Source organism: Rutidosis leptorrhynchoides, chromosome 3 (assembly GCF_046630445.1).
Source record: "Rutidosis leptorrhynchoides isolate AG116_Rl617_1_P2 chromosome 3, CSIRO_AGI_Rlap_v1, whole genome shotgun sequence".
NCBI classification, from domain to species: domain Eukaryota; kingdom Viridiplantae; phylum Streptophyta; class Magnoliopsida; order Asterales; family Asteraceae; genus Rutidosis; species Rutidosis leptorrhynchoides.
The window spans coordinates 664,829,580-664,901,668 of NC_092335.1; the positions used below are offsets into that span (position 1 = coordinate 664,829,580).

The following is a 72,089-nucleotide window of genomic DNA, read 5'->3' on the forward strand; positions in this document are numbered from 1 at the left end:
TGCCAACGACCTTGTAGCACTCCTAATGCCCGTTCAATATCTTTTCGTGCAAATTCTTGATTCTTATTGAATTTTGTTGTTTTTGGTTCAAGTGGACTTTTGAACGATTTTACTAATTTAATAATGTCCCCTAATCTGGATGAATCCCATGATAGTAACCTTTATTAAAGTTACACCCACTAATCGTAAAATTACACGGTGGAGCTATATCTTGAAGCAAGTCAATTAAGCACGCTCATGTCATTGTTTGAACCAGCGGGTCTAAAGTAAGCATGCCAAATTCATAAATCATACAAGGCCACTGCTTCTAACACGATTTTTGGGTATCCATGATCGCCTCGTGTATAGTTGCCTTTGTATTTATATTGACAATTTTCCATGCCCATACAATCGACTACTAGCTTTCCCGGAAAATCATGTATTTTTGAAAGTTTGGCAATTAAACGTTGTACGTCATGTGGAGTTGGTTTCTCAAATACTCATTTGAGTACAAGTGAAACACATTTTTATAAAAATTATACAAACAATCGTATGCTGTTTGTTGGCCCATATGTAAATACTCATCACACATCGACGATACTGTATGCTAATTGTCGTATCGCCGATGTGCAATTTTGAAAAACTTTAAAACCTAGCAACCCGTTACATCCCGCTTTAATCTGGTTTTTGTTTTTGAGAGTAACCTCGGCAAATGCGGATAAACAATGACTTGCTCATCCTATAGCGTCTTCGAAACTGATCTCTGGGGGAAGTCGACTCTTCATAAAAATAATCATAAAACGGATAGCGGTTCCCTCTCGATAAGAATCTTTTAGGTACCTTTGGAATTGGTTTCGACAATTTCTTCATCTTCATCATCACTTAATATATCAAGTATATCAAGTAGATCGAGTGCTGGATTCGGAAAATTAGCACTCACAACTGCTGATGTATCTCTCGTAATATTGTCAATATCGTTTCGAGGCATTTTGAATAATGTGAAAATGAATTTGATATGGTTTGTGTTGAATAAAAATGAGATAGAATTTGATGTAACTTGTGTTGGTATAGAGAGTAAAAAAAAGTAAAATATCCTACAAGTGGTATATAATACATTTTTATAGAAAAGTTCTCATTTATTTCGTACTGCATTAAACTTGAGTGACCATCTGTTGATAGGTACTTGATTATGCATAATATCCTACAAGTGAGATCCTTATCAGTAAGCGCTGAGCCTAGATGTTTTTTGGTGACCTGGGGAATTAATCACAACACAACAGAGGTGTCTTGATTCGATGCACCTTTCTTAAAATTTGTTGATGGAAGACGAGTCATGTGAAGCAGCCATTTTTCACAATGTCCGTACGTGTAGTGTCTAAGTTTGTACTCTTAGTTGTAAAAAATGATACATATTGCGTGCATTTATTACATTTTGATCAACTCTATAGCCAATGCATAATTACATAGAATATGTTTTATGCGTATTCACTTATAATCAAGAAACTGCCCAACAATGCTTTTGTGTAGCACTCCGACTAAAGTCTAGTTGCTGATGTAATCTTTGCAATTGACACAACACTTTGGCATAAAGAGCTTGCCTTTTCTGAACGTTTTATTCAACATAAATAAGAGTACAAAATACCAACTAGACGATAAATAAGAAACTAAAAAGAGATGTGCAAGAAGTGGCATACAAACCGGATAAAACTAATTCAAAAACAAAGACTTTATCAGCTACTCCTAAAAAAAGCCAAAACTATGACTTGGTTTATTCCAATCAATCCCTCCTTGTAACTGCAAAACAATTAGTTCAGACTTAAGGTTGAGCAAACCCCCATAGCATCTTGCAGCTTCAGAAAGCTCTCCAGCTTGATTTGCTTTGTCAGCACATCTGCTATTTGATCATGAGAGCCAACGAGCTTCAACTGAACTGTTCCTTTTGTTAAGTCACACATAAAATGGTATCTCACTGTAATGTGCTTGGTACGTCCATGGAATACTTGATTCTTTGATAGCTTAATGGTCGACGTGTTATTAATCATGATAGTTACTCCATTTTATTGATCATGACCAATTTCCTTCAAAATCTTTTGCATCCATATACCTTGACAAGCACTTGAAACAACAATCACGAATTCAGCTTCAGTGGTTGACAAGGTGACAATCGGCTGTTTCTTGGGACACCATGGAACTGTAGCACCATACATCATGAAAACATACCCAAAGTGCTTTTACTGGCCTCGACGTCGCTAGCATAGTCACCGTCAGTATACCAAACCAATCCACTAGAACTTGTCCGTTTATAAAATAAACTATAATCTTCAGTAGAACGAATATACCTTGGTATTCTCTTAGCAATTGTGAGATGGAATAGATTGAGACACAAAAGGCGTAAGCATTTGTGGCTAGTGGTGTAATATGAGTTCCAAAAACATTCTCAATATACCTAAATACAATGTTACATAGAAACAAGAACTAAATTGATATTTATATAAGCATAGAAATTCATATTCAAAGATAATAATTATTGTAAAATCTAAAAGTTATAAATTCACCTTTAAACATAGTGAAACACATTTTCTTAATTGGTCCAATCTTCAACCGAAAATGGGTCCAATCTTCAACCGAAAATGAGTCCAATCTTCAACCGAAGGTTTTTAGCACATTCGCCACTTAATTCAACACGAATATGTGGGAGTGTAATGTGTTTTGTGGTCATTAATTATTATCGGAACGAAACTACAGTCAAATATAAATGCATTCAATATATTAGAACAAAAACAATAATAGAGTTATAAATTGAGGGATATCACAAAGTGTCACAAATAATTTAACCATTAAACCATGATGTCACAAAACGTGTAAGGATATGTGGCTAGTGGGGTGATCTAACCCCAAAAAGATTCTCAATTGTCTTTAAATATGTATCATAATTCAAATGCAAAGATAATAATTATCTTAAAATCAAAAAAGTTTAAAATTCACCTTTAAATATAGCAAAATGACTTTTTCGGCATTGAATTACTTTGAATGGAAGCGAGCCTTCAAAAAGTCTTGCTCGTAGCGTCGTTCTCTAGTCATCGTGCGAAAATGGGTCCTCTCTTCATCCAAATTTTTATAGCACGTTTGCTACATAATTCAACACGATTATGTGGTAAACGTAATGCGTTCAAAAATGTGTTTTTCGACCATGAATTATTATCGAAATAAAACTTTAGTCAAATTTTCATTCAAAATGAAATTTCAAAACAAAAATAGAGTTATGAATTGAGAGATATTAAAAAAGCGCTACAAAATAACTGAACTATTAAACCAAGATGTCACAAAATGTGTAAAGATTAGTGGCCAGTGGAGTGATATTAACCTCAAAAGGATTTTCAATGTACTTGAATACAATGTTATATATATCAAAATGATATTTAAATATGTATAAAAATTTAAATGCAAAGGTAATAATTATCGTAAAAATCTGAAAGTTCAAAATTCACACGTTGAATGAGTTGCAATTTATATTATTTGACCGATAGAATTTATCCTCAATGAGCAACTCTAGTTAAATCTTTTAAAAATACCATATATTCAAAGGCAAAGAAATTTAAAAGATTTCAAGAATCCGCAAGAAAAGATATTGAACAAACTTTCAGTATATTTCAAGGTTAATAAACTTCGGCCGTTTAAGGAAAAAAAAAATAAAAAAATAAAGTCGTGTGTCGTGGACAATACTATGGTCTAGTATTTTTTTTTTTTTTTTTTTTTTTTGGCAACACTTGTGGTTTTTTTTTTTTTCTTTTTTTTTTTTTTTTTTGGTAAAACTTGTGCTGTCCACAGTCCACGCTTGCATTCAGGGTCTCTTTTTTTCCCCAAATTATAATTTCTCCCCCATTTCGTCACCGTTTACTTACTTACAGCAAACACCAAATATGTTAGCTCGTCTCGCATCTAAACGTCTACTCGAGATCCGTCAAGTTTTCCGTCAATCTCCACAGGTTAATTCAATTCAACTCAATTTAATTTATCTATATTTAGGTTTTTTTTTTTTTTTTTGCATCCATTTTGATTCAGTTTTTATATAATTTATTCACTTTGTGTATGTGTGTGTTATTATGCAGTCAACTCGATCATTATCCACTGCCCTAAACTATGTAAGTAGATGTAATCGGTTTCGAAATTATTGATCTTGATTTGGCAGTTCGTGTGATTTTGATTTTTTTTTTTAACTATGTGTTTTGTATGGTGTATTACTGTGTGTGTATAGCATATTGATACGCCGGATAACAAAGCCGATGGTCCATGGGAATTCAATGAGGCCAATAAACCTAAGGTTACCTCTAGTTATATTTCTTACATTATACAATTTATATTTATATTTATATTTATTATATTTATATACATTTATTTACTTTGTGAATTATGTAATACGGAGTAGTAATTTAACTTTAACATTTTTTATTTATGTAATTTTTGAAAACATTTCTTGTTTACTCTCATTAGTCATTTGACACGATTCATCTCACTCAACTGTAATGAGCTCAATTGTACTGTAAAGTACTTATTTTCCTATGTTCTAAGGTATGTAGATGATGTGTTGTATACTAGGCCCCGTTTGGCTCACGGAATCCAATGGGATTCCGGCGGAATTGGAATGGAATCTAGACATGTGTCGTGTCTAAATTTAATTCCAATTCCGCCGGAATCCCATTGGATTCCGTGAGCCAAACGGGGGCTAAGGATTTAGAAAAACTTATAAGTCTGACTTTTACATCTCATGAACATGTGCTTAGGTAATTGTGAAGTCTTATAAAGTTTAGATGGATATACATTTCAATTTTGATGAAAACAGATTATAGGCGATTAATGTAGGGGCGTAACTTTGGGAATAGTGTTTGTTTTTATTTTTGTTTTTTTAAGCAATGGAAGGTTAGGAAGAACATGCAAGGGGAAGACTGGTTGATGAGTGATATTTCATATATACTCTTAGAAAATTTGGAAATAAATTCATGGTTTTCTTGATACTATCTTTTAGCTATTATGTTTCTGGAAGCATTCTTTACATGAAATTCACAGTGAGTGTGGTATAACATTGCTTCTACGTTTGACCTGGACCTCTATGTTTACTAGTTCTAAGAAGTATTACTTGAATTCTGGCTTTTCCTATTCTGATTAAATGGTTTACCTATAATGCTATCATACAGGTAAGGGAGATTTTGTCTCATTATCCAACAAATTACAAGCAATCTGCAGTTATCCCATTACTGGATCTTGCACAACAACAACATGGGGGATGGCTTCCAGTTTCAGCCATGGATGCGGTAACTTTCATGCTTATTTGTATATTGCAACTTATTACTTCAATTTACTTTTCAAATCTTGTGGCTGCTTACACCCAGAAATCTTACATCTTGTTTTCAGTACCAACTCGTTTATTGTTATAGGTTATCTGGTGTGTATGCTGTTGGTTTACGAATGAATTTTGTTTTGTAGATTGTACTTTGTTATATTTGTTTACACTAATGTTGTGTTATGTTTCATGTGAAGGTAGCAAAAGTTATAGAAGTTGCTCCAATTCGTGTGTATGAGGTTGCAACATTTTATTCCATGTTTAACAGAGCAAAGGTAAAAGGCTGTAAACATTCATTTATTATTTTTTTTTTTTTGCATAATATTTATATCTGAAATTATTTATATCTGAATGTATTTATATTGAGATTATGAGTTGGGGCAATGACTTTTAGGTTGGAAAATACCATCTTTTGGTATGTGGAACAACTCCTTGTATGATTCGTGGTTCACGAGACATTGAAGATGCTTTATTGAAGCACTTAGGAGTGAAACGAAATGGTTGGTATTTATCACACAAGTCAAAATTATCCTTTTGTGATCTTATATACATTTAGAACTCTAGAAGTAACGTTTAAGATTATCTATGGCTACTTGTTACGATATGCAGAGGTTACAAAGGATGGCTTATTTTCTGTTGGAGAAATGGAATGCATGGTGAGTCACTTGGACTTAAACTCTGTACCTTAATAATATAGATGCCCAACAAATGGCCTTTGACCTAGAAGTTAGGGATAACCCATCAACCAAGAGGTTGTGGGTTAAGTCTTTAACAAATTTCTATATAATATACGGCTGTTTATAATCGGTGGTTTAGAGTGTGTGTGCAGTTCCCGGAACACAGAATTAATTGCTTGATGGGTCCCTGTGGTTTACACACATTCACACGTTAGTCTATGTACTTTGTTGTTGTTGTTGTTTATAATCAGTGGCTTAGAGTGTGCGTGTTTGCAGTTTCCAAAAACAGAGTTAATTGCATGATTGGTTCATGGGTGACCATTTTTGTATATGGTTTTTGCTATCATATACTTCGTATTACACGCCGGTAATGATGAAGTTGTTGAACATAGAGTATACTGGGTCAACCCTTAACTGAATGACTCGTTTTGATATGTCAATGGTCCCACCCATTTTGCTACATATAAATGCAGCACATGCACCCAGAATGTAAATGTTTGTTATACGTTTGAATCTGTAGTTGTATACCCTATCTTGTATACTATCAACCAAAAAGACACTGGAAACTTTCGAATGAACTTGTATGTTTGTCATGTCCTGAAACAGCAATGAGATACGGTTATGATTTCTGCTTAACTCATTGCATGCATGCACACTTGACGCTATGCTTTAATTTATTAATTAGGACTTATGTAGTAGGTTTCAAAAGTTTGAAAATACTATTTACACTCAAATTTGACAACTCAACCAAATTGGATGAAGTATATGATAGATCGACTGTTTGTGCAGGGTTGCTGTGTAAATGCTCCTATGATAACAGTGGCCGATTATTCTAATGGATCAGAAGGATATACCTATAACTACTACGTGAGCACGATACCCTTTTTAGTTATTATGGCACCAAACATTTGTTAACCTCAAAACTTTGAACTTCCTTTTTTTTACTATCGCAGGAAGATGTCACCCCAAAGAGAGTTGTTGAGATAGTTGAGGCATTAAAACGAGGGGAAAAACCACCGGTAAGAAACGCATTTACATAATTACATACAGCTGGCAAAATGGACTTTTCGGGTGAATTGGGTAATGGGTCAGGTCAAAACAAGTATTCTTTTGTACAGGTCAAAATGGTTGACATAGAACACTTTTTGTTTATAAATCATAAGACCCACTTAACCTTTTTCAGTTAAATTTCATATTTTAAATTATTTTGCCCATTTATCCTGTTAAAGAGATAACAGTAATATACTGGAATTGAAGTTGTGATCTTGAGTATTCATATTCATCATCTATAAATGATCATTATGTGAAACATTAGTTAACTTGCTTATGCTGACCCTTGACAGCGTGGGACCCAAAACCCGGATCGTATCAATTGTGGGCCTGCTGGAGGGAATACTACGTTGTTGGGTGAGCCCAAACCTCCCCCATGTCGTGACCTAGACGCATGCTGAAGCAGATTGTTTGTATTTTATGAAATGGGAATTTGAATTCATTTTGGCAAATGTTTTACATAATAATGCTATGCTATGGGCTTCAGATGTTTGCCGAAGTCCTTGAGTTCAAGCTGTTGTTGACATTTGTAATTTTGTAACGTATAAGACAGGAGCATAATTTTGCTCACATGAAAAATACAGAGTCCTTTTTTAATTTGTAGCTTCATCTTCATATGAAGTATGGTTCTGACTTCCCAGTGTTATAGCAGAAATCTACTTTGTTGAAGATTAAATGTATTTTCTGATCTGATTGTTGTCATTGAAATGATTTATATCATGATATACGCTAGAAAAAACATTAACTTCAAAATAACATAACTTTTTAAGCCGTGAATAGTCCGTCTACAAGAAGCTTTGTTTGGTTTTCATTTTGATTCACAAGGTAAGTGCTGAAAATTTTGTACTTTATTTTGATTTTCATATGTTTTTAGTTTAGTTTGGTTTGGTTTTTATGTAAGCTATAATCAACCTTATTGTTTTTGAATTTCTGGCTTGCTTACTATGGTTACAACTCTAATCTGTCGAACAAGAATGTAGATCGTAAATAACTATCAAAGTGTGTGGTTTATTACTTTTGTTGTGTCACAAACAAATGTACATAGATCCTGTTAAGATTGTGAAACTTAACATGAAGAATACGAGAAAATGTTGAGTAAAATTTATTTGCCTGGCGAAATCCGGGATCTTTTGGCAAAAATTTAATCAGAGCATCCTTCGTATGGCCAAACATAACATATGTATGGTAAACGCTTTGTTCGAAAATAATAAAGGATTGCTCTCTTGTTTATCCTATCGACTAAACAGATCACAATGTTACAGATTAGATGCAAGTATGTAACTACATTATATCTGTGTCGTATTGTTCGTTTCATTAATTTATATCCGTTCATTGTTTGTGGGTACATGTGGGTTTTTGTTTCTGCTACCAATAAGTTATTGTTAGCCGTTGTTTCCGTTATAATTCCTAACACAGTCCAAGTCAACTTTGTAGGATGGCTTTCTTGTGCCGGAAAGCTTTTCGTGGGGAAAGTTCAAGTACAAATGTTGAGCAAACCTCTTTTTAAGCATTACATTTGGTTGACTTAGATCAATTGAATTACTGAAAGGAGGATATTTATGTGCACATCTGTAGTACTAAAAGGAAAAATATGCAAGTCCAAACTTGAACATGGAAGAATACACACAAAAAAACTTGTGGTGCACCCGATTAAGGTGACGACACAGTTTCTAAAACTTCCGGGTACGAAATTGAAAGAATTTCAAGAAGATAACCAAAGTAAAAGCATATCAGGTCTTTTTGGCGAATCGATAGAATATAGAATAGTTGGTTAAAACATAAGGCTTGTAGTACAAGACTCTCTAAGAACATATAACTTATCTTCTTATTTAATTCCTAAAGCCAAATATTCAAGTGTTATATGGATGCTAAAGGTAAGCAGCCCCCATCAAATCTGTCATCCCAAATATGCTAATTTTTTTCTTTTGATTGCTGATATAAGTTGTTTTTATCAGTAGCAGTTTAAAAATAAAGTATAGCTATAAGAATACAAGTCAAATACATATTGTTTCAAGTAAAACCATGTTAACACATATTGCTAAATATAGTCTTTGTCTTGTATCTTGCACAATAATCTGCTACTAACGAAAAAATATATTTTGACCAGCCCGACCCGCCCATTTTACCAGCTGTACTTGATGGTAATCATACCAAGAAGGAAAACTAAGCAATGCCGCAACTTCATCGATCAATAATGCACATTAAAAAAGTCAAAATTACTTTCTATATTACCAACCCACTCACTCTTTTGCACCAATACTACTCCATATCACCACTATTCAACATCTTACAACTTTTTTGAACAAACAACTATTATCCACATACAAAGATACAAACTAAAACAATATTATATTCAAGATAAACATAATAAGTATAGATATATTAAGGTCCCCACAATCCACTACCCCAAAATATATAAAATTTAAAGCCTCCCCCCACTATAAAAAGTTTATAATCCCCTTTTTCCTTAGTCATCCACCACTAATAGTATCACCAATTGACACAACAAAAGGCAACATATCAAGCAAAGGTTTGACAACTTTTTGTTCTTATAAAACATGATGAGTGGTGGAAAAAGAAAAAGATAAAGGGACCTATGATGCTGATTGCAACTAAACCAGATTAGTGAATGGTGATTTCATTAGCATCTAGGACTAGGACTAAAACTACAATAAAGTTGTACATTATTTTGGATGATTTATGGAACCATTTTTAGAAGGTTTATAAAGGAGGTTCAGATTCGGGTTTGATAATTGAGGTTGAATCTGGAGGTTGTGTATGATATATAGCAGATGCAAGTGATATAGGCATGATGCAAAGTGCCTTAGATTGAAGAAATTGCATTGCAGCCCCGACGTTTTCTTCCATTAGTTTCGCAACTTGTCGTTCTGTACCGTCATTTGACCATTTCTCCCATGCTGGCTGGTTTCTTCCTCCTTCACCACCTTCTTCCTGTTAAAATCTTGAAAGTCAACTTACAGCTTGGGCACGCTAATTTTTTATGAAAAGTTTTAAACTTGTAGGACGAAAATGTTTTGGGTCAACCCAATTTGACCCGTGAAAAAAATACCCAGATACAAAATCCGACCCGCCCATTTTCCCACCTCTAATAAATTAAAGAGCAGTGTTACCTCAACGGATGATATAGGGATGTCAGTGACAAGTGGTGCAACGGCGCTGGCTCCGCCCAATCGACTCATGCTCAATACCTTCAAGGTACAAAAAGGTAGATAAATGAATAAACTAATGAACACATGTGTGCATTCACACGAAAAGTATGATACAAGTAATTGTTGGAATAATGAGATGCCTAATCTTTTGCAAGTCATCAGAAAACACATTCTACAGTATCATAAGAGGGACCATCACTATGATGAGTAGCATTTAACTTGCTTTGTATGTTTCAAAGTCTAGTTTTAGCATAATTGAGATTTCCACACGTAGATGCTAATCATAATGTCCCCCCAAGTAATGGCTGAAACTCATATTATCCATAAATGTATGTATCTTTGTGCATGTGCACAAGCATGTACTATAACTATATTTGTAGGTATGTATAAGAAAGATAACCGGTATACTATATGTGTAACAAATAACACATGCATTTTGACTATTTTTTCGTACTATGATACCCAAACAAGCAAACGGATAGTGATATAAAAGATGTCATTAGAAATATGTTAAGATAGAGTGCTTTAGATAGAGATAAATTTACCTTAACTTGAAGTCTTAGGAACTTGACGTAATCCACAATTTCATCAAGCATGGCAGCTCTATCCGTCTGCACACAAAAAATACGTAACATATATTTTAAAAAAGAGGAAAATTCCACGTTGCAACAGAAGAAAAAGAAAGAGTGCAAAGTATATATCTTTCAATATTATTAAAAACAAAGAAAAAAAAAAAGATTCATCAGTATGGAACACACCTTATTGACACTAGGAACCAGTTCCTGTAATGCCCTGATTCTTTCTGCTATTCTTTCACGGCGCAGCTGTTACAATAATAATTTAATCAATTAAGTTCTCGATCAAGAATCACACAAAAAATAATTATAAAGAGTTCATGTTATATTACAATTTGCAATTTGTAATTTGTAATTCGTAATTACCAACTACATCTGATCCACCACAAGGATATTTACGAAATAACAATTAATACAAATAGTTTACACAGACCACAAAAACAAATTAATTAATTTAATACATACATCATTTTCAATTAAAGAATAGAAAATCAGAATTACCCTCTCAGCAATACTGTGTGGATCTGTAGCCTGCCCTCGCCTCGCTCTGACCCTCGTGGGACGAACAGTTGGTGGATTTGGAGCTGTTTGCACCACATTAGGCATTTGCTGACCCTGAAACCCCTAAATCATCAAACAATTTTAGTCAATACACAAAAATTTTCACCTTCATATATAAAAAAATCATCTACATGTCTCATTCCCAATAACAAAATGTACACTATATTTAGGCATGCTAGATGTGTGCTTTCAAAGTGATATTTAAAGTTCAAATCATAATAATCAACTAACATATTTATCAAGTTATCAAGAGTCAATTATCTTAGAAAATGAATATATTAATATGAATTTTTCTATAAGCTAAAATGTCATATCATAATTTGTAAGCTTTTTCAATGACTCAGAGCTGAGTATACGTTTATTCTTACGTATAAAATACTACAAGTAAAATAGTAAATTGAGCATTGATTCACGGAAGAATAAGTCCATGTAATCAATTGAAGGAATATAACTATATAAAGTCAAACATCTTGGCTATAAAATTCTACTAGTACATGTTAAATAAAGTACTAAAAAAAACATTCCCTATTTTTTATTTGTGTCGTAATAATTTTAAAAACGATAGAAAAAAGATGACAAAAAGTATGGAAAACCTGACGGATCCACATGTACATATTCTACTGGAATGGTAGGGATAGCAACTCGCCAACTCATCCACCATTATTTTCATTTTCATATGAAATAAAAATAATGCCAATTTAAAATACCTCATTTCAGCCCAAAAAAGCTTTTGAAAAATTGAAATCTATATGTACATGTACATATAACAAAAATATAAATATGTAAAAAGAAAAACAGTTATTTCGAGAGAAATTAAAATAAAATTCGTTCATATGCAAAAACATACCGAATTAGAGAGACGGCTATCAGCAACAACGTCATCACGAAACCGTTTAGCGCTACTACCAGAAGCGTCATCCATTTTTAGAAATCCGCCACCTCCTCCGCCTTTACTTCCGTGATCTAAACTTAACCCTAACGGAAAATGAAACCCTACACCGCCACCACCACCACCACCACCACCACCACCACTTCCTACTAAATGATGATGATTATGATTATGATGATCACCACCGCCAGCTGCGGCTGAACTCAATTGCAACATCATAGAATTAGCCGCTTCGTTTACCGCTAAATTTGAATGATGATGATGATGATCGGTGGTATTAGTAGCAGTTGCTGCGAAATTACCTGTAGGAAACCCTAGGATTTGTTCGAAGAAATCGTCAGCTGAACCGTCTGATGGATTACTATTCGCCATATGTGTGTGTATATATATGTTGTATAATTAATTAGCTAGTTTGAATGGGTTGATTATATACAACGTAGCTATGTGATTTTATATAATAGTTAGGTGGCTAGCTAGGGTTTTGGTGAATAAGAGGGGTGGATTGATAAAATGAAAAGAAAAAGGCGGGAGTTATATAAACACGGATGATATATTTATAGTCAGTGAGTGTGCAGCTTTTCTTCTTCAATGTATTTGGAGAGTAGAAAATAATAATAAAACATACTCCGTGAAATAATATGTTAAAGTTTTTTTTATATATAAGATAAAGATAAAAAGCTAAGTAAAAAATTAAGTGTAAAACCTTAAAATAGATAAAAGTTACAGTGTAATAACGACATTTCATAAACTGATTTTTTTTATTCGAAGATTATTAAATTAGGACAAATTTTGTTTATATTTACGGGTGTGTTTGGCTGAATTAGCTGAAGTTATTTTTAGCGAGAAGTTGTAACATTTTTTTTAAGTGGTTGATAAATTAGTTAAAACTAAACTTTATAGTTCTAAACTGATTTAAAAGGTCTAAAATATAGAATATACAAATATTTAAAAAGGGTATATCAGTAATTTTATCAATCATAATTCATAACCTCTACTTTTTTTTTAGAAAAGCTAGTTAGAAAAAAATTAATTTTTAAACTCTATATTTTATTATAAATTCTACTTTTTTTTTTTTTTTTTTTTGCGTTATCTACCAAAGCCTAAAATCATAATTTATAAGTTATTTTAGACCATTTGCAGCGGTGACGGGATGATGGGGCGTGATAGAGTATTTTTGTGGGGTATAGTGCTGATTTGACAAAGGTATGGCGTGATGGAGTTTGTAGTGGTATGGGGTGATGGTTGTGTGATGGAGTTATTTTATTATTTTTATTGATTTAATTAAACTATAAAAGGATTTATCTAAATTGTGATTGGTTGATATCTCCATCACCCCCAATTTTACTTCCGTGATGCTCCCATCACGCCCACATAATTTCCCTCCCATCACGCCCCATAGTGGCGTGATGGAGGCGTGATGGAGGTAAAAAATGGCCATCACGCTGCACTAGGAGTGGTCTTATAAAAGCTCTTAAAATGTATTATCTGAAGTCTGAACACTTATTTTAATTATAATATATATTTTATATATTATATATATGTATATAAATAGTCGTCGCGCTGGGGCTTTCGGGTTGCATATTCATATTCATTGTAGCGTTATGTATTTACAGAAGCAAAAACGGCCGATGCATTGCTTCGCGAAATGATTTCCTCCGATAACTAAAATTTTGTTTTAGTAGTAAAGATGACCATCGCGTTGCAACATGTTGGTTTTAACGTCTTATAAAGTAATGTCGAGCGAGAACTGATATTGACATGAAATAGTTAATTTGGGTAGTTTATTGTATGTGTATATATATATGTATGAAAGGTAGTCCAAATGGTTAGCGTTTTTCAAAAAAAAAAAAAAAAAAATTCCGTTTCGTGTGTAGTTAATTGCGTTGTGCTGGAAAAGTTATTTCGAGTTAAATGGCGGCGGCGGTGAAAAATATCTCATGACGAATAGAATGATAAGCCCCCGCATTAGATGTCGGTGCGTTTAGCGTTTTTTGTTTTGTTTTAAAAGTGCTCGTTTCGAACGTAGTTTGTTTCGTTTTGTTCGAAAAATTATTTCGGGTTTAATGGTGATGGCGGTGAAAAATAAGTAGCGTCGAGCAAAAAACTAAGCCCCATCTAAGATGTCGGTGTGGATATCGTTTTTTAAAAAAAGTCCGTTTTGAACGTAGTTAGTTTCGCTTTGTTCGTAAAATTATTTCGAGTTTAATGGTGATGACGGCGGAAAATAACGCGAGACGAATAGGTAAGATAAGGCCCGTGTAAATTTAAGGTGGTATTTGAGTTTTATTTTTTTCTTTAAAAATGAGTTTACGTTTTAAATCCTTGAAAAAATTACAAATGAGACCCTAAAAGAGGGGTGTAAAGTGTCAAATTGTGAGGATGTTTGATATTGTAGTTTGATAAACTAAAAGGGTCTAAGCTACATTTTTTGGCACCTCTTTTAGTATGTAAGAGTTAATAATTAATACTATAATTATTATTTATATTGAATAATTAATTAGTTTTCGTTAGCATTTGGCATGGAGTACGGTTTAAAACGGTAGGACTTATTTTGTGAATTTATCATTTTAAATTCACATTTTATAGAGAAAAGTTCAATGAAATGACATATTATGAGAAATGAAATGTTGCAAATGAAATTGACTTAAAAGTTTATTAAATTTTAATGATTAAAACATCAGAGAAATGAACACAGAGAAATGAACACACAACAATAAATTTCACTGGAGCGGAGATAAAAGAAATAAACTTAAGAAGTGAAAAAAGATTATTTCATCATCCGACTTTGATCGAAAATATCACGGTCCATATCTAATCTTGATGACAATTGCAGTCACTGCAATATTAATATCAGGAAAAAAAATAGTTTTTCGAATTGCAATTTGGTTGAGGCAAGATTCTACTTTTATGGCGAACTTTCTTTTTTTTTTCCCGGCAAAAATAACGAAAACTTTCATAAAAACGGAAACCGTTTTTGAATAGAAAACGTCTTCAACAAAGTATACAAAGAAACTCCGGAGAGAGATTAGAAAGTTTCAGAGAGCGATTATTTATTCACATAAAATTTACAAAAATTACCTCACAAAAAGGAATGTTATATAGAATCAAATCAATCGAAACTAATTATTATTACTCTTATTTTGTGGATATATTTTTGTGAATAATTTGGGAGCCTATCCCTTTCCTTTTTGATAGTACTGTTTCATAATTATTTAGTGAAATTGATGTTAGTTATGTAATTTTGTAAGCACACACAAGATGCATGAGGTAATAGCAAAAGCTACACTGGATCATCACCTCTTGTCATGACAGTTGACTAAACAAAAATCTACAAAGTACAAAAACAAAAACTCTGTATACACATTGTTTACAGGTTGATATTTGTAAATGCATTTCTTGCAACTTAAACATGGTGATACTCTAAATACAAATCTTTCAAATTGATTAAAATTGTTCATTTTAACATAAAAAGTAACAACAAAACTACAAAGTCCTGACTACTTACCTACATGTCGCGTTTACACACCGGTCTAAACTATTGGATTTATCAGTCCATACCCAGCTTTTTGTTGCACTTCTAAACCTAAGCCGGCCCAACCACACACGGACCAGTCTCATTGTGATATAGTCATTTCTAATATCAAATACACTACAAGTTAATAAGTTATGTATGCTGACCATAACAAATGTATAACATTGTATCAGTACCGACAGACCATTTTATTCCTATTTCTTATTGCTGAATCTTCAGAAATGATTGCAGACCCGACTGTACTCTACTCGAAAAGAATGCTTCTAGCCTGCATAAGCTCAACTCTTAGAGACATTTCAATTAAATAAATTTGCTGGAAAAAAAAAAAAATGCATAAACATTTATTACATCCGCCAACAGACACACACAGACATAGAGGTGGCAAAATAGATGGGTCAGTTGGGTCAGGTAACTATGAAACTGACCTAAATATTTATAGCACAAAGCTAAAAATAATGACTTGGGAGGTTCTATGCATCAAATACACACTGCGGGTCAGATTTCAACCTGTTTACCCTTTACAACCCATTTGATCTGTCATATTTTAGCTACTTTTTATGTTAACAATTACCATCTCTATGTGAGTGCAACAAAGGCGATAAATAAACAAATTTGAAATGTAACCTGGTGGAACATTTGAAATAAATAGTTTCTGGAGAATTATAGGTTCGAGCATTGGCAAACATCCTCCTGGCATCAGCAAGGAACATCTCCAGTGCTACATAATACTGTTCTGACTCCACCCGTCTTGACATGGTCTTAAGATCTAACATCAGTAAAACATTCGTTAGTATTAATGTGTGTCTGTGTGTGTTTGTGCGTGTAAAAAAAGATATGCAATAAAACGTGTTGTCGAAATGTAGATACTTGAAAAATAGTAGTTACCCATGGGATCTCTAATGATGTCATAATAGTCTGGAACATCACGAACATCAACAGGTTCCTTAAAAGGCCAAGCATCAATATGGTCGTGCATTGCCTGCTCAGAACAAACTCTTTCCATAAATAATTGATGTAACAATTAGGATTATTTAAGACATTCATGATGCTATAAACACTTGCATACATTATGGGCAATTATTATACCATTTGACTTGTATTTTCCACTTCAACTCATTCTTTCAGTTTTACATGCAATTAAAGTTGAGCCATTTTCATATAACTGGGTTGAAAATGTGACTTCTAACAGAAACACATTAAGAATGCAATATTCGAGGAAACTAGGACTTTGAAACTTGCCTTTAGAACTGCTCGCATGAAATTAGTCAACTTTGGATTCAAAGTACCATCAGATGAAGCATTAACAAACTTAAAACGAGAATGTCCCCATTGATCAGGACTCCACCCAGCTTCCCCTGCAGTATACAATCAATTACTACTTGAAAAAAAATTGAAAATAGTAACATTTAGAACTTAAGTTACTAAGTACGATTACTACTGCATGAGGGGCTACAAGAAGTACAATCTACAAACTATAACCTGTTCCTAACCCTTTAATAAAAAGGAAATAAAGACAAGTTGACATATAGAAGTAATATAAACAAATGAAGAAGAGGAGAAAACATTCTGAGGTTTTACTTATGACTAACAAAACGTTATGACACATATTTAGCAAATTATTAGGGAAGGGGTAAAAGGACTTACTCAAACCAGGAATATCTTCAAGTTTACATATCCTTTTTGGAATTCCAGATTCTTTCTGTAAGAAAGATATGAGCGCTTTATATAAATAAATGTGGCTTCCAAATAGTGAAGTGACAAGTAAACATGAGCGTACCTTTTGGAAATCAATACCAGGGTAGACAATGTGACAGTTTGAGAGCTCTCTTATTTTCTCATCAATTGCCTGAAAGACAAAATAAGAACAAAAGTTCATCAAGGTACTAGTACAATTATGATCGTTACTGTTTAAGCAAAGGTATTTCAGGTCAAACAAGCTGGAACTAAATTTTACTTATTTAACTCATTACCCGTCCTGCATATTTTGCCACCCTTGGTAAAATCATGCCCTTCTGTACGATGTATGATGTAAAAGGTAATCATAGCCAAATTCACATGCAGTAACTTTTACCTGCCTCTGACGGTGAATCATGGTTGATAGATCCGTGTATGGGAGTTTTGGATCAATTTTACATTCCATGAGAATCCCTCCATCATAATCTTTAATGTACCTGTTATACAAGATTGTTACCAACATCATGAAGTAAATAAAACTTAGGTATATTAACACACACAGAGAGACAATGTAATACAAACAATGACATGAGTAAACTGTTACTAAAAAATCCCCATTTTTTGTGTATCTGAAAATAAATGAAAAGGGACAACATGTGAATAAACTACAGCTGCATATAGTAGTTAAGGCTTTTATGATTCACTTACATTCATGATATATGTGAATATATCAAGAAAAAATCGTGATATAGTAGTTTACATACCCATGCCACCGTTCTTTCTCCAAGAAAATATCTTTTGTAAAGCCCTACAAAAGAATAAACAAACGTCTAATTAGTTCACTAAAATGATATTATAAGACTAGGATGCAAGTGACACACAACACAAAAAATCAAATCTAACAGTATTACAGGGTTCATAGTATAGTTTAATTAGTTCCCTGATATAGTGGCTTCTACAGGAAAAAAAAAAAAAAACGTTTTTTAACACTTGATCATGTCTTCAACAAACATGCAATACATTTCTGTTGGAAGAAAGTAAATGGAAAGAAAGGAAACATGTTTACTATACAAACATGTCTGTAATTTAGTCATAATAGTTAAGAATTGTCTAACCTGTTTATTAAAATAACCAACAGCGTTGTTGTCTGCATACGTCAAAAAATGAGTAAGCCCATCCACATCTCGTGCATGTTGCTTTAAATGATTCATTAGTCTAGTGCCATAACCCTTTACTTGCTCATCCGATGTGATCGCACAAAAAGCTATCTCCCCAAATTTTTGGCTAACATATCATATAGACAACAAAGAACAAAATTATAGAGTTAAAAACAATATATCCATCACAAGACGAACCATGCAGAAGTCTAAGCAAACAATATATCTTCTCAAAACTAGATTACTCCAAAAAAAAAATTGTAACTGCTGACAGATAATTAGTGTTTTTACCTGACATAAGGCCGGTATGTAATACCACCCATAACGGAATTGCCTTTGATGACCATTACAGATTTGTGACCTCTGCATCAGATAAAAATTTGATCATCCAATAAATATAGTCCCCAACACTAGTATATCAAGAAGACGACATACATTGATGTAAGAATCACATCAAGCAACCGAAACAAATCTAACAGCTTGGTATAAACTATAGCTTCTGAGTAAACATAACAAACAAACTTTGGATAACAAATCTTTTTTTTTTTTTTTTTTTTGGGCAAGGAGAGAAATATATTAATTTTCAACAAACATACATGGGCCGGACATAACCCTAAGCCCAACACCAAAACAAACACAACAACAAAACAACAATTAATCCATCACTAATTTGGCATCAGCCCACTTCATATGCCAAATTCTTCCAGCAAATAAAACTGCAGGCGACTTTTTAACTTTCAAAGTCATCAATTTGCATCGAATATAATCTTGAATAACTGCACTAATCTCCTCCACATTCCTTCTCCTATTCTTAAAAACTTTCTTTCTTGCCAAATATAATACACACAAGCTGCTACCATTAAACGGTTGATTATACTCCAGATGTTGCCAGAATAAGGATATCTAGCCATACTTTTAATAATATCCTCCAACACATCAGGAATACCCTTAAACAGCAACTTTTGCTTCATCTTTCTCCATATATTCAAGCTAAAATCACATGAAAAGAATAAATGTCTTATAGAATCTTTAACCTGACCACATAAAGAACACTTTAAAATCTGAGTAGGCATCCATTTTTCCATCCTATCATGAGTGTTTAATCTCTTTAGAGTAGCAAGCCATAAGATGAAGGCCTGCTTAGGATCAAAGTGCTTAAACCAAATGACATGATGCCAATAAACTTTATTACTATTACTTCTGAAATCAATCCATACTTGATGAGTTGAAAACTTGACCACAGTTCCACCATTAGTGATCCACAAGTATTCATCATCAGAATAAAGATTATGTAAAGATTATGTTTAACAAGAATATGAGGCTTGATCTTGTCTCTCAATTGCAGCAACTTCTTCCAGCCCCAACTGTCATTACAATCTGCTTCCACTTCCCAAATATTTTTATCTTTTAATTTTATAATATTGACCCATTTGCTCCATAAAGAATCAGACTGAGCAAAAAATCTCCATAAGTTTTTAACCACAAGAGTTTCATTCCACTCTTTTAAAGGCTTAAGCCCCAATCCACCTTGATCTTTAGGCAAACACACATCCTTCCAGGCTACTTTAGCTCTACCTTTTAAAGAACCATCTTGACACCATAAGAAGGTTTTCAGAATTCTATCAATATCATCAATAACACCACATGGAAGAATATAGACAGAGGCCCAATAATTCTGCATAGATGAGAGAACAGAAGCAACCAATTGCAATCTTCCAGCATATGAGAGCTTCCTATTTTTCCAATTTAACACTTTCTTTTTAATCTTATCAATTAAGCTTTTACAGTCTTGAATACCAAGCTTTTTGGCCAAAAGGGGAACACCTAAATACTTCATAGGCAGTTTACCAACAGAGAACTGCAGAAGATTAGTAATCTTGAGTTGCACATTGATAGGAACACTACCAAAAAAGATGGTGCTTTTTCCAACATTTGGAACTAAACCAGAAACAAGACCAAAATCATCAAGCCCTTTTTTAATAACACTCACAGAGAACTCATTTCCATGGCAAAAGACAAGTAAATCATCTGCAAAACAAATGTGAGATAGATGCATTTGCTTACACTTGCTGTGATATTTGGTTATCCTGAATATTTTTCTTCAAAATCAGAGAAAGCACCTCCATAACAAGGGTAAAAAGGTAAGGAGAAATGGGATCTCCTTGCCTAAGACCTCTACCCCCTTTGAAGAACCCTTTAACTTCACCATTTACACAAATAGAGAAAGAGGAACTGGTAACACAGGACATGATCCAACTGACCATTCTCTCATGCAGACCAAAGCCATGTAAAACATCATTTAAAAAGTCCCAATTCACAGTATCATAGGCTTTTTGAATATCAATCTTAACAGCACATCTACTAACACCTTTAGCTCTGTTGTATCCTTTAAGAAGCTCTTGAGCAACAAGCACATCATCATGAATAGACCTCCCTGGAATGAAGGCACTCTGACTACAGTTGACCAGTTTGTTTAGACCCATCTTTAGCCTATTAGTAAGCACTTTACTAATGCACTTGTATAGGACATTGCAACAAGCAATGGGTCTAAAGTCAGAGACCTTATTAGGAGTGTCAATTTTGAGAATAAGGGCAATTAGAGTAGCATTCACCTCCTTAAGAAGCTTACCAGAATCAAAGAAGTCCTTTATTGCATTACAAATATCCTTACCAACAATATTCCAAGCTTTTTTGAAAAAGAGTGATGAATAGCCATCAGGTCCTGAAGCCTTGTTGTCATCAATATCAAAAAGAGCACTTTTAACTTCCTCATCTGTGACAGGACCCACCATAGCAATGGACTCTTCATTAGAAAGTTTATTTTCAAAAATATTTCCCAATCTCTGTAGAGGAATACATTTACCATTGTCCCCTAAGAACTTTTGAAAATGGTCAACAAACTGGTCAGCAACAAGATCACCACTAAATCTATTACCATTGTCATCACATATGGTATCAATCTTACTTTTCTGCTTTCTACTTTTTAAAATGCTATGAAAAAACTTAGTATTTTTGTCACCCTCAGCTAACCAATGGACTTTAGCCTTCTTCTGCAACAAAATAAGCTCTTTTTGTTTTGCTTTTTCATAGTCATTCAAAGCATTGACTGCAGCAACTCTACTCTGATGATCATGAGGATTTTTATCAATGGCATCTTGACACTTCCTTAATCTATCCTTCATTACAGTAACTTTAGAAAAGACATTTCCATTATTCCAATTCAAAGAATTAAGATTCTTTTTAAGCTTTTTCAACTTTGTGACCACTTGAAACATTTTATGGCCAACAACCTGCTCCTTCCATGCTTGCTCAACAACTGAAAGGAACTCATCTTTACATGTAACATGGTTCATAAATCTAAAGGATCTCTTCCTTTTCACTAAGCAATTAGGGATATTAAGAAGAGAAGGACTGTGATCAGATACCATATAAGGAAGAAATATGCCATGAGCCTGAGGATAAATAGAGAAAAATAGCTTTTTAAGAGTACTGCATTGGGGGTTTTTCAAAGATTTTGTCCAGGTAAAGAAAAACCATGTGCTCCCCAGATCATCCACTTCAATCTCATTAATGCAATTATTAAAATCATCCATATCATCATTTATATTAGAACATCCATCACTGTGTTCATTCACCCTTCTAGTAGCATTAAAATCTCCCATCAGGATCCAAGGTAAACCATTTGCAATATTTGAATGATCTTTCAAAGTAGCCAATAACCTCTTCCTTTCCTTACCACTATTACTACCATAAACATAACTGCAGTAAAACTTAATCCTCTTATCAATAGATTCAACCAAACAAAGGATGACTAGTCTATCAACTTGAAGAATCATACTATTAACTACATTATTGTTCCAGCCAACAACAATTCTGCAGCTATTAGGGCTAAGGAAAACATTAGATGCCCAATTCCAATGCTCAAATACATTCTGACATGCCTTGTTAATATTAGCAGGTTTTAGATGAGTTTCAATAACAGCACACATACACAGATGTTCATCTTTAATAAACTTAGCCACTTCTTTTTGTTTATCAACCTGACACATACCTCTAATATTCCAGCTAGCCATTTTAAAATCCATAGATAACAAATTTAGAGATCATTTCCCAGAATACCTAGGTCAATCCCCTCGATCTCATTTGCACCCAATACACTATAACTCCTTTCATTAGTAGCCAAAACATCCTCTTCTGGAATATCTTCATTTAAGTCCCCCTCATCAGACTTAAAGTCTTCTTCACTTTCAGATAACACAGCAAACTTATTCATACTTTGCTTCAATTCTTTATTTTGCTTTTCATTGAGTTTCCATTTGTTGTTTTCTTTGTTCACTTGCACATCCACTTTCTTTGGCACATAAATCTGTTTTATATGCACCTGTTTAGCACCTACATTCTTCCCATTAGCCTTCTTATTCTGCACCATGACAAACCCCTCTTTATCAGCAACCTTGTTACTTTCTTTGATCTGGATTTCATTTGCTGTTCTAGGCCTTATTTTACAGTTATCATGGTTGTGGCCAAATACAGCACAGTGAGAACACAATGCAGGCTTCCAATCATATTCTACTTTAACATGCTTCACACCTTTTGTGATCTGATTACTATCTCTATAGTGAATATCCACTTGATCCATATAACCTTTTGCAGCCTCCATTTCCACCATAACACGAGCAAACCCTACCCTGCCAACCCCTTTATGGCACATTGAAGCATGTTGTCCATTATAATTGGTTTTCCCAACTTGCTAGCTATTGCACTTATTCCTTTTGAACTCCATGCTTCAAGAGGAATGTTTGAAAGCTTGGTCCACACTGGTAGTTTGGTTGGCTCTACCTTTTCAATATCAATCTCTGGGCTCCACTTAGTAACAAAAAGAGGCTTACCTTGAACAATCCAGGGACCTTGATTGATGACTGAGTTCATACCATCAATACTCTTAAACTTGAAGAAGCAGACTTGCTTATTATCCATTATAATGTCATCAATACCAAATTTATGCCACATTTTTCTCAAATTATACCTAAGCATTCCAAATGGCATAGTGCCACCAATGATATAACCATAAGCAGTTTTATTCCATTTACTACAACCTTCAACAACATATTCTTCATCAAAAACAACAAACTCATTGCCATCATCATCCACAGTTAATGGAATATAACTCAGTTTCTTATCTAACTCATCATTTGCAACCTTAGCATATGAAATACTTTGATTAGGTATCTTAATTGAGTGATCAATAGAAGTACCTTCGCTATTATGCATCATAGCCTCAGTAGCAGCATCAATTTCAACTGATTTGTCAGTATTCACGCCTAGGGTTGGAAATTGATCTTCACGAAACTCATACGTGCCACATCCTTTCTCAGATCTCTCATTTGCAGCCAATCGCGAGCCATCACTTTCAGAAAAATCATTCACAGGCTCTGTTTCAATACCGTCATTGCTTCTGTCACTATCAATATCTTTTGATTTTAGGTTATGAACAGAATCCGCAAATTTAATTGGGATTTTTGTTTTTCGTTTTGAATTTTTGCGATTAGGAGACATGATTAATGGATTGAATAACAATCGAAGCTATACAATTGAAAAAGAAACAGAAAAACGAAACAATTAGCTGAAAATCGAACAAAAACGATGAATTTTGCTTAGGAAAAATTCAAAAAAGGGGATGAACAGTTTCCCGCCAAAATCGCCTCGTGGCCATGAGAGAGAAAAAGTATATTCTTCTTCTTAACTAATTGAACTGAATTTTTGGATAACAAATCTTGTTTTCCTAAAATCATAACTATATGTATTCCCTTAAAGTCGTAATGATATTTTAACAGAACACAACAGGTGTTTTGAAGGGAAAATGCAAAATAAAGCCACATCATACAAATCCACATGACTCTCTGGTTTATTAAGATCGTCATCACGTGTCTATCTATTTAGAATTGATTAGCTTATGCGATTTCCTTCTATTAGGCATTAGCATTATCTCCTTATCAACAAAGATTGTTACCTCACTATAAAAAACACAATTTCTATCTAAATTGTACGGTACCTGACATCTACAAATCACTAATTACACCCCAAATTCTATTATTTTCCTGTTCAGAACAATCTGCCTCCATAAATGCAGATCAAGGTATCAAACTCATATGTATGGGTAACAGTATACATAATTACCTATCCATCACAAGACGAACAATGTATTCCTTAGGCATGTTAGGTAATTGCCTTGCAAATATATTCTTCAATCCAATTAACCTGCCAAAAACACAGATATTAGTACAATTGGCACGATATCCATACCTCAATCTTTGACTAGTATACATAACACAAACTATTATACAATTTCTTTTATTAAAATAACTATAACTATATAGAATGCGTGTCTTTCTATATACACTACTCTACACACATAAACATCGGCCAGTAGTTCATAAATCCTAATTCACTGCTCAACCTCAATAGCCAATATGTACCTCTAGAGGTCCCACAAATATCTCTAATTTATAAATTTAATGTATAGGTTTCAATAATAATTGAATAAATAAGTAAACAAACAAAGAGAGAAAAGAAGATACCACATCATATGCTCATCAATTCTATCATTTGAAACGCAGACAAATTTAAGTTTTCCCGCTTCCTCCTGCGTATATCGTAAATCATAGTGAACATATAGTATATAATATAATATAATATAATATAATATAATATTACAAATAACACGTTATCAATACGATATGATTACGAGCATCATTCAGCTAATGAGGATCTTGAATAACCTCATGAATCAAACTACCTCTCTTTTTAAACTCTCTTCTCTACCACAATAAGCTCCACTGGTCTGCAGATTCTCAGTAAATATACTTTTCACTGTTTCCTCCTTCACAGCACTCCCCGAAACTGCCGCTGGAGTCGACACAGCCGCTGATCCAACCGGACCGCCAAGGCCATCTTTCCCTACTTCCGACGGCTCAACTTTCACCGAATTTTCCGTTTTCGGCTTCGTGTTTCGTGCAGCAGGCCCTACATTATTCTCCAAACGAGATGTTGTAAAGTTCCGCATAGACGAATCATCGTATTCTTCCTCATCATCATCAACAGCATCTTCGAACTCTTCGGAATCGTCGGAATCAGCACCTCCACGTGCGCTGATGCTCTCGAGATCGTCATTGGAGGTAAGCGCACCGTCGCGAGTGTCGGAGAATGACGAAGGGAAGGGCGGAGGATGGTCTTCAGGCGCGATGAGCTTTCGTTTGTGGATGGATGAGGTAGCGGAAGCCGAGGCTGAATGTGACGGTGACGGTGTTTGCGAACTACGTGATCGGAGGGGTGCCGTTAAGTGTGATGAATGTGTATCCATTTCAATTGTAAATTGAAATTCGCGTGATAACCGTTACGATTGTGAGCTCAATTTCATGTGATTAGGTACAATCGAATTCAATTTTGGTGAGATTTATCGGTTAGGGTTTCAAAATCAAATTAGGGCTAAATTCAATAGTTACGACTTACGATCATCCATCATAAGGATATACGTAGCAGTAGATACTTCCCCTGTATTTTGGTGAAATATTCGAAATTGGTGTTCACTTTGACTAGTGAGTTAAGTGAGTTAAGTAACAGTTGGTATTTATTTATTTTGAACCAATTTTTTTTTGTTTTTTTAGAAAAGGCTAACGACAGACTCAAGGATTGTGATTAAGACGTTTTATTTTGTTGTACATATTGATATTGATAACCGCTATTAGAAAATTGACCAGTTTCCGCCTTGTACAACATTATATAGTATCTTAATGACAGTCTTTAAGGCTGTCGTTAGCATTTTCCTTTTTTATTAAGGTAGAAATTTTATAAATGATACCGAGATGCTAAAGTAGTAAAAAATTAAAAAAAAAATAAAAAAAAAACATTGGAAAAGATGAAAAGGAAAAAATATGACACAACAATAAAGGAGTGAAAAGAACAAAACGAATATAAAAATTACAACGAATTACAAAGCCATTCAGCAATCACGTGGTGGCAAGTTTAGATCTTGCCTGAAGCCAAGCGAATGACGATAATCTTATGTTGCCCGAATACGTCTCTTTCCTTTATAGAGTTGTTCTCATACATGTCATTTCATAATCTCTATAGCCGCCAAAGTGTAGCAGTGACAATGCAATAAAGACGAGTCTTCCTTATCATAAAACCATTTATAGAATCCGTCCATGCGAAATATTCTTCAACAGTAATGAATGTATCTGGCAAAACCATGTCAGTCCATAATCTGATGCGTCTCCAACCGAATTAGCAACGATACACGTGATAAAGTTATGGTCTTTGGAATCTCCACCAACACTACATATGGGGCAAATAATAGTGTATATATCAAAATCTTTGAAAGCAATATTGACTCTAGACGGGAGACGATCCATAACAACAAACCAAAAAAAACTATTTATTTACAATGGGAAACACTTATGCCACCTCGTATGTTATAGCTCGAATACAGGAAAAAATAATCATCCAACACGAGTATCAGACACATGATATAAATCATCATTTTCAAGTTTCCAAAACCAAGTATCACCGGAATTATTTAGAAATACCGAGCTCAGATCAACAATCGCAATCAAAATTACTTTAAACCAAATTTTAAATTCCAAACTTAGTAATACTGCTTTTTAAGATAAATGTACATGTATTTTTTTATTCGCTAAGGCTATGAGTATATTGTGTCTACAATCTACATATTAATATTGTCATGTAAACTTACACAATAATACGGAGTACCATTTTTCGAAAATCGTATAATTCGTTACTAATATAAATAAGTGATATTTCTTTAATTCACCAACAGACAAAAAAAATCAATCAAGGAACTCCAATATTTGAGGACCCTTTAACTTTTCAAGTTTGGCCCTAACGAAGAATTGACCCCTTGCCAAAATCCGAACTTGTTTAATGTAACATTCATAACTCATAACACATCTTCCAACATATTGTTCCAACGCATATATCATGTCATCCAAAGCTTTATCCTCGGCTACCAACTCCATAACCAATTTTGATTCATCATCTACACATTCGAATGCATCTTCAACTTTTCCTCCCATAGCTAAACTTAAGTTTACCTTATTAATTGTTAACCAATTTATCAACGTATCGGCATCATTAATCATTTCCTCAACTCTTTTCTTTAACTCGATTTGTTCACGGTCTAGCTCAATGATATGGTTGTTTGTAATGTCAACACGCATCCTCATCGTATCTTGAAGATTAGTAAGTTTTTCTACTTCGTCGTTTGTGGTTTCCCTAAATGCAATCATGTCATAGTGAAGCATGCACCAAAGTTGATCCATACATTCAATTTTCGACATGTATGACACGTGACACTTGCTAGGGACACTAAGAAAATAAAAAGGATGGTCTAGTGAAAATAGGTTTACTAAATTATAAACAAGACCTAATAAGTCATACCTATAAGGTACCCACGTGTGGAGATACGACGAGGTTGTGACTCCAGATGGATCGACGAATGGGTGGTTTGAACGAATTGGCTTGGTTTGATCTGTAGTTACTTGAACCATTGGAGCCATACTAGGGTAAAGCTCATGGATCCAAATGTTTAGATGGATCATGGGTAACGAGTGATCGATATGTAGGTAACCCTCGATTTTTAGTAAGTTAACTATTGTTCCGTCGTTGTGGGTGAATGTGTCAATAGCAGGAAACAACGATGGGAATTCACTATGAAGCGAAAGCAAGTGTTTCCGTATTAGCCATTTTTGGTCGGGATCGGTATATGCTAAAGCAAATGCAGTGTTGCTAAACATTGCATTATCGATGATATCAATTGGAGATGGTGATGTCATGGTGAAACTAGTTTAAAGCTTGATCCCGAAGTTTTTGGAGTACAAGAGTAAGAGGATGTAAGTTATATATTTATAAATGAAATTTGTTAATGTAACAATAATTAATGCATCAACAGACTTTTCAAGGTCAATGCTTCATATTTAAAAGTTAAAATATGGATTTACTTGCTTGGAAATTTCCAATGACATACACAACTATTTCTACTTCTCTATCTACTATCTACTATTCTACTAGTATTATTCTAATTATAAAACATAAAATTATAATTATAATTAAAATTATAATTATAGTTGTGAGTTGGGATGGTAAAATGTTCTCTGCATTTTGAGTTGATTAAACAAATCTTTTAGGTCATCTAGCACATATCCCTGATTGTTGTGATTTTACTTGATTGTAGAGGAATTAATTGATAAATATTTATCCTCGAAGACTATAAATATAGAGTTCTTACTTCTTAGGGGTGATACTTAATGTCTTTTGCCTAGTACAAAACTTGATTTCATGATTTGAAATTGTCTTATCCCCACTTTTGAGTTTTCGTAAGTAGTGATCAATATATACAATCAACTAGAATAAATCTTCTTTTTGTACATCAATTCCCCATTAATATTTGTTTGAACGACAAACCGGATAGATATATTGTACCGCTCCATCTATTTATATTGTACTTAAAGTTCTTCTACATGTCCATTTTGGCCATTTTCCTCGCATATCTTTTTCTTACTTCATAATGTCTAAAATCTTGCAAAACAGTGTGTTGATGGCTCTTTTTAGTCATCCCAACATATATGTTGTGTATTTACCAAAAAAAAAATGTGAAAATATCATCACCTATGAATTATATCACTCATATGGACAGTCACCTTATATGATCAAAATTTATTTACGGAGTATTATTGTGGAATTTTCTTAGACCACTCCTTATAAAACACGTCCTCCGTCCGCACTTCCTTTGTAAGATGGTGTCATAAGCATCTTCACGTCTTCTATCCATCTTCAGTTGTTTATTCTCTGCCGGACGCTCATTGAATTCTTAGCACCCTGTCATCTTTGTTGTTGATACTTGAGCTAGACCACCACAACTCTCGCTACGTTTTGACACTTTTATTTATTTCTCGTGATTTTTATAGGCGAATAATTTACAAAATTGAACTCTATAATGATTTGAGAAAAAAGATGAAAGTGATATATATATATATATATATATATATATATATATATATATATATATATATATATATATATATATAGGGGCACATATGAGATTGGGTTTTGTTGTTGCTGTATATATAGGGGCACGATCCGTGGCTAAGCTTAAAATGAGTACAAACCGGATAAACAAATATGGACCACAAAATATCATAAAACTTCAATTTAGCTTAAAATGCATAGAAGGGTAAAAAGGTCATTTTAATAATTATAATTAATAAAAATTAATTATACAAAAGTTAACATATTATGAACCACCTTCATCACTGTAGTGACCCGAACTTTTCCATGTTTATATATATATATATATATATATATATATATATATATATATATATATATATATATATATATATATATATATATATATATTAAATGAAATTATTATTTACATGATTAAGTGTTTCCAACATGTTAAGCAATCAAACTTGTTAAGACTTGATTAATTGAAATAGGTTTCATATAGACAATTGACCACCCAAGTTGACCGGTGATTCACGAACGTTAAAACTTGTAAAAACTATATGATGACATATATATGGTTATATATATAGTTAACATGATATTATGATAAGTAAACATATCATTAAGCATATTAACAATGAACTACATATGTAAAAACAAGACTACTAACTTAATGATTTTGAAACGAGACATATATGTAACGATTATCGTTGTAACGACATTTAATGTATATATATATATATCATATTAAGAGATATTTGTACATCATAATATCATGATAATATAATAATTTAAAATCTCTTTTGATATTATAAACATTGGGTTAACAACATTTAACAAGATCGTTAACCTAAAGGTTTCAAAACAACACTTACATGTAACGACTAACGATGACTTAACGACTCAGTTAAAATGTATATACATGTAGTGTTTTAATATGTATTCATACACTTTTGAAAGACTTCAAGACACTTATCAAAATACTTCTACTTAACAAAAATGCTTACAATTACATCCTCGTTCAGTTTCATCAACAATTCTACTCGTATGCACCCGTATTCGTACTCGTACAATACACAGCTTTTAGATGTATGTACTATTGGTATATACACTCCAATGATCAGCTCTTAGCAGCCCATGTGAGTCACCTAACACATGTGGGAACCATCATTTGGCAACTAGCATGAAATATCTCATAAAATTACAAAAATATGAGTAATCATTCATGACTTATTTACATGAAAACAAAATTACATATCCTTTATATCTAATCCATACACCAACGACCAAAAACACCTACAAACACTTTCATTCTTCAATTTTCTTCATCTAATTAATCTCTCTCAAGTTCTATCTTCAAGTTCTAAGTGTTCTTCATAAATTCTACAAGTTCTAGTTACATAAAATCAAGAATACTTTCAAGTTTGCTAGCTTACTTCCAATCTTGTAGAGTGATCATCCAACCTCAAGAAATCTTTCTTATTTACAGTAAGATATCTTTATAATACAAGGTAATACTCATATTCAAACTTTGATTCAATTTCTATAACTATAACAATCTTATTTCGAGTGGAAATCTTACTTGAACTTGTTTTCGTGTCATGATTCTACTTCAAGAACTTTCAAGCCATCCAAGATCCTTTGAAGCTAGATCCATTTGTCTCTTTTCCAGTAGGTTTATCCACAAAACTTGAGGTAGTAATGATGTTCATAACATCATTCGATTCATACATATAAAGCTATCTTATTCGAAGGTTTAAACTTGTAATCACTAGAACATAGTTTAGTTAATTCTAAACTTGTTCACAAACAAAAGTTAATCCTTCTAACATGACTTTTAAAATCAACTAAACACATGTTCTATATCTATATGATATGCTAACTTAATGATTTAAAATCTGGAAACACGAAGAACACCGTAAAACCGGACATACACCGTCGTAGTAACACCGCGGGCTGTTTTGGGTTAGTTAATTAAAAACTACGATAAACTTTGATTTAAAAGTTGTTCTTCTGGGAAAATGATTTTTATTATGAACATGAAACTATATCCAAAAATCATGGTTAAACTCAAAGTGAAAGTATGTTTTCCAAAATGGTCATCAAGATGTCGTTTTTTCGACGGAAATGACTACCTCTTTAGTAATTGACATGTAACTTAATTTTCCGACTATAAACCTATACTTTTATGTTTAGATTCTTAAATTAGAGTTCAATATGAAACCATAGCAATTTGATTCACTCAAAACGGATTTAAAATGAAGAAGTTATGGGTAAAACAAGATTGGATAATTTTTCTCATTTTAGCTACGTGAAAATTGGTAACAAATCTATTCCAACTATAACTTAATCAACTTGTATTGTATATTATGTAATCTTGAGATACCATAGACACGTATACAATGTTTCGACCTATCATGTCGACACATCTATATATATTTCGGAACAACCATATACACTCTATATGTGAATGTTGGAGTTAGCTATACAGGGATGAGGTTGATTCCAAAATATATATAGTTTGAGTTGTGATCAATACTGAGATATGTATACACTGGGTCGTGGATTGATTCAAGATAATATATATCGATTTATTTATGTACATCTAACTGTGGACAACTAGTTATAGGTTATTAACGAGGACAGCTGACTTAATAAACTTAAAACATCAAAATGTATTAAAAGTGTTGTAAATATATTTTGAACATACTTTGATATATATGTACATATTTGTTATAGGTTCGTGAATCGACCAGTGGCTAAGTCTTACTTCCCGACGAAGTAAAAAAATCTGTGAAAGTGAGTTATAGTCCCACTTTTAAAATCTAATATTTTTGGGATGAGAATACATGCAGGTTTTATAAATGATTTACAAAATAGACACAAGTACGAGAAACTACATTCTATGGTTGAATTATCGAAATCGAATATGCCCCTTTTTATTAAGTCTGGTAATCTAAGAATTAGGGAACAGACCTCCTAATTGACGCGAATCCTAAAGATAGATCTATTGGGCCTAACAAACCCCATCCAAAGTACCGGATGCTTTAGTACTTCGAAATTTATATCATATCCGAAGGGTGTCCCGGAATGATGGGGATATTCTTATATATGCATCTTGTTAATGTCGGTTACCAGGTGTTCACCATATGAATGATTTTTATCTCTATGTATGAGATGTGTATTGAAATATGAAATCTTGTGGTCTATTGTTACGATTTGATATATATAAGTTAAACCTATAACTCACCAACATTTTTGTTGACGTTTAAAGCATGTTTATTCTCAGGTGAATACTAAGAGCTTCCGCTGTTGTATACTAAAATAAGGACAAGATTTGGAGTCCATGTTTGTATGATATTGTGTAAAAACTGCATTCATGAAACTGATTTCGATGTAACATATTTGTATTGTAAACCATTATGTAATAGTCGTGTGTAAACAGGATATTTTAGATTATCATTATTTGATAATCTACGTAAAGCTTTTTAAACCTTTATTTATGAAATAAAGGTTATGGTTTGTTTTAAAAATGAATGCAGTCTTTGAAAAACGTCTCATATAGAGGTCAAAACCTCGCAACGAAATCAATTAATATGGAACGTTTTTAATCAATAAGAACGGGACATTTCAGTTGGTATCCGAGCATTGGTCTTAGAGAACCAGAATTTTTCATTAATGTGTCTTATCTAGTTTGTTAGGATGCATTAGTGAGTCTGGACTTCGACCGTGTTTACTTGAAAAATGATTGCTTAACAAATTTTGTTGGAAACTATATATTTTTAACATGTGAATATTATGTGATATATTAATCTCTTAACGTGTTTGATATTATGTGATAGATGTCTACCTCTAGAACAAGTCCCATTGACTCACCTAATAATAATGAAGAGTCAAATGTAAATTGGAATGATTCGTGGACTGATTCACAAGTTCCCGAAGAGGAACCGGAAGAAGAGTCGGAATCGGAAGAAGAATCAGAACCGGAAGAGGAGGAACCGGAGGAGGAAATAGAACCGGTGGGGGAAATAATAAAACGGTTAAGTAAAAGAAAATCCTCAACCAACCGACCAAGGTTAATTATGGTCAATGGTGTTTCCGCCAAGGAAGCAAAATATTGGGAGGATTACCAATTCTCCGATGAATCGGATTCCGACGAGAATTCCGACGATGTTATAGAAATTACCCCAACTGAATTTAAAAAGGCAAAAGAAAATAATAAGGGAAAGGGTATAAAAATAAAGAAATCTAATTCCAACCCCGATGAACTTTATATGTATCGTCAACCTCCGAAGTCTTTAAGTTGTAACAATGACCCAGGAACCTCTAAACCGCCAGGTTTTTCTAAACTGTTGTGGAAAATAACAGCTAGTATTAGGGGAACATCATATATCCCTAGAAACTTGGCAAAACGAACCAAAACCGAAGAAGAAGAAACGAGCGAGTCGGAATAAGATAGTTGTATTCGTGTGGTGTAATATATGTAATATAGTGTGCTTATGCTTTATGATATATGTAAAAATTGCTTGTATTAATAAGTATTTTTTTATGAATCTAACTCTTGTCTATTTTACAATATAAAAACACAAAATGGATAGACAATCCAATATTTTAAGAGACCTACCCGGAGACATGATTGATGAAATCTTGTCTAGAGTCGGTCAGAATTCTTCGACACAACTATTTACGGCGAAATCAGTTTGTAAGACATTCGAAGAACGTTCCAAGAATGCCTTGGTTTATAAGAGACTTTCGTTTGAAAGATGGGGGATATCACATTGGGAAACCCATAAGTTACGATGTGTTTACTTTGACGCATATATTGCGGGGAACCCAAGTGCTATTTTACGCAACGGGTTAAGAAATTATTTTGACTCAATGTATCCGAACATAGGACTTCATGATTTAGAAAAAGCGGCTAACATGCAACATAAAGAAGCATGTTATGCTTACGGGTTAGTAATGTTCACTTCTCACCAAAGTGAGAACAAGAACATCGGGCTACAACTATTAAACAAAACATTTCCATAAGTAACGGACTCAGTAGTTGGGGTGAGAAACAAGGTTTTTAGATTGTTACGGGACTGTTGGACATTACGTAACCCTCGTCCCTTTGACGACGTTACAACACGCTGTCTTATCAACGGCCATAACGGTTATGTTCCACAAGACCAAGGATGGGAAGTAGTCCTAGTAAAACCAGAATGCATGACTTGTTTCTGGACGTATGAATTACGTGTCTTTATTGCCTTTGCTGAACGACTTGTGTACTAGCTAGAATTATCTTCACAACTATCTTGTATCAAATTTATTGTGTGCTATATTTCATGCAATATGTAAAATAAGCGGTATTGTAAGTTTGTAAAATATTGTGTAAAAGTTTGAACGCGAAATATTATTATAATCAGTTTTTCATATAGAATTGTAGTAGTTGAATTGTATATTAGCTACTAAGTATGAACTTAACGGGTAGGTACTACCCGAATTTAAACTTATAAAACGCTAATATGAAGAAAAAGCTTTTATAAATGAGTTCATATTATGCTACGAAATACTATTAACTACTCTTAATATTCTGTATGATTAACTTGTTCCATTTGACTATCTTGAAGGAAATGGCTCCGACTACTCGACACACCGTGAATATGAATGAAGAGGAATTCCGTACTTTTTTAGCTTCAAACATAGCCGCAGTACAGGCTGCGCTACATACCAACAATAACCTTGGATCTAGCAGTACAGGAAATCGTGTAGGATGCACCTACAAAGAATTCACTGCCTGAAAACCTTTAGAATTTGATGGAACCGAAGGACCGATCGGATTGAAACAGTGGACCGAGAAGGTCGAATCGGTGTTTGCCATAAGTAAGTGTACTGAAGAGGATAAAGTGAAGTACGCTACGCATACCTTCACAGGTTCTGCGTTAACATGGTGGAATACCTATCTAGAGCAAGTGGGACAAGATGATGCGCACGCACTACCGTGGTCAGCATTTAAGCATTTGATGAACGAGAAGTACCGTCCCAGAACTGAGGTCAATAAGCTCAAGACAGAACTTAGAGGGTTACGAACCCTAGGATTTGATATTACCACGTATGAAAGACGATTCACAGAATTGTGCCTATTGTGTCCGGGAGCGTTCGAAGATGAGGAAGAGAAGATCGACGCGTTTGTGAAAGGATTACCGGAAAGAATCTAAGAAGATATAAGTTCACATGAGCCCGCCTCCATACAACAGGCATGTAGAATGGCTCACAAACTAGTGAACCAGATTGAGGAAAGAATTAAAGAACAGACGACTGAAGAGGCCAATGTGAAGCAAGTCAAAAGAAAGTGGGAGGAAAACGGTGATAAGAATCACCAATACAACAACAACAGCAATTACAACAATAATCGCAACAACTATCCCAACAATCGCAACATCAATCGCAACTACAACAAACGGCCCAACAACAACAACAACAACAGCAACAGCAACTATAACAATCATCCCAACAACAATAATAACCGCAACAACAACAACAACAATAACAATCAGAAGCAGCTATACCAAAGGTGTGAAAAGTATCACTCGGGATTCTGCACCAAATTTTGCAACAAGTGTAAAAGAAATGGTCATAGCGCGGCGAAGTGTGAGGTCTACGGGCCAGGGGTTAACAGAACGAAAGGAACAAATGGTGTCGGAACAAGTAATGGCGGAGCAAGTAGTGTCGGAGCAAGTTATGCCAATGTAGTTTGTTATAAATGTGGAAAACCGGGCCACATTATTAGAAATTGCCCGAACCAGAAGAACACGAATGGACAAGGCCGTGGAAGAGTTTTCAATATTAATGCGGCAGAGGCACAGGAAGACCCGGAGCTTGTTACGGGTACGTTTATTATTGACAATAAATCTGCTTACGTTTTATTTGATTCGGGTGCGGATAGAAGCTATATGAGTAGAGATTTTTGTGCTAAATTAAGTTGTCCATTGACGCCGTTGGATAGTAAATTTTTACTCGAATTAGCAAACGGTAAATTAATTTCAACAGATAATATATGCCGGAATCGAGAAATTAAACTGGGTAGCGAAATATTTAAGATTGATTTGATACCAGTAGAGTTAGGGAGTTTTGATGTAATAGTTGGTATGGACTGGCTGAAGAAGGTGAAATCAGAGATCGTATGTTATAAAAATGCAATTCGCATTGTACGAGAAGAAGGAGAACCCTTAATGGTGTACGGAGAAAAGGGCAACATGAAGCTACATCTTATTAGTAATTTGAAGGCACAAAAACTAATAAGAAAAGGTTGCTATGCTGTTTTAGCACACGTCGAGAAAGTACAAACTGAAGAAAAGAGCATCAATGATGTTCCCGTCGCAAAAGAATTTCCCGATGTATTTTCGAAAGAATTACCGGGACTACCTCCACATCGATCTGTTGAATTTCAAATAGATCTTGTACCAGGAGCTGCACCCATAGCTCGTGCTCCTTATAGACTCGCACCCAGCGAGATGAAAGAACTGCAAAGCCAATTACAAGAACTTTTAGAGCGTGGTTTCATTCGACCAAGCACATCACCGTGGGGAGCTCCTGTTTTGTTTGTCAAGAAGAAAGATGGTACATTCAGGTTGTGTATCGACTACCGAGAGTTGAACAAACTTACCATTAAGAATCGCTAGGCTCGTATGTTTATTCAAAGATTGACTTACGTTCCGGGTATCATCAAATGCGGGTGAAAGAAGATGATATTCCAAAGACTGCTTTTAGGACGTGTTATGGTCATTACGAGTTTATGGTTATGCTGTTTGGATTGACTAACGCACCAGCTGTGTTCATGGACCTTATGAACTGAGTGTGTGGGCCATATCTTGACAAGTTTGTCATTGTTTTCAACGATGACATACTTATTTACTCAAAGAATGATCAAGAGCACGAAGAACATTTGAGAAAAGTGCTAGAAGTATTGAGGAAAGAAAAACTGTACGCTAAGTTTTCAAAGTGTGCATTTTGGTTGGAAGAAGTTCAATTCCTCGGTCACATAGTGAACAAAGAAGGTATCCAGGTGGACCCGACAAAGATCGAAACCGTTGAAAAGTGGGAAACCCCAAAAACTCCGAAGCATATACGTCAATTTTTAGGATTGGCTGGTTACTACAGAAGATTCATCCAAGATTTCTCCAAAATAGCAAAACCCTTGACTGCATTAACGTATAAAGGGAAGAAATTTGAATGGAAGGATGAACAAGAGAAGGCGTTTCAGTTATTGAAGAAAAAGCTAACTACGGCACCTATATTGTCATTGCCTGAAGGGAATGATGATTTTGTGATATATTGTGACACCTCAAAGCAAGGTCTCGGTTGTGTATTAATGCAACGAACGAAGGTAATTGCTTATGCGTCTAGACAATTGAAGATTCACGAGCAAAATTATACGACGCATGATTTGGAATTAGGCGCGGTTGTTTTTGCATTAATGACTTGGAGGCACTACTTATATGGGGTCAAAAGTATTATATATACCGACCATAAAAGTCTTCAACACATATTTAATCAAAAACAACTGAATATGAGGCAGCGAAGGTGGATTGAATTGTTGAATGATTACGACTTTGAAATTCGTTACCACCCGGGGAAGGCAAATGTGGTAGCCGACGCCTTGAGCAGGAAGGACAGAGAACCCATTCGAGTAAAATCTATGAATATAATGATTCACAATAACCTTACTACTCAAATAAAGGAGGCGCAACAAGGAGTTTTAAAAGAGGAAAATTTAAAGGATGAAATACCCAAAGGATCGGAGAAGCATCTTAATATTCGGGAAGACGGAACCCGGTATAGGGCTGAAAGAATTTGGGTACCAAAATTTGGAGATATGAGAGAAATGGTACTTAGAGAAGCTCATAAAACCAGATACTCAATACATCCTGGAACGGGGAAGATGTACAAGGATCTCAAGAAACATTTTTGGTGGCCGGGTACGAAAGCCGATGTTGCTAAATACGTAGGAGAATGTTTGACGTGTTCTAAGGTCAAAGCTGAGCATCAGAAACCATCAGGTCTACTTCAACAACTCAAAATCCCGGAATGGAAATGGGAAAACATTACCATGGATTTCATCACTAAATTGCCAAGGACTGCAAGTGGTTTTGATACTATTTGGGTAATAGTTGATCGTCTCACCAAATCAGCACACTTCCTGCCAATAAGAGAAGATGACAAGATGGAGAAGTTAGCACGACTGTATTTGAAGGAAGTCGTCTCCAGACATGGAATACCAATCTCTGTTATCTCTGATAGGGATGGCAGATTTATTTCAAGATTCTGGCAGACATTACAGCAAGCATTAGGAACTCGTCTAGACATGAGTACTGCCTATCATCCACAAATTGATGGGCAGAGCGAAAGGACGATACAAACGCTTGAAGACATGCTACGAGCATGTGTTATTGATTTCGGAAACAGTTGGGATCGACATCTACCGTTAGCAGAATTTTCCTACAATAATAGCTACCATTCAAACATTGAGATGGCTCCGTTTGAAGCACTTCATGGTAGAAAGTGTAGGTCTCCGATTTGTTGGAGTGAAGTGGGGGATAGACAGATTACGGGTCCGGAGATAATACAAGAAACTACCAAGAAGATCATCCAAATTCAACAACGGTTGAAAACCGCCCAAAGTCGACAAAAGAGCTACGCTGACATTAAAAGAAAAGATATAGAATTTGAAATTGGAGAGATGGTAATGCTTAAAGTTGCACCTTGGAAAGGCGTTGTTCGATTTGGTAAACGAGGGAAATTAAATCCAAGGTATATCGGACCATTCAAGATTATTGATCGTGTCGGACCAGTAGCTTACCGACTTGAGTTACCTCAACAATGCGCGGCTGTACATAACACTTTCCACATCTCGAATTTGAAGAAATGTTTTACTAAAGAAGATCTCACTATTCCGTTAGATGAAATCCAAATCAACGAAAAACTTCAATTCATCGAAGAACCCGTCGAAATAATGGATCGTGAGGTTAAGAGACTTAAACAAAACAAGATACCAATTGTTAAGGTACGATGGAATGCTCGTAGAGGACCCGAGTTTACCTGGGAACGAGAAGATCAGATGAAGAAGAAGTACCCGCACTTATTTCCAGAAGATACATCAACACCTCCAACTGCTTAAAATTTCGGGACGAAATTTATTTAACGGATAGGTACTGTAGTGACCCGAACTTTTCCATGTTTATATATATATATATATATATATATTAAATGAAATTGTTATTTACATGATTAAGTGTTTCCAATATGTTAAGCAATCAAACTTGTTAAGACTTGATTAATTGAAATAGGTTTCATATAGACAATTGACCACCCAAGTTGACCGGTGATTCACGAACGTTAAAACTTGTAAAAACTATATGATGACATATATATGGTTATATATATAGTTAACATGATATTATGATAAGTAAACATATCATTAAGTATATTAACAACGAACTACATATGTAAAAACAAGACTACTAACTTAATGATTTTGAAACGAGACATATATGTAACGATTATCGTTGTAACGACATTTAATGTATATATATATATATATATCATATTAAGAGATATTAGTACATCATAATATCATGATAATATAATAATTTAAAATCTCTTTTGATATTATAAACATTGGGTTAACAACATTTAACAAGATCGTTAACCTAAAGGTTTCAAAACAACACTTACATGTAACGACTAACGATGACTTAACGACTCAGTTAAAATGTATATACATGTAGTGTTTTAATATGTATTCATACACTTTTGAAAGACTTCAAGACACTTATCAAAATACTTCTACTTAACAAAAATGCTTACAATTACATCCTCGTTCAGTTTCATCAACAATTCTACTCGTATGCACCCGTATTCGTACTCGTACAATACACATCTTTTAGATGTATGTACTATTGGTATATACACTCCAATGTTCAGCTCTTAGCAGCCCATGTGAGTCACCTAACATATGTGGGAACCATCATTTGGCAACTAGCATGAAATATCTCATAAAATTACAAAAATATGAGTAATCATTCATGACTTATTTACATGAAAACAAAATTACATATCCTTTATATCTAATCCATACACCAACGACCAAAAACACCTACAAACACTTTCATTCTTCAATTTTCTTCATCTAATTAATCTCTCTCAAGTTCTATCTTCAAGTTCTAAGTGTTCTTCATAAATTCTACAAGTTCTAGTTACATAAAATCAAGAATACTTTCAAGTTTGCTAGCTTACTTCCAATCTTGTAGAGTGATCATCCAACCTCAAGAAATCTTTCTTATTTACAGTAAGATATCTTTATAATACAAGATAATACTCATATTCAAACTTTGATTCAATTTCTATAACTATAACAATCTTATTTCGAGTGGAAATCTTACTTGAACTTGTTTTCGTGTCATGATTCTACTTCAAGAACTTTCAAGCCATCCAAGATCCTTTGAAGCTAGATCCATTTGTCTCTTTTCCAGTAGGTTTATCCACAAAACTTGAGGTAGTAATGATGTTCATAACATCATTCGATTCATACATATAAAGCTATCTTATTCGAAGGTTTAAACTTGTAATCACTAGAACATAGTTTAGTTAATTCTAAACTTGTTCACAAACAAAAGTTAATCCTTCTAACATGACTTTTAAAATCAACTAAACACATGTTCTATATCTATATGATATGCTAACTTAATGATTTAAAATCTGGAAACACGAAGAACACCGTAAAACCGGACATACACCGTCGTAGTAACACCGCGGGCTGTTTTGGGTTAGTTAATTAAAAACTATGATAAACTTTGATTTAAAAGTTGTTCTTCTGGGAAAATGATTTTTATTATGAACATGAAACTATATCCAAAAATCATGGTTAAACTCAAAGTGAAAGTATGTTTTCCAAAATGGTCATCAAGATGTCGTTTTTACGACGGAAATGACTACCTCTTTAGTAATTGACATGTAACTTAATTTTCCGACTATAAACCTATACTTTTATGTTTAGATTCTTAAATTAGAGTTCAATATGAAACCATAGCAATTTGATTCACTCAAAACGGATTTAAAATGAAGAAGTTATGGGTAAAACAAGATTGGATAATTTTTCTCATTTTAGCTACGTGAAAATTGGTAACAAATCTATTCCAACTATAACTTAATCAACTTGTATTGTATATTATGTAATCTTGAGATACCATAGACACGTATACAATGTTTCGACCTATCATGTCGACACATCTATATATATTTCGGAACAACCATATACACTCTATATGTGAATGTTGGAGTTAGCTATACAGGGATGAGGTTGATTCCAAAATATATATAGTTTGAGTTGTGATCAATAATGAGATATGTATACACTGGGTCGTGGATTGATTCAAGATAATATATATCGATTTATTTATGTACATCTAACTGTGGACAACTAGTTATAGGTTATTAACGAGGACAGCTGACTTAATAAACTTAAAACATCAAAATGTATTAAAAGTGTTGTAAATATATTTTGAACATACTTTGATATATATGTACATATTTGTTATAGGTTCGTGAATCGACCAGTGGCTAAGTCTTACTTCCCGACGAAGTAAAAAAATCTGTGAAAGTGAGTTATAGTCCCACTTTTAAAATCTAATATTTTTGGGATGAGAATACATGCAGGTTTTATAAATGATTTACAAAATAGACACAAGTACGAGAAACTACATTCTATGGTTGAATTATCGAAATCGAATATGCCCCTTTTTATTAAGTCTGGTAATCTAAGAATTAGGGAACAGACCCCCTAATTGACGCGAATCCTAAAGATAGATCTATTGGGCCTAACAAACCCCATCCAAAGTACCGGATGCTTTAGTACTTCGAAATTTATATCATATCCGAAGGGTGTCCCGGAATGATGGGGATATTCTTATATATGCATCTTGTTAATGTCGGTTACCAGGTGTTCACCATATGAATGATTTTTATCTCTATGTATGGGATGTGTATTGAAATATGAAATCTTGTGGTCTATTGTTACGATTTGATATATATAAGTTAAACCTATAACTCACCAACATTTTTGTTGACGTTTAAAGCATGTTTATTCTCAGGTGAATACTAAGAGCTTCCGCTGTTGCATACTAAAATAAGGACAAGATTTGGAGTCCATGTTTGTATGATATTGTGTAAAAACTACATTCAAGAAACTGATTTCGATGTAACATATTTGTATTGTAAACCATTATGTAATGGTCGTGTGTAAACAGGATATTTTAGATTATCATTATTTGATAATCTACGTAAAGCTTTTTAAACCTTTATTTATGAAATAAAGGTTATGGTTTGTTTTAAAAATGAATGCAGTCTTTGAAAAACGTCTCATATAGAGGTCAAAACCTCGCAACGAAATCAATTAATATGGAACGTTTTTAATCAATAAGAACGGGACATTTCAATCACCACTACCATCCACACCACCCTCCACTACCACCACTACCACCACCACCAACCACCAACCACCATCACCCACAACCCACCCCCACCACCACCAACCACCACCACAACCACCACCCACCACCAACCAACAACCACCACCACCCACCACCACCAACAACCACCACTAACAAGACCACCACCACCCACCACCCACCACCACCACCAACCACCACCACCATCAACCACCAGCCGCCACTACCACCAACCACCAATAACAACCACCACCATCAACCACCACCCACCACCAACACCCCCCACCACCACCAACCACTACCCCCCACCACCACCAACCAGCACCACCAACCACCAGCAACCACCACCATCACCCACCACCCATCACCACCACCCACCACCACCACCAACCACCCACCACCACCACCACCATCCACCACCAACCACCACCACCACCACCCACCACCGCCACCAACCACCCACACACTACCACCCACCATCACCACCCCCCACGACCACCACCCACCACCACCAACACCACCACCACCAACCACCACCAACCACCACCACCACCACCCACCACCACCACCATACCCCACCACCACCCACCAACCACCACCACTACTACTAACCACCACCCACCACCACCAACCACCACAAGCAACCACCACCCACTACCACCACCACCACCAACCACCACCCACCACCTACCACCACCACCACCACCAACCACTACCACCCACCACCCCACCACCACTAACCACCACCCATCACCACCCACCACCACCCACCACCACCAACCCACCACCACCACCCACCACCACCACCACCCCCACCACCACCACCCATCACCACCACCACCACCCACCCACCATCACCACCACCCACCCATCACCACCAACCACCCCCATCACCACCCACCATCACCAGCCACCCACCACCACCACCGCCACCCACCCACCACTGCCACCCACCCACCACCGCCACCCACCACTACCACCAACAACCACCACCCACCCACCACCACACCACCACCACCCACCCACCACCAACAATCACCACCACCACTAACCACCACCACCCCCACCACCACCACCACCAACAACCACCAACTACCACCCACCACCATACACCACCACCACTAACCACCACCAACCACCACCACCCACCCACCACCATCAACTAACTACCACCACCAACCACCACCACTAGCAACCACCACCAACAACCACCAGCAACCACCACCAGCAACCACCAACAACCACCACCCACCACCCACCACCAACCATCACCACCACCACCAACCACCACCACCATCACCACCCACAACCACCAACCACCACCAACCACCACCAACCACCACCCACCCACCACCACCACCAACCACCCCCACCACCAACAACCACCCACCACCACCACCCACCATCAACCATCACCACCACCAACCACCAACACCACCACCACCACCAACCACCACCACCACCACCACCACCCACCACCAACAACCACCAACCACCACCACCCACTACCCCCACCCCCACCACCCCCACCACCACCACCAACCCCCACCAACCACCACCACACACCACCAACCCCCACCAACCACCACCCTCCCGCCACCACCACCAACCACCACCATCAACCACCACCCACCACCCACCACCACCACCACCACCACCACCAACCACCAACCATCCCCACCAACCACCCACCACCGCCACCACCAACAACAACCCACCACCGCCACCACCACCACCACCCACCACCACCAACCACCCACCACCACGACCCACCACCCACCACCACCAACCCCCACCACCCACCACCAACCAACAACCACCACCACCACCACCCACCACCACCTCCCACCACCACCATCAACTACCAGCCGCCACCGCCACCACCAACCTCCAACAACCACCACCATCAACCACCACCCACCACCACCACCAACCATCGATTATGTAAGCAAGACCTTGCAAGGAGCACAGTTGAATTACACTACCACTGAAAAAGAGCTCTTTGCGGTGGTCTTTTCGTTCGATAAGTTCTGGTCCTACTTAGTCTTGTCTAAGACTATTGTTTTTAAGGACCATTCTGCTCTAAAGTACCTCTTCTCGAAACCGGATGCCAAACCTCGACTGCTTAGATGAATCTTGCTTTTGCAAGAATTCGATATCGAGATCCGGGATAAGAAGGGTGCTGAAAATCTTGCGGCCGACCACTTGTCTAGACTCGAGAATCTAAATCTAGAAGTCCTTCATGAGTCGAGTATTCATGATGATTTTTCCGACGAGTATCTCATGAAGGTGGACAAAGTGGACGAGCCATGGTATGTGGACATAGCTAATTATCTTGTTGGGAGATTCTTGGAGAAAGGGTTGTCACATCAAAAGAGGAAGAAATTCTTCAGTGACCTTAAACACTATTTCTGGGAAGATCCCTATCTTTTTCGTTGTTGTCCGGATGGAGTCATTCGAAGGTGCATTTTCGGTGAGGAGTGTACTCGTATTTTATTAGAGTGCCATCGTCGCCCAACGGGTGGGCATTTTGGTCCCCAAATCACGAGGAAGAAGGTTTATGAGGCCAGATTTTATTGGCCTAGTATTTTTAGGGATGCCCATGCCGTTTGTAACTCATGTGACGCTTATCAACGGGCCGGGCAAATCACCAAACGCGATGAAGTGCCTCAACAAAACATTTAAGTATGCGAGGTGTTTGATGTTTGGGGCATGGATTTCATGGGTCCGTTTCCGAAATCCCATAACTATCTATACATACTCGTTGCAATCGATTACGTGTCTAAATGGGCGGAGGCAAATCCTCTCCCTACTAACGATGCACGATTTGTAATCACGTTCTTAATGGGGCTTTTTGCCCATTTTGGTACTCCAAAGGCCCTCATTAGTGATAGGGGCACCCACTTTTGCAATGCTCAAACTAGTGGGCAAGTTAAAAACACCCATCGGTCTCTTAAACGTATTCTTGAAAAGACCGTTGGTTCGAATCCAAAGGAATGGTCCAACAAACTCGATGATGCATTGTGGGCGTTTCGTACCGCTTACAAGACTTCTATCGGGACCACTCCTTTTCACTTGGTTTATGGCAAAGCATGTCATCTCCCGTTGGAGATTGAGCACAAAGCACATTGGGTTCTTAGGACATGCAATCTCGATTATCATGAGGCGGGTCGCCTTAGGTTGACCCAATTGAATGAGTTAGATGAGATGAGGCATGATGCCTATGAAAACTCACTCATCTATAGGGAAAATATGAAGAAGTGGCATGACAATCGGGAAAGCTTAAGTCCCGTTGGTCGGGACCGCTCGTGGTTAGGAAGGTGTGCCCATATGGTACGGTAGAATTGTTCGATTCGAACGGTGAAGGTTTTAAAGTGAATGGTCACCGGGTTAAACACTATGTGGATGGTCCCCTAGAAATCGAAGAAGAGGTTAACCTCAACTTCGATCCGAAAAACGATTAATTTAGGGGATGAGTCGAGTGAACGACTCGGTAATAAAAATCACGTTTGTTGTATTTTTGTGTATATTTTGCTTATTTGTATATTTGAGTTTTGCAAATGCGATATGATCATTGGTAGGTGCTAAATTTTGAGTTTTTGGTTCAAAATAATAAAAATTTTAAAGGAAAATTCGCCAGATACAGGCCGCGGCGCGGCCTGAGAGTCCGCGGCGCGGGATAAAGCCAACTTTTGATGTCGACATTTTGTAAAATCTGCAGAGTTGTTCCACGTTATAAGCCGCGGCGCGGCTAGGAAGCCCGCAGCGTGGGTTAACCCTATAATTGCATGTCGAGGGGTTTTTAAAATTATGGGAATTTTTGGTGCGGCATGTTTACCTGCGGCGCGGGCCGCGTCTGAAGGAATTGCCAAATCGTTTTTTTATTTAGGGGAAAATGGGTCAAACCCAACCCAAGGTCTAAACCCGACGGGAATTGTCAATTATTTAGGGTTATTTGCAGTTTTTAAACACACACATATCTACCAAACACAAGCACGCTCTCAAATCTTCTCAAAACCCTAATCATTCATCCTTAATTTTTGCTTATTTTCTTCATCAAATCTCTAATCAATGACTAGCAAGGTCCGATGTTATGATTCTTTCTCTTTTTCTTGCCTAATTACATGCTCTATTGATATTTAATTTTGGATTAGATTTGAAATTAGTGTGGGGTTGTTGATTTTGGTCTTGTATGCTTTAATTAGTCATGGATTTTTGTTGAATATGATTAGTATGTATAAAATTCATGATCTTTTTGTGTTTTGGATACATATGTTTGATTCTAGGGTTCATGATTAATTTAAAATCGAATTTGAGATGATTATTTAGGAGAAATTGGTTAGGGGTTTTGTTAAATATGGTTTGCTTGAATGATAAGTGTGGGGTGTGTTTATTTGGCCGGTTCATTAGGATTCTAGTTTTAATTGAAGGGCATTCTCATGTTAAATTGCTTTTATATAATGTAAATGCCATGATATTGATGCGATAATGAATTGTGCTAGGTTTTAGTTGATTTTGGAATGAAGTTGTTGATGTTGGCTTTGAAATTATTTTTCCAATGATATTGATCAGCTCAAGTGTTTTAAGTTTATGTTTAGATGCTATCAATGAATGTTAATTGTTTGATTATTTGGAAAGATGATTTGGTATTTTTCATGATGGATTGTATGTGGTTTAAGCGTCGGGCATGAATAAATTAATGCTTGTAGCGATTTGTTGACCAAGTTTGACTTATGCTTTAACATGATTTCATGAGATATTGTTTGGATTTTTAAATGTGGTTTGTTTTGAATGAAATTTATTTAAAAGCGGTCTTGGTCAACATGCGGATAAATGTGAACAAGAACTAATCTCTAATGGTAATGGACATGTTTGCATTTGTTGTTTGTTTGGTGTTTTTGATTTCAGAGGCAAAGAAACACTCCTCGTTTGACGGTTGCTCAACAAAGGGAACAAGACAGGCTTGAAGAAATTCGAACAAATCCCGAGAATTGGTTGCAAGCGTTGCGAGATGATGACGAGTATGCTGAAAGGTTTGAATGGATAAGAAAGCACTCGATTACTGGTACTTGGTATTTGGACTGGGCCATACTAGCACAAGCGGGAAGACACTTAAAGAGTCATTACCAAAGTGTGCTCACATGCGTAAAACAACCGGGTAATCATTTTATTCATGCATGGGAGCAAGCTTTCACTTGTACGGATGAGATCTACGATGAGTTGGTGTGGGAATTCTTCTCCACGGTGACTTTTAATCCTCGATGTGAGGCTACGGATTTGAGTTTTTTGAGGTTTCGTTTAGGAGGAGTAGAGCGGGAAATGAATAGGATGGATCTTTCTCGTGCATTGGATCTATACCCTAGATTGGACGATTTTGTTTTAAGGCAGTTTTTGGGGACCACTAAGTTTTATGGTGCTGAACCATTCAATTCACAACACGATTAGTATCAACTTAGTGGTAAAAATCCTATTGTGTCAAGTGAGTCAAAGGGGTCGGACATCTGAGATAAAGATGCGAGATTGATTCAAAGGTTTTTGGGGTGCACGTTTTGTGCAAGAGTGAATGGGTACGACAAAGTGACGACTCACGATTTGTGGTGTATCTATCAAATTAAGCATGACGCGTTTGTGGATTTGGCGAATTTTGTTGGTGAATATTTTCGTAAGCATGCACTAGAAAAGCAACGTTCTAAACCACTTTTGGGTGGTCATTATGTTACAAAAATTGCGAGATTTTTTGATATTAATTTCAGTCGCTGCAAACTAGCTCGAGATTCGATGAAACCTTTTGGGGTTCAATTTTATATTAATGCAAAAATTTTAATGTGGAATTCGAATCGGTCAATGCTAGTTGAGTATGTTGAACTATCTCGTCAGGGGGAGGCGAGTGGCAGCGGTACGCGCCATGATGATGAGGAAGTTGCTGCTCGAATTCACGAGTGTTTTGGTTCGGAGTCGGATGAGCCGTATGTCGCAGGTAGTGGGCAACCTTGGTCGGTTTCTGAAGAGGTTTGGAATAGCTTGGTATCTCGGGTCGATAATGTTCAGATTGGCGTGTCAAGCAATTTTAATGCGTTTCAGCAAGATCAGCGATCACATAATGATCGCATGTGGGGGAACCAACAGAGGGTTGAGGAAAGCACACTACGACAAGAGGAAATGGCAGCGGAGTCATTGCATGATCAGCAATGGATGGCCTATGGTAACGATTGGCAGCGACATAATGCACGTATTTATTATAATTATCCTAATGATTATATGACTACGCCACATGTATGTGACGACCCGGAAATTTCTGACCAAATTTAAACTTTAATCTTTATATATTTCTGACACGATAAGCAAAGTTTGTTAAGTTAAACCTCAAGGATTTCAAACTATGTTCATACATTCATTTAACCCCGACCAAACTCCAATGATTCACGAACCATTATATGAACGGATATGATTAAATATGTATATGTATATATGTTATAATTTGAAAACATTAACATAGTATTAGATACATAATACTTTACATGAACGTATTTGTTTCAAAATATATTTAAAATAATTATCGACGGAATTAACAGATAATATCAAATGATCGAATTATCAGATATATTGAATTATGATTATGAGTCTTTTTTGAGAGGTCCACATTGATTTGAGAAATCGTCCATTTTAACGATATTTGGAATAAATGGTAAAGTCATTTACAGGTAAGAACAAAAGTGTCAATTAACGGGAATTAGACAAGAATTAGTGGTGATTCCTATTTGAATTTCAATTCCTACTTTACAACATTTTTCTCGTGATTTTAATAGGATAACTATTTTGACGTTCATCTTAAAGTTGGAACGTGGAATATAAATAACTTAGACAATTGGATATCGACATTTTACATTAAGATGATTTCATACGTTTATCTAACCTTTGGACTTTATAGCACGTGTCACCAACAAACGTTAATTCAAAAACTTGAAACCTATTAAGAGTATATTTAATCTTACTTTTCTAAATCGTTTTACGATATAACAATTATAACATCTTTAGTAAAATGATTCTTAAATATATTTAATTTTGGAAAAACAAAGTTTTCTTATTTATTTAATATTGTTTCAACGTACAAAAATAGTTTGGTTTAAAAATAACTTTATCATTAAAACGTTTTATAAGATAATTTGTTCATAAGTTTTAAAGAACTTAATTAAGGCTTTGTATTATAAATTATATATATATATATATATATATATATATATATATATATATATATATATATATATTTTGATAACGTAAACGTGTTACGACATAATACTTTCTATTACTTAAACGATTTTGAAATGAACTTTAAAAAATAATTAGTTATGAAAAACTAAACGTTATATTATTAAATAGATATTTCAATTATATATAAGATATACAAAATTATATTTTTAAATAAGAATATATATATATATATATATATATATATATATATATATATATATATATATATATATATATATATATATATATATATATATATATATATATATATATATATATATATATATATATATATATATACAAATGCTTTAATTTAAACATAAAACGTTTCAGTATTATTAAACGTATTTTAATAAACAACGAGACATTGATTTATAGAAGCAAATGACCACAACACTCAAATAAAGAAGTTATACTTTGGGTAATATAAATTATAGATGATTAAGTCTAATTATTTATAATAGGTACACGTCGCGTAACATAAAGAGCTAGTTTTCTAAGCGTACAAATATGCGTTCGAAAAATCGAAACTAGGACATAAGTCGAGTGACAACGTACGAGTCATTAGAACTAAAATTATAGGTTAACTATGCACGTAAATATAATATAATATATAATTAATTATATAAATTAAATATATTATATATTAAATAAATATATAAACCGTCAGCAGCCTTGAAATAATTGGGAATGAGCTGGACAGGGGAACTCCGCACTCGCGGAGCATATGGGCACAAAACCTCCGCACTCGCGGAGGTGTCAGTTTCAGGATTTGTGTATAAAGCTCACATTTTTCTGCCGAACCATTCCATCCCTCAATCTATCTCTCGATATATATATATATATATATTATATATTATTATTATTATTATAAAAATTAATATTATTATTATTAATCTTATTATTATTATTAGTATTAGTATTATTATTATTACATAAAATATTAAGACGAGGTCATGAGCGAGCTATTTCAAAACTGGTTTTCGAGTAGGATATGGCTAAGGAAATTATGGGTTATAGCTATGGAGGTGATGGGTAATGTTCGGGGGTATGCTTGTAGGGTCAACCTAGTGTTTATCATCTCCGTTGCGTCTACGTACCTTTCCTGCAATATTAAATCTCAATATTGATACGTAAGCACTCATAATTTAACTTTTACATATTAATAGTGTATCCCTGACTAGTGCTTGAGTATATAGGATTATGCATGCTTGTATTTTTGATATTGTCGTTAGATAGGATATGTTGAATCCTGAATTAGTTACATATGCAGTTGAGATAAGGTATAAGATATGCATGTCATTGGAAAACTAGCGAAAAATTAAGAACTTTTCATTTAGATATCGAATGGTTTCGATGAACGGATTAGAAGTTATAGTCAACCGAATATTTGGTATTATGATTATTATTATCATCGTTATAGTTTTTATCTAATTATTATTATTATTATTATTATTATTATTATTATTATTATTATTATTATTATTATTATTATTATTATTATTATTATTATTATTATTATTATTATTATTATTATCATTATCAATAAAAAGTATTATCATTAAAAATTGTTATTATTACTATCGTTATTATCGTTAAAGTTATAATTAGTATTATCATTATCATAATATCTATTATCATTAGTATTATTATAATTAAAAATTAATATTAGTAACACCTAATTATTATAATTACTATTATTATCATTAACACGAACGCGACATAAAAGACGATTAAAAGCTATTAAACAAACCAATTAGGAAATAATGAGTATGAGTATCATGATGAAATTTAAATTATTATAAGATATTGATTTAGATAAAATTATCGTTTTTCATTATTTTTATCACTATTATTATTAAAAGTATTATTAATATTAAAACTATCATTTTTACAAAATTATTATTTTAATAAGAATATCATTGTTAATATAAAATTTCATTATTTTTATTAATATGAATTACCATTTTATCATAATATCATTTTAACAAATATAAATATTATTATCATTATTAATAGAATAATAATAATTATTATTACAAAATAATATAACTCTTACTTACTATTATTATTATCGATATTAATTTATCAAATAAATATGTAATACAAAGATGTTTTAGTACGTGTAACATAATTACATTAATACTATCTATCATATTATTTTTATGATATTAAATGAACTTTATAAATTTTATTACTTAAGATATATAAAAGTATATTTTATATAAAATTTTATTTATTAATAAATGAATTATATTATTTACTCTAATAGATCTTTTAAAAATATTTAAAAATATGAAACGACGATATTTAAACTATATATTGATCATGTATAGATTTTGGAAATTATTTTGAGTCAAATGGACTTTTGTTGACCTTTGCATATTAGTCTCGAGCATTAGGATTGAGATACACCATGACTTGACCTAATTTGTTAGACAAATATTGACCAACACACACACACACACACACACACACACACACACACACACACACACACATATATATATATATATATATATATATATATATATATATATATATATATATATATATATATATATATATATATATATATATGTATATATAATTAATTTAGGTTCGTGAATCCGAGGCCAACCTTGCACTTGTTCAATGACGTTATATGTATTTTTACTACGAAATACAGTATGATGAGTTTCATTTGCCTTTTTACCCTTTATATTTTTGGGCTGAAAATACATGCGCAATTTTTATAAATGTTTTACGAAATAGACACAAGTAATCGAAACTACATTATATGGTTGAATGATCGAAGCCGAATATGCCCCTTTTGCTTGGTAGCCTAAGAATTAGGGAACATCACTAATTTTGAGAAATAGTGCACTCCTAATTAACGCGAATACTAAAGATAGATCTATCAGGCCTAACAAACCCCATCCAAAGTACCGGATGCTTTAGTACTTTGAGTTTTTATATCATGTCCGATGGATGTCCCGGAATGATGGGGATATTCTTATATGCATCTTGTTAATGTCGGTTACCAGGTGTTCAATCCATATGAATGATTTTTGTCTCTATGCATGGGACGTATATTTATGAGAAATGGAAATGAAATTCTTGTGGTCTATTAAAATGATGAAAATGAATGATTATGATAAACTAATGAACTCACCAACCTTTTGGTTGATACTTTAAAGCATGTTTATTCTCAGGTATTAAAGAAATCTTCCGCTGTGCAATAGCTCATTTTAAAGATATTACTTGGAATCATTCATGGCATATTTCAAAAGACGTTACATTCAAGTCATTGAGTTCAGTAAAGATTATGATTAAGTAAATGATAGATTAGATCATTTATAGATGGATATTACGAAATGGTATGCATGCCTGTTAATTTTCGATGTAATGAAAGATTGTCTTTTAAAATGAATGCAATGTTTGTAAAATGTATCATATAGAGGTCAAATACCTCGTGATGTAATCATATGTTATTGTATTCATTCTTATGGATTAGGACGGGTCTTTACATGTGGTATCAGAGCGGTGGTCTTAGCGAACCAGGTCTGCATTAGTGTGTCTAACTAATAATTCGTTAGGATGCATTAGTGAGTCTGGACTTCGACCGTGTCTGCATGTCAAAAGTTTTGCTTATCATTTCTAGTCGGAAATCATCTGCTTATCATCCTTAGGAAATTACCTGCTTATCATTATTAGTCTAGACACGTCTTGCTACATTAATTGCATGAGTAGTGTATAGACAAAATTCATATCTTAGATTATCTGCTAAATCATATCTTATCGTATCTGTTACTTTAAACTTTGCCTGATATATTCCGTAAATTTCTCCGTAATCTACGAAATCTTTTGATCTATATATATATAGATATCCTATGTAAATAGAATACCACCCGATAGCCAGAAAATCATTTTTATATCGAAAAATCCTTTATTCAATCGTACAAAATGGAATTCATCATTAATTCAAGTTCCTCGAATTCCGAAATAGTGTCATACCCCGTCCAAAATCTTCCGAACGAATACAATAACATATGGTACCATCGCAATGAACTGACGTATAAATGCCATGAACGACTCCATGTAATATGAGCAAATGCACAGCGGAAGATTTCTTTCATACCTGAGAATAAACATGCTTTAAAGTGTCAACCAAAAGGTTGGTGAGTTCATAAGTTTTTCATAAAACAGTAAAATTTATCATTTTGATAGACCACAAGATTTAAATCATGCATGGTACAAATGGGCCCAAATCCTATACCCACCTGTAATGTACATGCGATATCTTTTAAATACAGTACACCTTTCTCGTGTACGAAATCTTTTTTTTCATAAATCTTAGTAACCGTACACATATCTCGTGTACAAAATATAATACACATAACCTGTGTATAAAAATCATTCTCTCGATACATAACATTCAATGGTGGCAATTATCATGTCCACATAATTCAATGGTAGTAATTATCATGTCCACATAATTCAATGGTGGCAATTATCATGTCCACATAATTCAATGGTGGCAATTATCATGTCCACATAATTCATTCGAGGAATGTTTTGCTTGTGCCTATCTCGTCAAATATTTATAAAAGCATTTCATGTATTCACAGTTCAAAATATATTTCAAAAACATTTAATAAAGCAGTTATAAAAACAGTGCATGTATTCTCAGTCCCAAAAATGTAAAGAGAAAAAAAAAGAATCAAATGAACTCACGATATGATATTTTGTAGTAAAAATATGCATACGACAATACTGAACAATGAGGGTTGGCCTCGGATTCACGAACCTATATTCAATCATGTATATTATTACATGTAATGGTAATCCAACAAAAAAAAAATATTTTATTAGTGATTTTAATTGTTATTTTATATCGTTTATTTTATTAATACTTAATTAGATATATTTATTTTCTATATATATATAGTTAACATTTATTACTAAAGTATTAATAGGGTTAGGTTTTATGTCATAAATATATTTTTATATAGAAAATCTTTATTTGATATACTAATAGTATCAATAATAATAATGATAAAAATAATATTAATTATGATAAAAATTTTGATAATTCAAATGATAATAAAAGTAGTACTTTTTAAAATAAAATAAAAGCGATAGTTTAAATAAAATGTTAATTTTAATATTAATACTAATAAAATTATAAATAATAAAAAAATACTTTTAGTAATAAGGATCATAATAATACTATTATTGATAATAATAATAACTATAATGGTTTTACTCATAATGATACTACTAATAGTAATCTTAATGCTAATAATAATACTTTTAATGATAATAATAATAATAATGATAATCATAATAATAATAATAATAATAATAATAATAATAATAATAATAATAATAATAATAATAATAATAATAAATAAATAAATAAAATAACTACCTTGAATTGGAAAGGCTTAATAAAAATAAACTGCCCCAGACCGGGATTGAACCCGCTGTAAGACCCGAATATTTATTTTGTATACTTGTTTATAAAAGACATATGAGATCGGGCTTCGTTTAATATTTATATGGAATTAATATGCAAAGGAATCTGGTTCAGCTGTGTTGCGCGCCGCGCAGGGTTGGGGCGCGCCGCGCCGATTGCTGCTGACAGAACCCTCTTTATTTTTAATTGCTTTAATGAGGGGTAAAAGGGTAAAATCACATGGGGCCGGATTTGTGAGGCTTATGAGCTAGTTTGGATCAATTTTGGATCCCATTCACATCCACTCATCATCTTCATCCATTCTTAGAGAGAGAGAGAGAGGCTTAGAGAGAGATTGAAGGTTTTGGTGAGGAAGAAGCTCGAATCGTTCAAAGTCTCGGGTTTTAAAGTTGTTCTCCTCGTTCCTAGCTACGTTGTGGTGGTATTGGTAAGCTCAAACTCCGAATTTCATTTGTTTAACTTGATATTCAATTTAGGGTTTTGAGTTAATTTGTTGAGTAACCCACTTAGGTGATGAAATGGGTTTATGGTGACTAGTTATTCTTGTCACTTGGCGGGTTTTGGGTTGGATGACGTTTTGGCCTTGATTAGGCTTTGGTTTGGAGTTTAACCACTTGGATTAGTGATTATGGAAGTATTGGAACCCATTTAGGGTAATTTGGGTGACTAATTGTGACTTTGGGTCAAATTAGGTTTTGGTGGTAATTATGACCCGATTGGCGAATTAATGAGGTTTATAAACTTAAAATGGATTAAGTTGAAGTATTAAACCGAGTTAAATGTGTTTTGGTGTCAAACTTGTAAAGGATGAGATTTTGACCTTTATAGGTCAAAATTAGGGTTTAAGTGTCAAAATGGGTATGACACGTGTTTAACACTTGAGTTCGGGTTTATTTAGCATATTATGACCATTCTCACTTGTGTTAGTGATTATTGGTTAGTTCGGATACGGTTTGTGCTTGGAAGTGCATTTGGGTCGAAATTGCACTAAGGGTCGAATTGGGTGGTTTGTAAATCCATCCTAATTGTGTTGTGATATTTGTGATAATGGAATAGGTACTTTCCATTGACGAGTTGCGGATTACTTGGAAGCTTTCTTCAAGACTTCAAGGTGAGTGATAATATCCTATGTGCATATGTATGTGTAGGATGGGTGCGGGTCGGGTGAAGTGATTCTCGGTTATAGAGCTCACTTCACATATAGGTGGACTTGATGGACTTGTGTATAAGTCCAATTGGCACGGTTGTGCGTTTTGGTTGACCATCTTTGGCGAGGTGCACATTTTGTGTGCACATTATCACACATGGTTGTGATTTGGTTGTTATAACCCTAATGGCGAAGGGTTGATATGGTTGTGATTTGGTTGTTATAACCCTAATGGCGAAGGGTTGATATGGTTGTGTTGTGGATGACCCCGATGTGGTGGATTTTATAATCCCGTGACCGTGGGCTTTAGTAATGAGAAATGAATCTCGGGTAGTGCGGATTCATGGTGACTCGGGTTGTTCGGTCACCTTATTGAGGTAGTGGATCTCGGGTAGTGCGGATTCACGATGACTCGGGTTGTTCGGTCATCTTATGGTTGAGAAGTGAATTTCGGGTTGTGCGAATTCACAAGGCTCGGGTTGTTCGGCCAATGTTCGTGTGATTGAGGTTAAGGGGTTAACCTTGTGTATTATTATTATTGTATTATATTAATGTGTTGTTGTGTTGTAGCTAACCCTCCGGGTGTAGCTATTTGGCGATGTTTACTTTGTCGTTGGTGGACTATCTTTTGTGTTGTATCTTTAGCTCATTGCTTAGATCGTACGGTATGCTTAGTGTAGATGCTTTATACTTGGATGCTTCGGTATGCGGTATTTGTTTTGTGTGGCGTATTCATTTTATACATATATATGTATGTAGTATATTATCATTCACTAAGCATTAGCTTACCTTCTCGTTGTTGACTCTTTTTATAGATTGCATGCGGATGGTGGCTCGGGTAAGCGCGAGGACTAGAAGACTTGCATAGTTGCTTTAGTGACTTGCTTTTGGATTGTTTAGGATTGGGTAGTGTATTCCCGATCGCTATGCTCGGCTTTGTTTTGTATTAAAATCTTAAAGTCGAAAATTGTATTTTTGGTACTTAAGGTGGTAATATGGATCGATGTCGGACCCACTCCGTAAACTTAATTTTATTAATTAAACGTGCTAGTTTTATATATATGAATTCATGGTTGAAAGCGTTTTGGCTAAAAATGTCGGGAACTAGTCGAACATTTTCGTTAAATTGACTTCCGGGGACAGCGGGCTGTCCAGGTGGTTTGGCGCGCCGCGCACCCACCTGGCGCGCCGCGCAATTGAACTGCACCAGAATTTTTTTTTTTTTGTTGTAAAATTTAATGGGAATTGTCGTGGTTTGGTTTGGGTTGTTACAAGTGGTATCAGAGCATGGTCTAAGGGATTTAGGTGACTTGAGATAGGTGCCTAGACTTAGACTTTTGTGTGCGCGTAATTTGTTGCGGGACTTGTAGGATTACGGGTCAGGAACGGGTTTAGTTAGTGCCTTGTTTATAGGTCGACTAACGTTTATATTAGTAATGCGGATATTATTAATATATTATTTGTGTTGTGGTGTAATTCTCGCGTGTGCTTCTATCGCGTAGAATTTTGTTTGTGTTTGTTTATAGCATCGAGCGAGGCGGTCGTTGTACTAACGAGTCGATGCGGCGTGCGTGCGTAATAAGAACTTGCAGACCTTATTACGGGTGCAAATCGTGTCTAACAAGTGATGTACGACGAGTGTTTAGCAAGATGGGAGGGTGTTGTGCGTGTCGTTTTATACGTGCGTGGACTAATCGTTTTGCATTCTTTAGAATGACGACGCGAAACGAGACCGAGACGAACGACACGGAATTTAACGCTAGAGTTACGGCCGCCGTTGCGGAGCAAATGAGGGCGTTTCGAGAAGAAATGGATGGGAAGTATTTCGAATTCCAAAATAGGGGTGAAATGGAGCGTTGTCTTAAGAGCTTCATGAGGACTAAACCCCCTATGTATGATGGGAAACCGGATCCTTTGGTGAGTACGACTTGGGTTTCGAATGTCGAAGGGTGTTTTCGTACTATGGAATGCCCACCCGAGAAAAAGACGAGACTCGCTACTAGTTTGTTGCGAGGTAGGGCGAAGGATTGGTTGGATGGCAAGATTGATCTTGTCGGTGGTGAGACGTTTATGGCATTATCATGGGACGAATTTAAGGAGGAATTCTTCGAGGAGTTCCGAACTTCAGCCGATTTATCAGAATTGCGTTGTGAGTTGCGAAATTTGCAACAGGGTTCTATGGACTTGAATACTTTAAAGACGACTTTTATGTCGAAGGCTCGTTTTTGCCCGGAATATTTGGGGAACGATCGTTTGTTGATGGAGGATTTCTATCGAACTTTGAGCGATGACTTGAAAAGCAAAATTAGCCGGGGTTACGCGAAGTCGTTTGCGGAGTTATTTGCGGTGGCTAGAGGTTTCGAGTCTTATACGCGATCGAAAAAGGCCGAACCTTCAAGTGAGAGAAGGGTTATTTCTTATGGTGCTCCGAGTAAGAGGACTAAGGGTCCGAGTGCGAGTACGAGTAATGTGGTAAAGGGCGCGGTGGATTCTCGTGCGCCTAGGTGTTTCAATTGTGGCGTTAGGGGTCACAAGTTGTGGGAATGCACAATGCCGAGAAGTGATGACGGAATGTGCTACTATTGTCATAAAGAGGGAGATCGCAAGCCGGATTGTCCCGAGTTGGCGGCGGCGAATGCCGCAAGGAGACGTTGAGGTACGTTTCGTTTTAATAAATATGTCTTTTGAATATTTATTTATGTGGCGTTTAGGTTCGGATTTGTTAGATGCATTGTGTTGTGCATGTTATTGTTAAGGGTGACGTTCCTAATGGAAGTACCCTGTGACGATGTTTGATTTTTGGGACGAAGGGCGTAAGACTTGGTGCAACCAAGCATTCCTTAGTATTTGAGAAATGTTACTACCAAGCCACGGAAATGGATTTGGTGTTCGATTGTTAAGCGCGTGTTCACTTCTGTGTTGAAGTGATGAACCATGGGGTTCGTCGGGTGATTGGAACCTTTGAGATCGAGTGTTTAAAATCTTGACGTATGTTGGTAATGGAGTCTTTATGACGTGACATTAGGTGCCTCTTTTATACCTACTAGCGTGGTGTCGACTCCGATTGTGTTGTGGTTACATTGTACTTAGGGTCCCGGGAGAAACCCTTAGGTACATGAGTGACTAAGTGAAACTTGACAAACTAAAGCAATTGGATAATTGCGAGGGTATGGTTTGTGTAATCATGCTACACTTTTCGTTCGAAGTGTTTAAGGATTGATTGAAATCCTTTGTATGCTCAAGGTTGGAGCAAGGTGTAGTGATGGGTCGTGTGTACCCAATCGTCGGTAAAGTCTACCTTTGGTAGCATTGTACGGTTGTACGAGTTGTGAGATAGGAACATTGTTCCAAGTGGGGGAGTCGCACTCCCGCACGAGGAAGTTTTAGTGTGATATTTCGGATGATGCTTTTGGTAGATCCGGAAATTTTTGTCGAGACCTAGTTTTGGTCGATTTGTGGTAGGGTACGATTTCGGATAAATTGTACTTATGGTTTGGATTGGAATTACCACCGAGGTGGTAATGTGGTAAATCTCGTTGAGAGATAATGGACGTGTTTGGTGAGCAAGGTGAAATTCTTTGGTTAAGGAAGGTGTGTGTCGGGTTCTCTTTTGGAGAATTCTTGTTCGGTACCTATGCTTGATATAGGTGGTTCTTGCTCGATTATGGTATGTGATTGATGAAGCATGACTTTCGGAGTCCGCTGACTTCATCATGGGATTGACGATTAATGAAGCATGATCTTCGGGTCCGCTGACTTCATTATGGTATGGTTGATTGATGGAGCATGATCTTTAGGGTCCGCTGACTTCATCATGGGAGTACGTGATTGATGGAGCATGATCTTTAGGGTCCGCTGACTTCGTCATGAGCGTGGTGTTGAGATCGGTGAAGCATGATCTTCGGGTCCGCTGACTTCATCCGGTATTGAGATTGGTGGAGCATGACCTTCGGGGTCCGCTGACTTCATCAAGAGAGTTGTGTTGTGGGACGTGAATATCGGGTTGTTCGTATTCACAATATTTCGGGTAGTACGATTGTCCCTGTTGGTTGGGCTCATAGTTTGAGGTAGTGAATGTCGGGTAGTTCGGATTCACTAAGGCTCGGGTTGTACGGCCATCCTCGGTTACACTATGTGGCAGTGGTAGTGAATATCGGTTTGCGCGTATTCACGATGACTCGGGTTGTGCGGTCATTCTGTTGTGAGATATATGGATTGGGTTGGTGGATTTCGGGTTGTGCGAATTCACTAAGGTTCGGGTTGTTTCGACCATCCTCCATATGTGTTTTGGCTCGGGTTGTTTCGGCCATGTTGAGTTGTGATCTATCGGTTGTTTTATACACCGATGGTGGGGTCATGAGGACCGTGTGGTTTGATCTATTGGTTATTTTATACGCCGGTAGTGGGGTCGTGAGGACCATGTTGTGTGATTAGTGATGCGATAGCCGTGTTTCGCTCACATGTTGTCACGGGTGTGACGAGAGTTGATTTTGTACACCTTCGGGTTTAGCGTTGCCATAGTCGTTTTGGACGCTATCGGTTTCTAACCGTTGGATTATGATGTTACAGTAGTGGCGTATTGGTCGTATAGCGCACTACAAAGGATGTCTAGTGATTGGTGTTATCCGCAAGGATTCGTTTGGTTCGGTCTTCATCGTTTCGGATTGTTGACTTTAGGTTGAGACTTGGTTGCTTTTAGCGTTGTACTCGGTAATAGTACACTAAGGAATTAATATCTTGGTATGAGATTGGTTGGGTTTTTCCCAGTGTTAGGGAATGAGCATGGTGTTAGTGCTCGGATTGTGAATTTGATAAATCGCGGGTGACGATTTAGTTGTGGAAGGCGATTCGTTGGGAAAAAATTGCTTAGGAAAGTCGGATTGGACTTATGTTGAGGACCGTAGAGTGGAGTCCGTTTGGTCAAGTGATGAGGATCACGAGGACGTGATCGAGTTTAAGTGGGGGAGAGCTGTAAGACCCGAATATTTATTTTGTATACTTGTTTATAAAAGACATATGAGATCGGGCTTCGTTTAATATTTATATGGAATTAATATGCAAAGGAATCTGGTTCAGCTGTGTTGCGCGCCGCGCAGGGTTGGGGCGCGCCGCGCCGATTACTGCTGACAGAACCCTCTTTATTTTTAATTGCTTTAATGAGGGGTAAAAGGGTAAAATCACATGGGGCCGGATTTGTGAGGCTTATGAGCTAGTTTGGATCAGTTTTGGATCCCATTCACATCCACTCATCATCTTCATCCATTCTTAGAGAGAGAGAGAGGCTTAGAGAGAGATTGAAGGTTTTGGTGAGGAAGAAGCTCGAATCGTTCAAAGTCTCGGGTTTTAAAGTTGTTCTCCTCGTTCCTAGCTACGTTGTGGTGGTATTGGTAAGCTCAAACTCCGAATTTCATTTGTTTAACTTGATATTCAATTTAGGGTTTTGAGTTAATTTGTTGAGTAACCCACTTAGGTGATGAAATGGGTTTATGGTGACTAGTTATTCTTGTCACTTGGCGGGTTTTGGGTTGGATGACGTTTTGGCCTTGATTAGGCTTTGGTTTGGAGTTTAACCACTTGGATTAGTGATTATGGAAGTATTGGAACCCATTTAGGGTAATTTGGGTGACTAATTGTGACTTTGGGTCAAATTAGGTTTTGGTGGTAATTATGACCCGATTGGCGAATTAATGAGGTTTATAAACTTAAAATAGATTAAGTTGAAGTATTAAACCGAGTTAAATGTGTTTTGGTGTCAAACTTGTAAAGGATGAGATTTTGACCTTTATGGGTCAAAATTAGGGTTTAAGTGTCAAAATGGGTATGACACGTGTTTAACACTTGAGTTCGGGTTTATTTAGCATATTATGACCATTCTCACTTGTGTTAGTGATTATTGGTTAGTTCGGATACGGTTTGTGCTTGGAAGTGCATTTGGGTCGAAATTGCACTAAGGGTCGAATTGGTTGGTTTGTAAATCCATCCTAATTGTGTTGTGATATTTGTGATAATGGAATAGGTACTTTCCATTGACGAGTTGCGGATTACTTGAAAGCTTTCTTCAAGACTTCAAGGTGAGTGATAATATCCTATGTGCATATGTATGTGTAGGATGGGTGCGGGTCGGGTGAAGTGATTCTCGGTTATAGAGCTCACTTCACATATAGGTGGACTTGATGGACTTGTGTATAAGTCCAATTGGCACGGTTGTGCGTTTTGGTTGACCATCTTTGGCGAGGTGCACATTTTGTGTGCACATTATCACACATGGTTGTGATTTGGTTGTTATAACCCTAATGGCGAAGGGTTGATATGGTTGTGATTTGGTTGTTATAACCCTAATGGCGAAGGGTTGATATGGTTGTGTTGTGGATGACCCCGATGTGGTGGATTTTATAATCCCGTGACCGTGGGCTTTAGTAATGAGAAATGAATCTCGGGTAGTGCGGATTCATGGTGACTCGGGTTGTTCGGTCACCTTATTGAGGTAGTGGATCTCGGGTAGTGCGGATTCACGATGACTCGGGTTGTTCGGTCATCTTATGGTTGAGAAGTGAATTTCGGGTTGTGCGAATTCACAAGGCTCGGGTTGTTCGGCCAATGTTCGTGTGATTGAGGTTAAGGGGTTAACCTTGTGTATTATTATTATTGTATTATATTAATGTGTTGTTGTGTTGTAGCTAACCCTCCGGGTGTAGCTATTTGGCGATGTTTACTTTGTCGTTGGTGGACTATCTTTTGTGTTGTATCTTTAGCTCGTTGCTTAGATCGTACGGTATGCTTAGTGTAGATGCTTTATACTTGGATGCTTCGGTATGCGGTATTTGTTTTGTGTGGCGTATTCATTTTATACATATATATGTATGTAGTATATTATCATTCACTAAGCATTAGCTTACCTTCTCGTTGTTGACTCTTTTTATAGATTGCATGCGGATGGGGGCTTGGGTAAGCGCGAGGACTAGAAGACTTGCATAGTTGCTTTAGTGACTTGCTTTTGGATTGTTTAGGATTGGGTAGTGTATTCCCGATCGCCATGCTCGGCTTTGTTTTGTATTAAAATCTTAAAGTCGAAAATTGTATTTTTGGTACTTAAGGTGGTAATATGGGTCGATGTCGGACCCACTCCGTAAACTTAATTTTATTAATTAAACGTGCTAGTTTTATATATATGAATTCATGGTTGAAAGCGTTTTGGCTAAAAATGTCGGGAACTAGTCGAACATTTTCGTTAAATTGACTTCCGGGGACAGCGGGCTGTCCAGGTGGTTTGGCGCGCCGCGCACCCACCTGGCGCGCCGCGCAATTGAACTGCACAAGAATTTTTTTTTTTTGTTGTAAAATTTAACGGGAATTGTCGTGGTTTGGTTTGGGTTGTTACACCCGCGACCTCCTACTAACCCTTAACGCCTTTAACCCTTCCTCTGTCACTTCTTTTCTGATATATTTCGTAACTAAAATATATTTAACCATTCGTTATGTCTGTTCTATTTCTTCTACTAGAACTCAATCCGCAAACCATCATGCTCGTCATTATCTTATCATCATCATACTCATAACTCTTATCATAAACCTAATACGATCCTGATTCCTAATCTTTCATCTAATATATCATCATGATCATTACACGCATCATACTAACCACATCATTATCATCCTTTTAATCACCTCGTGATTTATCAAAATCATCATCTTCTTATATCATTATGTTCATCACCCTTCATCATTTTTATTTACTCGATTCATCACAGTCTCACTGTACACATCAATTTATTTGAGAAATCGAATGGAAGAGATCAAGAGTGTGTTTGGGTCTCATCACAGAAGCAGAAACAAGAACAATTCGGTTTTTTTTTCTTTTATAATTAAGTGGGGTTCCCTAAATTTTCAATTTGTTGGCCAACAAACTTCTCATAGTCCCAAACTTAAAAGGTGAAAATGTCGGCCATACTAGTTTCCCTTGTAACCTTTTTCTTGGAGAATTGATAAAGCCAAAGACTTTAATATTCAATACCCAAATTTAACAAAACTTTAATTGTGAACAACTCGTGCACACTGCTACTAATTGTTTTCCATGAATTTAAAATGAAACGTGATATAGAGGGATAGAAATGTGGCTATGTATGTTACCAAGTATAACAACCTAATTTGCCATCTAAACTAGCTTTCCCTCACACCACAACTGTAAGAATATCAATATAGAATTCATTTAGGCAGTAGTGGTACACCACCTATTGTTTTCGTTACCTGGAATCATTTTGGTACGAGTCCACAGAAGCTAGGCCCAACTGAAATGATTTGATAACAGCTCACTAAATAAAACGAGTTAAGGCCCAACAAACTTGATTCTCGGCCCAAGCTGCGTAAAAATCCAACCAGACAAGTAGGGATCACAGACAAAACAAGTTTAATTAACTTATTCATTTCTTAAATGGTTGCGGGGTTTGTTGCTTTGTGATTGCTGACCAAAAGAAAAAGTGACAGCATGATTATGGGCACCCACTACCAATTTGCAATATTAATTATTGGATCAAGTTGTAGTGTAACTAATTTAAAAGGTTTGTGATTGTTTGATCACGTATCACCAAAAAAAGAAAAACGCATTTACAGCAATGATATTCTCCTCCTGCTAACACTTTCATTTCTTCTCTTTCTTTATGTGGGGTTTTTCGGTGGGTTGTGGGGTTCAAGCAAAAAGAAAGACAATATATGTAGCATTCTGATTCAATCTCATCTCATTCTTAACATAACTCAAAACAGAAAAATGTTTCGGTTTGTTTGGTGTTCATGGATGTCCACGAGAAGAAAGAAAAGAATTATATGTAGAGAGAGTAGAGAGATGGTTGCAATGGTGGTTTATAATGGTGAAGTTGTGGTGGTTTCATGAAGGTGATGGGTGGTGAAAGGTGACGGTTGTAGTGGGTTGAAGGAAGTGGTGATGAGATTTCATGTAACTCAATGTAAGTGTATATGTATACATATATAATTAGATAAGTAAAGATAGATAATGTTGATAAATTAATTGTGATTGTAAGGGTGTTGATAAAAAAAATGTAAGGATATGCTGGTTATACAATTGAAGGAGTCGACACAAAGAATCGAGCAGGGCTCAAGACAAGAGAAAATTTTAAAAACCGATGGTGACCTGTAACAAATTCGTACATTATATACAGCACAAGATGCGTTCATAATTTGATGTGAGAGATCGACTTGTAACAAACTGAAGACCAAAACAAAATTTGAATAAAGTTTTGATGTGGATGTGCGGGTGGTTATTAACAGTAACAGGTAATGTGTAATTAATATTGCTGTTGGCTTTTCTATCATTGTAGTAGTATTACAGAGATCATCAATTGTTTTGTAGTCAAATGGAGTGTTGACTGAATAATTCCACCAGACAGAAACAAGAAGAAGAAAAATTAAAAAGTGATGTGGATTGCAAACAGATTGTACGAATGATATAGAATTGATTTTTGGTTTGTAACGAGGTTTGTTTGTAGTGAAGATATTAAATATACAAGGATCTTGAGCAGAGGAAGAAATCAAGAGAAGAATGTAAAAATGAATAAAGGTGATCACGATATCTAACTGAATGGTTTCTGTACTTGTTTCATAGTGAATTGGAGTCGACATATGGAATCAACTATGATTGATTCAGGATCAGAAGAAGAAAAAGAAGAAAAGATAACAGAGATATAGATTGTTTATTGAATTCGTACAAATTCAAGATTTTAATATCAATTAAGCATGTTCGTGATATGTAACAGAATTCAATTATATATATTTGTTATTATATATTTAATGTTAATAATAATTAAATATAAATACATTAATAATAATAATAATGCAGTTTTTAATATTTGAATTAGTAAACATACTAATAATAATAATAGTGATAATAGTAATAATGTAATAATATCTAAGATTAAAATTTTATAAGAATGTTATTAGTAATGATAACATTAATATTAGTAATATTAATAATAATATAACCAATCAAATGTATATAATAATTTTATTAATTTTAATAATACTAATTAATAATAATAATAATAATAATAACAATGATAGTAATATGACAACTATATTTAAACTTGTAATTACATTTAATATATTAATATTACAATTCATTAATTATGTAATTATGTCATTTATTATATGATAACATTAAATATTTGATACATATACATTTTATATATATTACATTTATATATATACTTATTTATTTACAAGTACAAGTTCGTGAATCGTCGGGAATGGTCGAATGTTAAATGAATTCATGAAAACATTTCAAAATTTTTGAGACTCAACATTACAGACTTTGCTTATCGTGTCAAAAATATTAAATCGTATCGAGAGTTTGGTTTAAAATTAGTCGAAATTTTTCGGGTCACTACAGTACCTACCCGTTAAAGAAATTTCGTCCCGAAATTTGAGTGGTGGCAGTTGGAATTGAAATTGAGAATGTTTTAGTACCAGATTTGAACTCAGAATCTTAATAGAAAGATTTTAATCGTCTAAGAATGTTTCATCGAAGATAAATGATATGATTAAAGATTTCTTCGAGGTAGATACGCAGATAATTTTATGAATACCCCTCTCGGGTTGAGTTCGGGTTCATAATGAATTCGAATCAAGTAACATGGTTCATGATGAATACAAGTCAAGTAATACGGTTCGTGGTGATAATAAGGTTGATCAAGCATTACCATCATCACGTTCCATTAGAACTTTCACATGATTTACTGTAATATAATTACGTTGATCAAGTGCCATTATATTACATTAACTCATGTTTTCATTCCAATATTACTCAAGAATATCCACAGATTTAAACTTCAGTGTTTCACTGAAATCTAAAAGTCAAAACAGTTTTCAATATGATGTACTAAGGATAGAATGACAGCGAAGATAATTACGAACAAAAACGATATATGGATACATTTAGAAATATTGAGGATATTTATGATTAATGAAGATATATCGATATCATAGAAATATTGAAGATATTATAAGGTAGAAAGCAGATTTCGATGTTTTTCCGAGCTTTTTCCACGGACCATTCTTTTATTATCAAACTTTTGACTGTTACAGTCATCAATAGTTTTTGAAACTTTGTCAGTTCTTTTAATAATCCGAGAATTGATTTTGTAAATTGGGGTGCTTATTCAGAATTTTAGAATGGAAGATCATAATTCTAAAAGATACATGTTATATGTATACATATAACTGTTGATGTAGAAACGCTGCGAGATTCAAAATCATAATTGAAGCTTTTTGATATGACAACTATCGTCGCAAGATGCAGATGGGCACAGGATGGGATTTGGACAAATATAATGATTTTTCGAAAAGTCAAAGATCAATGAAGTTGCTGATAAGTTTACTGCTAATGTGATGAGATATAAAGGGTTCTCCGGTAACAATGACGAAAGGAAATCTTATATGTCAAAGTTATAATAAGATTAATTCGAATGAAAGTCAAAGTTGATTTGCTGGAGCTGTGACAAAATTGGCTAATTTTGGAAAGGTATTGTAAAGTTATTTTCGGTAATAACAACGCCAAAGGAGCTAGCACAGATACGTGTTAAACGTTTACTCAGTTTCCGAGAGTTTTTCATGTGCATAACTATATGCATAAATCTTTTCTTCCGTAGATGAGATGCAGTTGGTTCATTCCCTCGATTAAGGTGTTTTCAAGAATTTTGAAAGGTTTAAACGCAAATTGGAATTGTCAAGATACAAATGAGGTTTAAGATGAAATCTAGTGGCAAACTTGAAGAATTGTTTAGTTTCATATGTTATAATCAATATTTTAATTCATTTTAATTGTCCACTGTTGGTAGTCCTTAGTTGATTAGTCCACAGTTTGCTAGAAACAGTTAGCTAGGATTTTGTTAGCGTGGATTCTTAACATAATTTCTCATAGTTAATTTGTTTGTTTCTAACAAATTTTATTCCGTCAAATGTTTTCTTCATTATGCCACTTGGTGGATTCTGATAGGTCAAAATCTAAATATGAAATTTGAATGGAAATGGTTATTCTGTGGTGAACGGATTCATATATCTGTGGATGTAAGTAGGATAGGAAATGACTGTTGAATCAGATTTGAAGAATATACAGTGTAACTCATTAATGTGAAATCTTAAATATTCCTCGGGTATTACCTACCCGTTAAAATATTTTCATCATTAACAGTTTGTATGAAAGATTTTTTTTTTAATCACAATCTTTATGAATATATATATACATATATATTTTCTTCAGATGTAATCATGGATTTAATGAGTCAATATAATATTAGACTCATTTGAGTTTCGGTTTGCGCTAGAATAAGTAATCTCTAAAAATTATTAGGAACCACATATTCTTCGCAGAATATTAATGAAGTTATGGTTTAATACTTCATTGTTAATTGCTGTTGGTACTCCTTGGTATCCATGATGCGTATGATGTTGATGTTCGTGGGACAGATTGTGAAATTTGAGGTGTGGGATGCGGATGTTGCTGTTGGTGATGGTAGTACTGTTGATGTTGCTGAAGCTGGTAAGTTTTGCACCAAATTCTCCACATTGATCACTCGAGCGCGAAGTTCGTTGACTTCTTATATTATTCCGGGATGATTGTCGGTCGTAACAAACGAATGAATAAGGTTTAAAATTTTAGATAGAATCTAATCGTGGCGAGGTATTCGGAAAATGAGTATGAAAATGGTGTTTCTAATAGATTCACCGGTAAGTGCTTCAGGTTCTTTGCCAAGAGGGAAATTTAGTTGATGGAAAGGATCGCCTTCTTCTCCTCTCCATTGATTGAGTCGACTATGAACCCCTCAGATGAATCGAGGATGGATGATTGGTTAGTTCATTCTGGTGACGCTACTTTCGGAGCTGGAGTGGGACTCCATATCGGAATCCGAGGGACTTGAACTAGTGGTGAGTTCCATTGTGTACGATTGAATAAAGGATTTTTCGATATGAAATGATCTTCAGATATCGGATGATATTCTAATTACATAGAATATCTATACATAGTACAGAAGATCCCGTAGATTACGAAGGGAATTAAGGAAACGTGTCAGATAAAGTCTATAGTAACAGATACACTAAGATATGGATTAGCGGATACGCTAAGATATGAATTAGCAGATACGCTAAGATATGAATTTTGTCTATATACTATCTATGCAATGAATGCAGTAAGACGCGTTTAGACTTAAGATGATAAGCAGGTAATTTTTGACACGAAATGATGACCAAAACTTTTGATATGTAGACCAGGTTCATGTCCAGACTTATTAATATAACCTAACAACTATTAGGTCGAAGTCCAGACTTCACTAATGCATCCTAACAACTAACTGTTAGACACACTAATGCAGACTCACTAATGCATCCTAACAACTAACTGTTAGACACACTAATGCAGACTCACTAATGTATTCTAACAACTACTTGTTAGACACACTAATGCAGACCTGGTCCGCTAAGACCACCGCTCTGATACCACATGTCATACCCCGTCCAAAATCTTCCGAACGAATACAATAACATATGGTACCATCGCGATGAAATGACGTCTAAATGCCATGAACGACTCCATGTAATATGAGCAAATGCACATCGGAAGATTTCTTTCATACCTGAGAATAAACATGCTTTAAAGTGTCAACCAAAAGGTTGGTGAGTTCATAAGTTTATCATAAAACAGTAAAATTTATCATTTTGATTGACCACAAGATTTAAATCATGCATGGTACAAATGGGCCCGAATCCTATACCCACCTGTAATGTACATGCGATATCTTTTAAATACAGTACACCTTTCTCGTGTACGAAATCTTTTTTTTCATAAATCTTAGTAACCGTACACATATCTCGTGTACAAAATATAATACACATAACCTGTGTATAAAAATCATTCTCTCGATACATAACATTCAATGGTGGCAATTATCATGTCCACATAATTCAATGGTAGCAATTATCATGTCCACATAATTCAATGGTGGCAATTATCATGTCCACATAATTCAATGGTGGCAATTATCATGTCCACATAATTCATTCGAGGAATGTTTTGCTTGTGCCTTTCTCGTCAAACATTTATAAAAGCATTTCATGTATTCACAGTTCAAAATATATTTCAAAAACATTTAATAAAGCAGTTATAAAAACAGTGCATGTATTCTCAGTCCCAAAAATGTAAAGAGAAAAAAAAAGAATCAAATGAACTCACGATATGATATTTTGTAGTAAAAATATGCATACGACGATACTGAACAATGCAGGGTTGGCCTCGGATTCACGAACCTATATTCAATCATGTATATTATTACATGTAATGGTAATCCAACAAAAAAAATAATATTTTATTAGTGATTTTAATTGTTATTTTATATCGTTTATTTTATTAATACTTAATTAGATATATTTATTTTCTATATATATATATAGTTAACATTTATTACTAAAGTATTAATAGGGTTAGGTTTTATGTCATAAATATATTTTTATATAGAAAATCTTTATTTGATATACTAATAGTATCAATAATAATAATGATAAAAATAATATTAATTATGATAAAAATTTTGATAATTCAAATGATAATAAAAGTAGTACTTTTTAAAATAAAATAAAAGCGATAGTTTAAATAAAATGTTAATTTTAATATTAATACTAATAAAATTATAAATAATAAAAAAAATACTTTTAGTAATAAGGATCATAATAATACTATTATTGATAATAATAATAACTATAATGGTTTTACTCATAATGATACTACTAATAGTAATCTTAATGCTAATAATAATACTTTTAATGATAATAATAATAATGATAATAATAATAATAATAATAATAATAATAATAATAATAATAATAATAATAATAATAATAATAAATAAATAAATAAATAAAATAACTACCTTGAATTGGAAAGGCTTAATAAAAATAAATTGCCCCAGCCCGGGATTGAACCCGCAACCTCCCACTAACCCTTAACGCCTTTAACCCTTCCTCTGTCACTTCTTTTCTGATATATTTCGTAACTAAAATATATTTAACCATTCGTTATGTCTGTTCTATTTCTTCTACTAGAACTCAATCCGCAAACCATC

The 72,089-nt window shown here is 35.0% G+C and overlaps 5 protein-coding genes across 8 annotated transcripts in view; 2 read left to right on the forward strand and 3 right to left on the reverse strand.

Annotated features, from left to right (window-relative positions):
* Nucleotides 1-1,581, forward strand: part of LOC139899284 (glutathione reductase, chloroplastic-like) — a 7,555-nt gene extending 5,974 nt beyond the window's left edge. For both annotated transcript variants that reach the window (XM_071882105.1, XM_071882106.1), the window contains one exon: nt 1,159-1,581. The gene's annotated coding sequence lies outside the window, so the exon portion shown is untranslated. The remainder of the gene's footprint in view (nt 1-1,158) is intronic.
* A 2,252-nt stretch (nt 1,582-3,833) lies between these two features.
* LOC139899285 (NADH dehydrogenase [ubiquinone] flavoprotein 2, mitochondrial-like) lies at nt 3,834-7,723 on the forward strand. Its single transcript, XM_071882107.1, has 10 exons — nt 3,834-3,965; nt 4,089-4,121; nt 4,235-4,300; nt 5,172-5,288; nt 5,515-5,592; nt 5,712-5,817; nt 5,927-5,973; nt 6,784-6,861; nt 6,948-7,013; nt 7,338-7,723. The coding sequence occupies exons 1-10, from the start codon at nt 3,900-3,902 to the stop codon at nt 7,443-7,445; spliced, it is 765 nt and encodes a 254-aa protein (XP_071738208.1). The 5' UTR covers nt 3,834-3,899; the 3' UTR covers nt 7,446-7,723.
* Nucleotides 7,724-9,252: 1,529 nt separating this feature from the next.
* Nucleotides 9,253-12,833, reverse strand: LOC139899286 (transcription factor UNE12-like). Of its 2 annotated transcripts, none has more exons than XM_071882109.1 (6): nt 12,198-12,833; nt 11,291-11,404; nt 10,973-11,038; nt 10,760-10,825; nt 10,176-10,253; nt 9,253-9,996 (listed from the first exon to the last, which is right to left on the reverse strand). In XM_071882109.1, exons 1-6 carry the CDS (start codon nt 12,609-12,611, stop codon nt 9,766-9,768), a joined length of 969 nt encoding a protein of 322 aa, XP_071738210.1. In that variant the 5' UTR covers nt 12,612-12,833; the 3' UTR covers nt 9,253-9,765. The 2 variants fall into 2 exon arrangements, with proteins under 2 accessions (XP_071738210.1, XP_071738209.1); XM_071882108.1 differs by having other exon boundaries at nt 11,291-11,413; nt 12,198-12,830.
* A 2,792-nt stretch (nt 12,834-15,625) lies between these two features.
* On the reverse strand, nt 15,626-26,178 carry LOC139899287 (histone acetyltransferase GCN5-like). Of its 2 annotated transcripts, XM_071882111.1 has the most exons (13): nt 25,399-26,178; nt 25,181-25,245; nt 24,780-24,860; nt 18,894-18,965; nt 18,561-18,729; nt 18,210-18,253; nt 17,843-17,942; nt 17,549-17,617; nt 17,416-17,470; nt 17,011-17,126; nt 16,657-16,750; nt 16,396-16,537; nt 15,626-16,039 (listed from the first exon to the last, which is right to left on the reverse strand). In XM_071882111.1, the coding sequence occupies exons 1-13, from the start codon at nt 25,960-25,962 to the stop codon at nt 15,973-15,975; spliced, it is 1,638 nt and encodes a 545-aa protein (XP_071738212.1). In that variant the 5' UTR covers nt 25,963-26,178; the 3' UTR covers nt 15,626-15,972. The 2 variants fall into 2 exon arrangements, with proteins under 2 accessions (XP_071738212.1, XP_071738211.1); XM_071882110.1 differs by having other exon boundaries at nt 17,416-17,617.
* Nucleotides 26,179-27,448: 1,270 nt separating this feature from the next.
* Nucleotides 27,449-28,453, reverse strand: LOC139902577 (protein ELC-like). Its single transcript, XM_071885185.1, has one exon. It carries the CDS (start codon nt 28,451-28,453, stop codon nt 27,449-27,451), a length of 1,005 nt encoding a protein of 334 aa, XP_071741286.1.
* Between the last annotated feature and the right edge of the window lie 43,636 nt (nt 28,454-72,089).

Excerpts from the sequence above, each read along its gene's own strand:
- LOC139899285 (XM_071882107.1), top strand. The coding sequence starts at position 3,900 with ATGTTAGCTCGTCTCGCATCTAAACGTCTACTCGAGATCCGTCAAGTT. Across the intron at positions 5,593-5,711 it reads CCATGTTTAACAGAGCAAAG|GTTGGAAAATACCATCTTTT; the intron begins GTAAAAGGCTGT and ends AATGACTTTTAG. Across the intron at positions 5,974-6,783 it reads TTGGAGAAATGGAATGCATG|GGTTGCTGTGTAAATGCTCC; the intron begins GTGAGTCACTTG and ends CTGTTTGTGCAG.
- LOC139899286 (XM_071882108.1), bottom strand. The coding sequence starts at position 12,611 with ATGGCGAATAGTAATCCATCAGACGGTTCAGCTGACGATTTCTTCGAA. Across the intron at positions 11,414-12,197 it reads ATAGCCGTCTCTCTAATTCG|GGGTTTCAGGGTCAGCAAAT; the intron begins GTATGTTTTTGC and ends TTGATGATTTAG. Across the intron at positions 10,254-10,759 it reads TCCTAAGACTTCAAGTTAAG|GTATTGAGCATGAGTCGATT; the intron begins GTAAATTTATCT and ends TGTACCTTGAAG.
- LOC139899287 (XM_071882110.1), bottom strand. The coding sequence starts at position 25,962 with ATGGATACACATTCATCACACTTAACGGCACCCCTCCGATCACGTAGT. Across the intron at positions 18,966-24,779 it reads GTTCGTCTTGTGATGGATAG|AGGTCACAAATCTGTAATGG; the intron begins GTAATTATGTAT and ends TATCTGATGCAG. Across the intron at positions 17,127-17,415 it reads TGAAGATATTCCTGGTTTGA|GGGAAGCTGGGTGGAGTCCT; the intron begins GTAAGTCCTTTT and ends TGTATACTGCAG.
- LOC139902577 (XM_071885185.1), bottom strand. The coding sequence starts at position 28,453 with ATGACATCACCATCTCCAATTGATATCATCGATAATGCAATGTTTAGC.